The sequence below is a fragment of the Quercus suber genome, unplaced genomic scaffold, assembly GCF_002906115.3.
Source record: "Quercus suber isolate HL8 unplaced genomic scaffold, Cork oak 2.0 scaffold_616, whole genome shotgun sequence".
NCBI lineage: Eukaryota > Viridiplantae > Streptophyta > Magnoliopsida > Fagales > Fagaceae > Quercus > Quercus suber.
In genome coordinates this window covers 274,622-331,737 of record NW_027070059.1, presented here as the reverse complement: position 1 = coordinate 331,737, position 57,116 = coordinate 274,622, and the positions used below count along the sequence as shown (strand labels likewise).

Sequence of the window (57,116 nt, the reverse complement as noted above, 5' to 3'; positions counted from 1 at the left end):
TAAAACTGTACCAATTTAACCAGTGAAACAATACTGAATGTTTTGTAAAATGAATAGATAAAATAGATAAAGTGACTTTGTGTGGTGCCAAATAACTAAAAAAAATAACTTTGCTGTGAAGGCTATTAGAGGGGGAGAGAGAGGTACTGTACGTACTATTGTGGTAGTAGTGGCCACAAAGCAAAGAGTCTGATAGATGCACACGGATGCTAATGGCACGTGCATGGGCAGTATGGGAACATTGTCCAAGCCACGTTAATGTCACAATAATTAAATTAATTAGTTCCTAATTCTGCTTAGAACAAATGCTATCTGACAAGTCGAGTAATGCTTGTACAAGCCACGTTAATGTCACAATAATTAAATTAATTAGTTCCTAATTCTGCTTAGAACAAATGCTATCTGACAAGTCGAGTAATGCTCACATCGAAAGTTTTGTGTGCTGATTTACCAAATCATGAAATTCTATTTTTAAATTAAGTCGCAAAAATCTTATATTAATTTATTACGACAATACGACCAGATTACCAGAGAAAAGAAGTTAAACTTATTACTTATTGACCGAATTAGCATGTGATTAAACCGCAATATTAAGCCCACTAAATCTCGTGTTAAAGCAAATTTAACTGGTAATGTATGACCTAGCTGGGCGTGACCCACGGCACCGAAACCATTGTACTTGACAAGATACTTATGTAAAGTGTGAACCGCTCTTATGTCCTTTTCCTTTTGTTATCATTGTAAATCTCTCTCCATGTTGCACTTTAATTAATTAGCCACATTAGGCAAGAGTTTTCTTCTTTTGGATTCGACTTTTTATGTCACCTGATTTTGCTTCTTTTTGGATTCGACTTTTTATGTCACCTGATTTTGCTTCTTTTTCATGATGACATAGTTAGACTTTGTGAACAATTAGAATTCGGTAGATTGCCTTTCAACGTAGATCATTATTCCACTAGGCACTACTATTGAGTATTGAGCAATTTCAGTCTTTCAGACAATAGAAAGTGAACACTGACCAACATCCACATAGCTCAAACTTTACTTAAAAGCATAAACGAGTACAAAGTGCCAAAGACATAAGTTGAAAAGGACAACATATAAGTAAAGCCTAGAAGAACAAGAGGAATTAAAAAAATCGGCCCCTTTTCTCAAAGAGACTTTAGCCTACACTTTTATGCTCCTTAACCCTCTTAAGGAAATCAAGAGGGCCAAAGAAACATTAATACACAAGCATAAGCACTACCCTATTATTCTTTTCTAAACACATCAAATCCTTCTTCCAATGTCATTTCTCAGTAGAACCATGATGAAGGAATCAAATAATTAAGCCTCTTTGTTAATCAAACATGGGAGGAGTTGCTCCTGAATGAGCCAAGAGCTTTCGCAGCACCAGCTCTCAAGATGAATTGGTGGTAGAAAGCTGCTAAAGCTGCACCAATGAATGGCCCAACCCAAAAGAGCCACTGGAAAAGAAAATAACAAGAATAATTAAGTGATATACAACAACGAAATCTGCTGAGGATTTATAGCCAACTTCAAAATTTTACTAGGAATTAAACTTCGATCGTTAGTGTTCTATATACTAGGAATATAACTAAATGACACAACAACTAAACAACTTTAATAATAATGCAAATAATCAATAGTCTAAGGAGGGTATATACTAACATGGTCATTCCAGGCCGTGTCATTATTGTAGATAACAGCCGCACCAAGACTCCTAGCGGGGTTGATGCCAGTGCCAGTGATTGGGATCGTGGCCAAGTGAACAATGAACACAGCAAATCCAATGGGGAGTGGTGCCAAAACCTTCAATTTCAGGACAGAACACAATGTGTCAATAAAATATCAATTTGATAATATAATCCATAGTCATTTGTGGCTAAGAAATAGTCCGCGGACACAAGCAATCTACAATTGTAATTTTCTAATAGTGCCCAATAGTCTACCCGTGAAGCAAAATAAAAAACAAAAACAACTTCTTGCAATATTGGAATCACACAATAAAGGTCACATTCAAAATTGGGATTAGATGTTCATTATACCAGAAAGCCTACAAAAAATAATAAATTAAGTTTGGAATTTTCTTTATACAAAACAAAATCGTATCTGATTTGATACGTGGATTGAGATGAATGTGGAAAGAATCAGAAGGTGTTTACAAGGGGAAAACGACATCGTCCTCATTAATATACCATAGGACCCACGGGGCTTATGATAAGACTTTAGGAAACCAAGACCTCCTAAACGAAACACGCATACGCATTCATCAATATGGAGAATCACTTTCTGAAAAGGAAGCAAACTGTGTGAGCCTTCTGCAGAAACCACAAATCCATGGACCCCCAAACCTTAGCCACTGAATCTGAATGGCGCATGCTACATTACCATCATGTGTCAATTGGTTAAAAGATGAATCATTAAGCTCAAAATATACTAGGATATCACATTTGCACTTTTGGGTTTTAACTTTTAACCCCCAAAGAGTCTCAATTAAGTTCAAAGCTAAAGCGACTACTGTTGGTGTTTGGGAAAAATTCCACAAAAACACTTGACCAGAAGGAAAAAGAAGTATTTTTAGCCCCAAATATCTATCCATTTTCTAATATTTGTTCCAAGAAATTAAAAGCTTAAATCAATGAAATCAGATGCTTAGACATTAAAAAATTTAATTTTAATTTTTTTAAAAAAAACTAAGCTTGGTCGAGTGGGTGAAAATATGCGTAAAAATACATATAATTTGTAAGATTGTTTAAACACTGAAAACTGTTAATCAAAACACCCTACAAACAGCCCCTAAAAGTTTTAGTTCCAAACCATCAGTTTGTAACACTATTTATGTGTACAGTAACACTCTTTCTGGAGCCGGTAAATCTCCTCTCACATTTGAGATCTATTTATTAAATTCATGGAGTAACCTTCAATCATAATAAATGTAAAAAGAGAGAGTACTTTTTTACTAGCCTCTAGAAGTACCCAAAGATTGAAGCTAAATTTTTTCCTTCAAAACAAGTAGGACATAACAGATCTTTTTATTTAAATAGATTAGATAAAATATGATCATTATGTCAAATTGCCCTTTACCTTTAAGAGTTAACACAAGATATCATCCCATTAAAAATAAAAAATAAAACACAAGATAACAACCAAATTTTTTGTTACTATAAATAAAAAGATTTATAGCTAACTGAATCTCAAGAAAAACACAAAAGACCCAAAACGCTTTTTAAATAAGAAGCAAGCATTAAAAAATAAAACCAAAAACAAAAAAGCTTAAAATATAGATATTTTGATACACACAATTCCCAAAATAAAATTGCATGTATAAACTAGAGAAATGATAAGGTACATACAGGAACGTGTGAATCTCTAGCTTTCCTCTTGGGATCAGTGGCAGAGAAGACGGTGTACACAAGCACAAAGGTCCCTACGATCTCGGCGCCCAATCCAACGCCAGTGCTGTACCCATCTGAGAGAGAGTTGGCCCCACCACCATACTTTACAAAATAGGCACTCTGAAAGGCCTTGACGAGCGCAACACCACATATGGCTCCCAAGCACTGAGCCACCATGTACAACACGGCCCGAATCAGCGACACCTTACGAGCCAAGAAGAGCCCGAAGGTCACTGCTGGGTTAATGTGACCCCCTACGTTCAAAAACAAGTTAACAAGTTAGCTAGTAATAGCCAAGGTAATAGGCTTAAAATTTTATATCTTACCAATATGAAAGACTTATGATTCAAAAAGAACAAAGCAGTTTAGCATTTTATTTTTATAGAAGATGATAATGGATCTTTACGTGACTAGCTGAAATTTTTTTCTACAAAAGCAAAACAGACACAGAGAAGGAAACGGAAAGAAAAATCCACCTGGAATCTTTAACCAAAAACAACCTTACCAGAAACTTAAAGCATCCTAAGTTGTTATGTTTGAAAGCAAATATGTACATTTTCATACAAGAAAACAAATCACTAAAGAAGGACATTGAGAAAGAAAGAAAGAGAGTGAGAAATGGAAACACACGCACCTGAAATCCCAGCAGTGCAGTAAACAAGAACGAAAATCATGCCACCAAAGGCCCAAGCAATCCCAAGATAACCAACACCACCACAGGCATCACCTTTCAAGGCAGGGTCAATCTGGCTCTTGTAGCCAATCACAGTCAGAACCGTGACATACAGAAAGAGCAAAGTAGCTACAAACTCAGCTATCAAAGCCCTGTAAAAGGACCACTTGGTTAGCTCCACAGGATCGAACAACGGTGCTGGGGGTGGGTCGTGGTAGTCTTTGGCTGGAAATGAGCCATGCTCTGCAACATCCTTAGTCATGGTTAATAGACAAAAGCAAAAGGATGAAGCTTTGGTGAGAGAGAGAGAGTGAACCAAAAGCTTGAGTGAGCTCTTAGTAAGAATCGATGGAGTCAGCTTTCAGGTTATCGAACCACCTCATGGCCACGGGTCCAAGACTAGAAGGGAATACCTTGCACATCAAAGTTTCATCTCTGGAGTAGACAGCCATCCTTTGGTTAAAATGATTCACATGTTCCACAGGGTCAGTTTTACCGTTGTAAATAGTAAAGGTTGGCTGGTTAAACACCGAGGAAGCTTCGCTTCTCAATCTTACGCGTGAAAGGTGACCTGGAGATTTGATTCAAAGCCTTGCTCATGGCATCATTGCCCTCCCCCCATGGGGTGGCCTTTGAGGTTGCTTCTTACGAGGGTGCTCATCCTCATATGAAAAAGATTCGCTGATTGGAGTTCGAGACCTCTGCTCATAGGTGATGTCTTGTCTGTCACCTGAGTCGTCATTGGAGTGCGAGGCAGCACGTTTTCTTTTCGTGTGGCGCAGCTCCCTTCTTAACCTTTCAATCTCTATTGCATGCTGTTTTTCTCTGCATGAGAAACATGACTTCCGCCATGAGGTTGAGTTCGTTCAGTGTGTGTAGTATGCAAGCTGCCTTCACGGTCTTGCCTCTGCTCCAAATTGAGAAAATGATCAATATGTTAGGACGCCCCAGACTCTACCGGTTATTGCCCTGGTTCAGCATGATCAACTGCTGCTACTTCCCTTACACTCAAGCTCTTCTCACAGACGGCGCAATTGTAGGGTTAGGATTTGTGGCCCAAGCCCAAAACAATAAATTTGTAGAGTATGGGTGAAAGAGCTAGGATAAGTATTGGATTGACAACAACGAATCACAGCTTTCAAACACAAGAAAACATGAATTTACACGTAACTCCAAAAAATCCGAAGAGCTATATTATTGTTTATCTGATGAACAAAGGTCTTAGGGTTACAATCAAGTTCTCTCTTTTTTTCTGCTTCTTTTTTCTTCCCCCCCCCCCCCCCCCNGGCCCCACCACCATACTTTACAAAATAGGCACTCTGAAAGGCCTTGACGAGCGCAACACCACATATGGCTCCCAAGCACTGAGCCACCATGTACAACACGGCCCGAATCAGCGACACCTTACGAGCCAAGAAGAGCCCGAAGGTCACTGCTGGGTTAATGTGACCCCCTACGTTCAAAAACAAGTTAACAAGTTAGCTAGTAATAGCCAAGGTAATAGGCTTAAAATTTTATATCTTACCAATATGAAAGACTTATGATTCAAAAAGAACAAAGCAGTTTAGCATTTTATTTTTATAGAAGATGATAATGGATCTTTACGTGACTAGCTGAAATTTTTTTCTACAAAAGCAAAACAGACACAGAGAAGGAAACGGAAAGAAAAATCCACCTGGAATCTTTAACCAAAAACAACCTTACCAGAAACTTAAAGCATCCTAAGTTGTTATGTTTGAAAGCAAATATGTACATTTTCATACAAGAAAACAAATCACTAAAGAAGGACATTGAGAAAGAATGAAAGAGAGTGAGAAATGGAAACACACGCACCTGAAATCCCAGCAGTGCAGTAAACAAGAACGAAAATCATGCCACCAAAGGCCCAAGCAATCCCAAGATAACCAACACCACCACAGGCATCACCTTTCAAGGCAGGGTCAATCTGGCTCTTGTAGCCAATCACAGTCAGAACCGTGACATACAGAAAGAGCAAAGTAGCTACAAACTCAGCTATCAAAGCCCTGTAAAAGGACCACTTGGTTAGCTCCACAGGATCGAACAACGGTGCTGGGGGTGGGTCGTGGTAGTCTTTGGCTGGAAATGAGCCATGCTCTGCAACATCCTTAGTCATGGTTAATAGACAAAAGCAAAAGGATGAAGCTTTGGTGAGAGAGAGAGAGAGTTTCTGGATTTGGTGCTTGGGTGTAGAAATGTGAGAGAGTGTAGGGGTATATATAACGGGAGAGGAATAGAGAAGAGCATAGAAAGGACAAGGAGTTTTGGTTTAAAGTTTAAACAGAGAGGATTAGGATTTAATTACAGCAATTTGGGTTCTGAAATATGCTACTAATGCTTTGGTTTCTTTCGCTTTCACAGACCCCACCTGACTTTACCACGCTACCTCCCACTTAAACTTAACCATTTTCCTCGTTTCTTAAGAGAAAAAAGGGAATCTTCCACTGCTTTGGAATTATACTATTTAAGAATAAAAGATTTTTTTTTTATATAAAAAGTTTTAATTCTGGTCACTTAAAAAAAATAAAAATCATGTTATAAAATAAACAAATTGCACATGAACAACTTGAAATTAAGTAAAAATAAATAGTTTATTTATGTTTGTTTATTTAGCAAATGAGTTAAGTTCAAGCTTATAACTTTAGGCAAAATTACTAATTGAGTCAAGCTCAAATGTTATGTGGTCATGAACTCAAATGTTATGTGGTCATGAACAAACTAATGAGTATAAGACTCGATTTAGTTAATTATATGGATGTAACTGTGTGCGGTGTGTGTGCGCGCGCGCATGTGCGCATCCATTGTGAATAAAAATATATTGAGATTGAATTGAATAAGTTTGTAAATAAATTCATAAAGTATCAAAATGTCATTTGAAATTTAACGATATCATAATAATTAGGGATGGCAATGGGATGGTGGGACCGAAGGATGGGATCTTCTCCTCGCCCGCATGATTTTATCTTGCCCCATTCCCGCCCCATTCCGTAAAACTCTACTTTTTGTTAATTTGCCCTATAACTAGTATAATTTTTTTAATGAAACATATTTCATTAATAAAAATATGCTTGAAATTACAACTAAATTTATCCCATCAAATCAATCAATTTTTAGAAAAAAATTGAATAATATATCTAAGTGTTTAACAAGACAATCATAAAAAGTAAAATAAAAAATAAAAAAAAATACATAGTATAACACATAACAAAATAAAAGCTAGAATCACATTGGTAGAATAAAATAAGCTAATATTGATATATTTGTTTAAATAGTAGGGTTTTAGAGTATGAAAAATTTACTTTTTCTCCCCCCCCCCCCCCCGCGCGCCCCCATTAGAAGCCTCCTTCCTTTATAGAGCCACCCTCCTCTTCATCTCCATCATCCACTTGTTCCTCATCCATGAGTTTGCTTGAATACATGTCACGTCAAGCATCTTCTTTTAGCTCTGTGTGAGTGGCGGTAGGTTAGGATGCACTATTCGGGGGTCTTCTCCACATAAATGCAGCTAGAAAAGTTGCTGCAGAGTATTAAATACGGTGGTAGCAGCTTTCCCTTTAGATATTTCTCCATCCTTATCGTTTTCCAGCATACTCAGAACTTATCTTGATCAGGTAGAGTCCTCGGAAGGTCATTTTGGCCTTTTAGACACTCAATTGATTTTTACTATTCTCGTCAGAGGACTATAATCTCTTCGGGCGGCAGATGACCTCTTCGGACTGTAATCATTCTTCCCTCTGAGGGTCCCACTTCCAGATGGGCCTTGCCCTTACCACCTCCTTCTTCTCGGTCGCACAATAGCTCTCATATGGGCTCTCGGCCCATTATGTTGGATTGGCCCCTTTTTCCCCCCACAATATACATTAATGTATGTGTTACATTTTTTTTTAATAATTTGAATAATTATTTATATTTTTATAATAAAAATTGTGTTTAATTTTAAATTCATCTATGTGTTTGCACGGTTACATTCTAGTTTATATATATATTAATAGGTAAAGCTTAAAGAAAATTCAATTAAATTCTAAAATTGAGCTCTAATTTTGTGCCATTTGTTTTAAAAATTTTCTTAATTTTGATGCACAAATCTATATATATAATAATAGGTGAAGCAGAGAGAAAATCGAATTAGATTTCAATTGGATTTTCAATTTTGCGCCACTTGTCCTAACCAAAACTCAAAAAAAAAAAAAAAATCTAATTAGATTATAAATTTGACTCCAATTTTGTGTCATGTATCTTATCTAAATTTTCTAATTTTTGTGCCCAAATAAATGATGCATTAATATCTAACACGGAAGCCGAGAAAACCACAATGATAATGCTCATTAGCCTAAGCAAAAACATCTTACCTACACACTTTTATGAAGATTATAAATTATACTTCAATTTTGTGTCATGTATCTTATCTACATTTTCTAATTTTTGTGCCCAAATAAATGATGTATTAACATTTAACACAGAAGTCAAGAAAACCACAATGATAATACTCATTCGCTTAAGCAAGAACATCTCATCTGCAAACTTTTATGGGTGATCTCAATAGAGTCTGGAGCACATCTAATCCCCCAACCAGAACAAAGGAGTCCAACAAGAAAGACTATAAAAGCAAAACATCATCTCCTCCTAATTCCATATCGTCATCACATGTCTCCTCCTCTCTCATCCTCTACCAACTAGATCCACACACTACCCTCTTCTCATCCTTATGAATTTCTCAGAGCAAGGCCGAGTTCAAACACAATGTTCAATCCCAGTTTTCCTTACTTCACACTCTCATACATTAGCGCTTCATTAGCGCCTCCTAGAAGATTCCAAGCTCAATAATCAGTTTTTATTTTTTAATGTCCCTTTATATATTTTAAATAATAAAATGCAATATATTTTTTTTTTATTCATTGTTTTATCTAATGTTATCCTATATACGATAAACCAAAAAAAGAAAAAAAGAAAAAAAGAAAGACCAATAGCATTACTTAAATAATAAAATGCAATATATATTTTTCATTGTTTGATTTAATTCTATCATCCGTGTGATAAACCCAAAAAAACAAAAACAAAAAAATTGGCCAATAGCATCTTTACAATTAACCAGTCCCGTGCGGTAGCACGGGGTTACATACTAGTACTTACTACAAGCTAAAATTGGAGGGACTAGACAGAATTAAGTTCTAATTTTGTGCCATTTGTACTAAAATTTTTCTTAATTTTGATGCACAAATATTTACTAAATGCTAAAATCGAAAGGACCAGGCGTTGGAATGGAGAGAAAGATAAACAATGAAATTATTTAGTGGGGCACATGATATACACGTCCATTGGCAGAACTTCGTGGGGAAGATAGCTACCTCTCTCTCTAACTCTAAAACCTTTGTAGAGATCTCAATCCATTGTGTGCAGGATCATTCGTGAGACAAAAACCATGACCAACTGCTCCATGAAATCGAATCCAAAAGGTTTGTCTGCTAAGGCCCTGCCTCTTCTTCTTTTGATTAGATCCAAATTATACAAAATTTTAAGTTATGGTTTCAATTATTGTTAAAACAATCAAATAGCTTATGATGTTCGATTTGTGAAAATTGAATTTTTATATTAAATTTAATTAATGGTTTGCTATATTTGGTTCTGATTTTGAGTTGTTTAAGTGCAAAGGCTCTTAGCAAGAGTAAAAGAGGGAAATTGAAAACTGTCTTTTTTTTTTTTGGTGTGCTAGGTTACCTGCCTTTGTTGTTTCCTCACTTAAAAGCCACGGCACACTTCCTTTAAGTGTAAAAGTCGTGCCCTTTGAATTCCAATACCTTTATTTTCAATTTTTATTTTTTCAGTACGTTCTCACTCTTTAATTTTTTACATCATTCACTCTGGAACAATTATTGAAACTAATGTGTTTGTTCTTGGACCAATGAAAAAGATATTGTTTAATATATGTTGACCGTTTCAAGTCATATATATCAATTACGTGACAAAAAGATTTAAACTTTGTTAGGGATTGATTTCCATTATGCATTCAATATATTTGAAAGAATGTTTATGAAAACGAGTGAGATATATGATTGGCAGCAGTGGGTATTATAAGAGGATATATATGTTGTGTCGCTGATAAACATGTTTCCCCAAAAATGATTCTCTGGATGCTAAACTAATCTATTATGAGAAAAATGTAGGGTATAGATTTAGAATGGCTTAGACGATGGTGATGAAGATGATCGCAAGAGATACCCACACAATTCCCTTCAAAACAACATTCAATTCCACAGCTCTTATTCTTTTCTATATTTCAGTCTTATGCTGTCTCTATTCATTCCTTGAGAGTTTTCAGAATGGAGTCTCTAAACATGAATGCCAGACTATGGTCAAATCTTTTTTCTTAGCATTGGCCTTTAATTTTACCTCTTAAAAATTGCCTGCAAGATGTTTGTCAAATGCTTGACTATAAGATTTTTGTGACATAAGGACTTTAAAAGTGTTTGTTTGTTTGTTTTTTTCTTAAGTTTCTTTCTAGAATCCTTTGGCTATTTTGTTATACCGAGCACTGAGGTTTGAATTGATACTTTAAGAGATCAAGAAAACCTAAAAAACTTCAATATGTTAGAGCTCCATTTAATTTAAATTGTCAACTCCCTCTTTAGTTATATTTTTGTGCTGTTAAGCATTTGTATGACAAATTAGTCTATTGAGAATTAAATGAGTCATTATTGGTAACCTTGAAACAAAACTTATGAGAGCGAATATCCATTGATTCGAAAATTTACATTTGCAATTCTAATATGGAATGTCCTCACTTGACTTATTGTATCCATTTCAATAACATTCGTATCTTAATTATTTTATTTATGTGAGCAGAATATCCATTGTATTATGTGGACAATTGATTTGATTCGAAAATTTACATTTGCCTAATTCTAAAATAGAATGTCCTTTTTTGGCTTATTGTATTTATTTCAATGAATTTTCGTATCTTTTTTATTTTTTCTTGCTTTAGTTTTTACATAGCCAATAATATTGATTGGGACAATTGCAAAATCATTCTGAATCATCCCTCCTCAAATAATAGAATCCCAATGGAAGAAATCAATAACGTATTATTAGTAGGATTATCACTATAGTTCATGTTGTTTGAACCCAAAACATACAGTAACATCAAACATTTCCAGGTCATGCAGCAACCCAGTTCGAAATGCTATTCTAAATGAGTAAAACAAACCATTGATATGGAATTCCTAGCACAAAACAAAGGTCATGCCTGAAAGACTTTCAAGTTTCACAAATACAATGCCTACGACCCAATTACTACCGCATGTAATTGTAATAGGTTTTCTTGCTTTAGAGACAATTACTAAAGCTCCATGATTTAGTTACAACTAATACTAATTTGTTGTTTCTGTTCTTATTTTGTTGGTAGGTTGATTGAAGTGACGCGTATACAAGATTTTCCAATGCATACTTGAGTTAGCAACTATCCCTAGAAAATTGAGATCAAAGCACAATATATGAGAGAATCGATGATATATTAAAGTCAAGGCATAATTAAAATTCAAATTCGCCTTTAATTGTAGTTTAATTTTGTGTTAAGTGACCCATTTATAATACTCAACAAGAAAGCTGGGATGACCTTCATTCGTTATTACTATTATTCAATATTTCTGTATATTAACACAGATTACAAGCTAATATATATTAATAGGTAAACCCGAGAGAAAATTCAATTAGATTTCAAATTCAAATTCAATTAAAGTCTAATTTTGTGCCATATGTCCCATTTAAATTTTTAAATTTTTGTGCTAAGTGAGTTAATTCAATGTAAAAATTGGATTTCAATTAGAGTTTAATTTTATGCCAAGTATCCCATCTAATTTAAGTTTTTTTAATTTTTGTATCAAGTGAGTTAATTCAGTGTAGAAAATGAGGAGTCTAATATAAATAAACCATAAAAAAAACCTAATCATATATTTAACTCTATAAATAAAAGGCGAAACACCATTTTAGTTCATATATTTTGGGGTCATAATTAATTTGGTCCCTACATTTTGGTAGCAGTCAATTTAGTCTCTGTTATTTTTAATTTAAAATCAAATTAGTCCCTACAATTAACTCACTAGTGAAAATTGATTAAGTGGCAAACGATGTACACTACTAGCACATTTTAAGCTTACATGGCTTATATAATAATATTAAAAATTGACAACTCATCATTTTAATTAATAAAAATGTCATGTCATAAACAAACACCCAAGATGAAAGAAAATGAAAATATGCCAAAGACCGAAATAGAAAATTTAATTCCCTTTTATTTTCTTTCATTTTTCTTGCAATCCAAACACTCACAAACATCGAAGATCTACGAAAGACCGTCTATGTGTATTTGGATTTGTGAAAATTGAAAATCTAAAGGCGCCAATTTCTTGCCAGTGTCCTCACCACTGTCCCGAACCCTCTGCAAGCTACTGAGAGAGTTGAGTAAGGTTTTAGCTCATTTGGCCTTTTGCTGCACCATGTAATCATAATACTTATTTCGTCAATGGGCTTAATGCAAAACAAGCAACAGAAGACCATGATAGGATTTCTATTTACCTTTTTAAAAATGAATGTTAGTCCTTTACCAGAAAAAAAAAAAAATATATATATATATATATATATATATATGTACACATGAACTACCATCTCTGTTCTTTGTTGCGTTAACTCCCTTAGTCCCCCAACGAAAGCTCAAAGCACACAAGCCACGGCCCCACACAATACATGCCAGTACAAATCAACTCCATTTCGTCCATTTTCCTATTCTTCTTCTTTAACTAAAATCCCCAGATTCCAAAATTCAAATCCTCTGCCATGGTTGCACCATCAACTGAAATTCCCAAGCTTTGTATTCCACCCACTAGATCGAAACTACGACTCCATCCACTGGTCTTTCATTTCTACTTTCAGTTTTCACATTCCAATAGAAGATTTTCGATGTTTGTGTGTGTTTGGATTGCAAGAAAATGAAAGAAAATAAAAGGGAATTATATTTTCTATTTCAGTCTTTGGCTGATTTTATTTTATTTTCTTTAATCTTTGGTGTTTGCTCATGACGTGGCATTTTTATTAATTAAAATGATGAGTTGTCAATTTTTAATATTTTTATAGAAGCCATGTAAGCTATAAATGTGTCAGCAATGCATACTGTTTGTCATGCATTTTCCGATAGTGAGTTAATGGTAGGGATTAATTTAACTCCAAATTAAAAATAATAGGGACCAAATTTTCTGTTATCAAAATGTAGAGACCAAATTAATTGTGACTCCAAAATATAGGGACCAAAATGATATTTTCACCTTTTACTAATATGAGAAAAGATACAAAACATCCTGAATCACGAATGCATGACTCAATAAAAGATGGAGTTTCTTCTATTCATGTTACAAAGTTATCAATTCCTTTGGCATAGTGTGCCAAGCTATGAGATGGTTTGTTTCCTTCACGCCGACCATGCTGCACTCGTGATTGTCTAAAGTTTTGCAGCTTAACGTGAATGCCTCCTATGCAATTTTTGATAATAATTGGTACCGTGGACATGTCTGCGAGAGCTCCTGAGAGAGCCAAGGAGTCTGTCTCAAAGATGGCCTCCTGTATTTCGATGTCAGTAGCGAAAGAGATTGCTTCCTCCATTGCTTTGGCTTCAGCTTCAGGTGGTCCCAGCAATAGTGGCAGATGCTTGCTTAAGGCAGCAAGTACTGAACCCTCATGATCACGCCAATTCCAACTGATTTGGAATTTTTGAAGACTGCTGCATCCGTGTTGACTTTATACCATGGGAAAGAGGGAGGAGTCCACCGTGAGTCATTGGCAGTCTTGGGCTGAAGGTGTCTAAGATGTGCTACCTGGAATTCCGCATGCAGAGTTTGGGCTTTGTATATCATCTCCTCGCTAGATTGTCGTGGAGATCCAAGCCGAGACTTGTTTCTATTGCACCACATGCACCAAGTCAATGTGGCAATTAGCTCAAGCATATCCTTTCCCACGTGTTGCATGAAAACAAGGTGCTAGAGAAAATCCACAAACTCCCTATAATGGACTCCTAATATCAAGTGATAGTCTTGTTTTTTTCCCATGTCTCATGTGCTTTGTCACAATTCCAAAAGATATGTCCACTAGTCTCCTCTTGCATGGCGCAAGCTTCACAAGTGACTTCCTCTAGAACTCCACGGTGGTATAGATTAACTTTGGTGGGGAGTATATTGTGGCAAGCTCTCCACGTGAAGGTTTTGATTTTGTTTGGAATATTGAGCTCCAAATGGTGTTCCAAAAAAAGTGATGATCCTGGTCATTTGATGCACAACCTTAATGGGCTTGAGAGGATAAGGATAGAGCTAGCTTATAGGCACTATTGACTGTGAAAATTCCTTTTGGATGGTAGGCCCAGATAAGACTATCTTTGGCGTGACTGTAGCTACGTGGGATACTGAGGATTGCGTCAACATCTTCAGGGAGAAAAATGTGGTTGATCAAGTCGAGCTTCCACTCTCCTGTCTCATCATCAAGAAGGGTACATACCTGTGCATCCAAGGGAATTGTGTTTGGCGTGGAGATGGGTCGAAAGGTGGATTGCTTTGGGAGCCATCTGTCAAGCCAGACTTGTGCTGTTGTGCCATCACTAATCTGCCATCTATATTCGGCTCTAACCAAGTCTTGGGAAGTAATGATGCTTCGCCAACCATAAGAAGGTTTCAGGCCCAGTTCTGCCTGAAGAAGGTTAGTTTGCGGAAAGTATCGAGCTTTGAGGACCCGGTAAACTAAAGATTGGGTGTTTGTTTACAGCCACCAACATTGCTTGGCTAAGAGTGCCAAGTTAAAAGCTTTTAAATTATGAAAGCCCAAACCACCTTCCTTTTTTGGAACACAAATTTTGTCCCAAGATAGCCACACCATTTTATTCTTCCCATTGGATTGGCCCCACCAAAATGCTCGAACCATGCTAATCATTTCATCACAAAGTATGTCTGGGAGTTTAAAGACACTCATGGTGTAAGCCGGGATCGCTTGAGCCACTGCTTTTATGAGAATTTCTTTCCCTGCTTGTGAGAGCATCTTCTCCTTCCAACCGGACAACTTGCTATCTAGTTTTTCTTTGATTTACCCACCAGAGATGGTAGCCCCAGGTATGTCTCATGTTGCTTTATGACCTCTGCACCAAAGCACTATTTTATCTCCTCTTACATGTCTTAGGAAGTGTTATGGCTGAAGAATAATTAAGTTTTCTCATGGTTGATTTTTTGGCTTGATGTTTGCTTATATGTCTCCAAGATTCATACAAGATAGTCACAGTCTTCTTTAGTGGCTTGGTAGAAAATAATACTATCATCTGCAAAACAAAGGTGTGAGATATGTGGGCCTTATTTAGAGGGGGAGGGGGGGGGGGGGGGGGCTACCACTCCTTAGATAGATCTTATTAATGTGGCCCTTTGAAGAAGAGATGAAAGTCCCTTTGCACAAAACAAGAATAGAAAAGGAGAAATTGGGTGCCTTTGTCTCAAGCCCCGAGAAGGGATAATGTGGCCACGGGGTTTGCCATTTAACCTGATTGAGTAAGTAATAGTGGTAACACATTGCATCATAAGGTTTACTCACTTAGTAAAAAAAACCCATCTTATGCATTATATCTTGAAGACAGATCCATTCTACTCTATCAAAGGATTTACTCATGTCAAGTTTCAAGGCCATCTCTCCATTTTTTTTCCATTTCTTTTCTGGTTTAGGTGGTGCATAGTCTCAAAAGCAACTAAGATATTATCAATTATTAGGCGTTCAGACATAAAGGCACTTTGATGCTCACTAATAATCTTAGGAAGGAAGAGTTTTAGCCTGTTTGCAATAACTTTAGAAGCCAATCTAGATATTACATTACTCAAGTTTATGGGTCTGTACTGTGTTATCTTTGTGGGATTTTTGATCTTTGGAATCAAAATAACATGAGTTTCATTAAATTTTGGGGGAACAATGCCAAAATTATAAATTCAAGTATAGCCTTATTTATGCACTCACCAAATAAAGACCAGAGGTGTTGATAGAATAGTGGGGGCATACCATCAAGACCAAGTGATTTTTTTGGATGCATCTATTTAAGAGCTTTGTGGACTTCCTCTACTTTAAATAGTTGGCATAGAAACTGGTTCATGGAGTCAGTCACAACCGGCTGAATTGCTGCAACAACAGTTGCTGTATCTATGGGTATGCTAGATTGGAAGATATTGGAAAAATACTCTAATACGATCTTTTCCATCATCTGATCATCCTCATGCCATGTTCCGTTATCATCTGTGAGGCCATGGATGGTGTTTCGTTGTTTGCAGTTTGATGCTTTTTGGTGGAAGAATGATGTATTTCTATCACCATCTGTAATCCACATATGTTTTTCTTCCTGGTGCCATATAGTGTTCTCGACATCAAGCCAGCAGTTGAGTGCTTACGGACTTCGTGAATCTGTTCGACATGTAGTTGTGGGTTTTGTTCAAGGGCTTGCAACTCCTTTTCTAGTCTTGTGATCTATCTTCCTACATGTCCAAACTCGGTTTTATTCCATGTTTCAAGCCTTGCTCTGCAACTGTCAAGGCAGTTTGTGATTAAGGTGCCGACGGGTTTGTATAGGCCTTCCATCCATGCCTCCTGAACTACTTCATCACAGCGAGGATCACGTAGCCACAATGCCTTGAAGCGAAATGGACGTTTAGATCAAGGTCGATGGTGTCTAGCAAATGGCAAGGTTACTACGAGCATTGGGTAGAATGATGTATTTCTATCACCATCCATAATCCACATATGTTTTTCTCTCTAGTGCCACATAGTGTTCTCGGCATCAAGCCAGCAGTTGAGTGCTTACAGACTTCGTGAATCTGTTCAACATGTAGTTGTGGGTTTTGTTCAAGGGCTTGCAACTCCTTTTCTAGTCTTGTGATCTATCTTCCTACATGTCTAAACTCGGTTTGATTCCATGTTTCAAGCTTTGCTCTTCAACTGTCAAGGCAGTTTGTGATTAAGGTGCCGACGGGTTTGTATAGGCCTTCCATCCATGCCTCCTAAACTACTTCATCATAGCGAGGATCACGTAGCCACAATGCCTTGAAGCGAAATGGACATTTAGGTCGAGGTTGATGGTGTCTAGCAAATGGCAAGGTTACTACGAGCATTGGGTAGTCGAAAGTGGACATAGAGAGGTGGTGTACCGTGGTACCCTGGAAAAGAGATGTCCATGAAGTTGTCGCAAGTGCTCGATCTAGGTGGATAAAAATTCTGCCTTCCACAAGGTGGTTTCGGGACCAAGTGTATGGAGAGCCAACAAACCCCAAGTCAACGAAGCCACAGTGATGAATTGCCAAGCGAATGCGATCCATCTATTTGGCTAGCCGCAAGCATCCTCCATGCTTTTCTATTTGGCTGACAATCTCGTTGTAATCGCCGAGACAAAGCAATGGTAAGTTGTTTGAGAGCTTTAAGGATTCAAGTAAAGTCCATGTTTCCTTTCGCTTATTTATGTCAGGGTGCCCATAGAATCCGGTTAGTCTCCACTTCAAACCTGTGTTGTCACAAACGATATAGGCGTCAATAAACCAACGGGAAAAATTTTGGACGTGTGCCTGGGTTCCAGGTTTCCACAGGAGAGCTAGACCATTGCTAAAACCATTACTTGAGACCACAAGACCTTGATTATAAACCCAATTCTGCTTCATGTTATTTAGTTGCTCAGTGGTGAGCTTGGTCTCCATTAAGAAGACACAGATGAGATTTTTTTCTTCATTGCTCTCTTAAGAGCTTTTATTGTTTAGGGGATCCCAAGCCCCCAACAATTCCAGCTCAAGATACTCATTGCGCTCGGCAACGCTACATAGCAGCCACCGCCAATCTTAGATTGTCAACCATGAGTTTTCCTAGGGCCTTTGCTTCTTCATCCAAACTAGTTTTTTGCTTATTGTAAATGAAACTAGCACTCTACGTTTCAAGTAGTTGACCCTTACGTTTTGGGCCTAATAATGGTGTGTGTGAGTCCTTGGTGTCCATTGCACGGTTTGGTAGGGCCAATCTACGCCATGTTGCTATTTTCGGGCCCTCTGATGATTTGGTGGTGGGCTATTGTCAGGCTGCAGTGTGTCAGGGAGTGTGGGCGTTGGTGGAGAGAGTTGGTTATTTTTTTGGAGTGTCCCCACAGGATCCGAGGTGACTTGATATGGGATGGTGGACGTAGGAGTATTAGAGGGGGAGTTAATCATTGGATTTGGAGTGGAGGATCTTGCTAGCTGTGTTTGGGGAGTCGTGGAGTCTGTGTTTGGAAAGTAATTTAAATTTGGTCAACTTCTGTGATAAACGTGTCAAAAAGATTTTGGTTGGTTATGATTTCCTTGTTTATGGGCATAAGTTTGGGCGGTGGTATGTCAGTTATGGCGGAGGATAGTGGTGGGCTCGGCGGTGGTTGAGCTGTATTTTGGGCTGGTGGGGGGGAAGGTTTTGTGGCCAAAGATGGTGTGGGGTGGTGTTTTTGAGGTGGAGGTGAGGGTTGAGTGGTTTTGGTGTTCACAAGTTGCGATTGTTGGATACTGGTGGTGCTAGCTCGCAACCACGAACCATACTGTTGGTCGCTTCTATTCAGAGTGCCACCCCTGTCCATCCATGTTTTACAGTCTTTCTTCTCGTGGTTGATGAGGCCATAGCAGTAGTAGAATATGGGCATTCGTTTATATTAGAGGGAGATCCACAATGGTTCGGAATCGCTGACGTCCATGAATTGGCCCCGAGATATAGGTTGGCGTATATCAATATTGACCTAAACCCGAATGTATCGACCACGACATTCTCCACTAGGGGATGTGTCAATCTGTTCTACCTGTCCCAAGGATCGCCCGATAGCGTCGATGTTGGTTTTGTTCATACGGCTAAGGGGGAGGTTGTGTATTTAGATCCAGAAAGAGGCGTGATCAAACTTGGCATCCTCAATAGATGGAGAGTTAGTAGGTTTATAGAGGACAATTAAATACTTGTCGAAGGACCATGGTTGTTATGCCATGATCTTAAGAGCATTTGCCTCATTGGAGAAGAGAAGCGGAATTGTATTGGAGCTAAGATTGTAGATTTCAAACTCATGAACAGAGTGCTACATGCTCTTGAGAGTTCTAGAGAGTGCTTCAATATTAACCTGAAGTTTGGTGAAGAGCTTAGCAATGAGAACTTTTGAGTTGTCTTCAATGGTTCGGTCTAATGGAACAGTTTGGCTCTCTTGTGGATTGAGTGATAAGCATGCCCATTGTCCAGACAATTCATCCATGGCAGGGCAGAGCGTGTTTGAGAGAATGGTGGTGAGTGGAGGGATGGAGGGAGTAGGCCAACGGAGGGTAGAGTTTTCACTAGTGAGTGAAAAAAGAGGCCTATACAAAGATAGGCGTTAGGGTTTCATCATTGCGGCTTTCTTAGTGGAGAGAGCGCACGAGAGAAAACTCCGTTAATGGTAAAACCAAACTCTCTCGTCTAAGGATTTATAAAACAATCTCATTTGGTTGTAAAAGGGAACTATAAGAGATTATGGTCTATCCATAACAGTAGGGGCCAAAGATTACACTTAAGATGATGAATTTTACTTAAAAGCCTTATGTGTTATCAAAAAAATAAAAATATAAAAGCCTTATTGTGATCCTAGGCAATTTATGCATCAGAACAATTTTTTCTTTTTAAATAAAATTGATTCAAAAAGTTTAATATAAATTCCACGCACACAAAATATGTTAAACACATATATGAGATACCAAATCTAAAGAACCGCTAATAAGTTTGTAAAAGCACACATATTTGGTAAAAATGTGAAAAACAAAGGACCACTTCAATAGCAAAATCATTATAGTAACCTAGTCCTATAGAAAATTCATTGTGGAAAAATAGTTACAACAATCTACTACAAAACATTTGTATTGCTAGATTCTCTATTGCAGTACAAACGACTTGCCTTTAAACTTTCTACCACAGTAACCCCAAAATCTTTAGAATCTTACTTAACGAACTTCTTCCACGAACTCATTTTCAGTAGAAACTAAAATCTATTGCACTCCAATGATCCTCCTTGAAGATTTGATGGTAGTACTCCTCATTAGAAATGAAATCTATGGTTTCAATCTATCACACACTCACTTTGGGATCATAAGCAAGAGGGTAAAAAATTTAGGTTTAGGAATTTTGCTCAATAGATAAAAGCAACAAAATTTTCTCAATAGCTCAAGGTGTCACAACTACTTCTCTATCGAAAATTCATGCAAAGGAAGCATTATATAGGTGCACAATTAGCGTTTGGAAAAAATGGTACAAAACGGAGTTAAAATAATTGGAAAATAGATCCATGCAGCCTTACTCAAAGGAGCCTAGAGTGAGAGATACAAAAAGTCTTGGGTTAGTTTTTTGTTTTGCTCAAGTGAGGTTCTATTTTGCTTGAGTGATCTTTTTATCGCTTGAGCAAGCTTCACTTTTGCTCAATCAAAATACTCCAAAATGCTGTTCACTTTTCAAGCAATTTCAAGATAGTTTTTACCAATATTTTACAATGAATGAATTATATTAAAACTTGAATTGTGATTACAACCAAAGTTATGGAATCATCCAACACTAAAATTCTGACAAATATTTTTTTAAAATAAAATTTCCAAAATTATGAGGTTTTCTTTACGTACAATGCTCATGGAAAACATAAACATGCATAAATATATGTTTATAAATATGTATGTAAGAGTGTGTCTCAGGAAATATATAGTTCTATGATAATAAAATAATATTTATGGTGATTAACATTCAATATTCATCCAAATGATATAAATATATGTTTCTCTGATAACTAAATCAAATTTATAAGTATTACTATGTGATATTCATCTAAATGACAAACAAAGATTTCGTATTTATAATTGATTTTAAGATAATTCAAGATTTTTGGAGAGGCTTATAGTTTAGGGAACTCTACTCTATTGTGAAGGAGAAAATGCCTTTATTAAAGATACTTTTTGGATATTGATAGCTATTTATTGTGTGTACTATACTATGACTCCTCTCTATCCCCCTTTTCCTTTTTAAATGAAACCTTGGGAGATGTTATCAATTCAATTGTGTTAAACCGGTCTATAGGCCCATGATTGAGTGCTGTATATTACACTTTGGACTTTATGTTTATATGCCAATTTTACACTGTTAACTCTAAATAATCTGTTAGATTACAGTTACGCAGTGAAGGTAATCGATAGAAGCATGGAATGTCCTGATGAGGAAACTTTTCGAAAGACCTTGGCGGAGACACCATCATCTCATAATGCATATATAAGTGAATATCATAATTTTTTAACTCTCACTGCCTGCATTTGAGGAGGTACTTATTGGATAAGGATGGTATACATGTTTCTTTATTTCAAATTGAAAAAATTTTTGGAGCAAATTTATTAATATACGTACATGTCCTTTTTTTTTTTTTTTTTATATTCTTAGGTGTATTGTCAAATGTCATCATGCAAGTTCTATTTGATGGGCTTAATTTTTGCATTAACAGCAAAGGGTCCATGGATCGTTTTGACAAGGAGGTCTTTAGTTGGCTGGGTATGGGTATTGCATCCCCATTATACAAAGCAGAATGCTCACCCATAGAAATGTGAGGTTTTTGGTTAGGTATAACAACCTGATGATGAAGCTCGGTCAAAGTTTTCCACACCTTGTTAAATTTGTCCATAGTTAGGTTTGACCTATATTTGTGTCTTTTCATTTTTATGCCTCCGGCCCTCAACTAAGTTCCGAAGTTGCAAATTTTCTGATAATAATTTGTTTGCTACTCTTGCTATTTTGGAGGATTTTTGATATATCATAGAAGAGGCTAACAAAGAACAATATAACTTAACATCACCATTCACCCCCAAAATCAAAGGCCAACGTATCAAAACCAGTCTGATAGTTTAATATATATTATTATATATGTGAATGATCAACAGAACTGTTGGGCTTTGTGAAGCTTAGTTTATTTTTGGCCCGTTTTGTAGCCCATTGTAATCCTGTGCGCAGGATATAAAAGCCACTTTTGTGATTAGGGTTTTGTGACTGTTGTTGTGTTTTTAGAGAGAGAGAAAAACACTGTAACCGCACTTTGTATTTTTCCCTGATAATAGAGAAATTCTTGCAACTCCATGGACGTAGGCAAATTGCCAAACCACGTAAATACTGTCTTGTGCGTGTGATTGTTTTCTTTGATGTGTGTTTTCTCTTTTTTTTTTTTTTTGGTTTCTTACAGGTTGGAATTTTGGTTAAATTCCCAACAACTGGTATCAGAGCCTAGGGTTAGGTTTGAGTGGGAGCAATGGCAGAAGAAGCAGGAAAGGTGTCTGGAATAGAAAAGTTTGATGGCACAGACTTCGCGTATTGGAGGATGCAAATTGAAGATTATTTCTATGGGAGAAAATTGCACTTGCCTCTTTTAGGGACAAAACCTAAGGCGATGAAGGCTGATGAATGGGCTCTTCTTGACAGACAGATACTGGGAGTTATCAGGTTAACTCTGTTTAGGTTTGTTGCACACAATGTTCGAAAGGAGAAGACCACAGTAGATCTGATGAAGGCTTTGTCTGGTATGTATGAAAAGCCGTCAGCAAACAACAAGGTGCATCTGATGAAGAAACTGTTCAATTTGAAGATGGCAGAGAATGCATCAGTAGCACAACATCTGAACGAATTTAACATTATCACAAATCAATTGTCGTCCGTAGAAATTGATTTTGATGATGAGATTCATGCTCTGATCGTCTTGGCTTCTTTACCAAATAGTTGGGAGGCAATGAGGATGGTAGTAAGTAATTCTACAGGAAATGAAAAACTCAAGTACAATGATATTCGAGATTTAATTCTGGCTGAGGAAATTCGCAAAAGAGATGCACGTGAAACCTTAGGATCTGGTTCTGCCCTAAACCTTGAGACAAGAGGCAGAGGCAATAACAGAAATTCAAATCGAGGCAGATCAAAATCCAGAAATACTAATCGGAACATAAATAAATCTAGATCAGGCCAACAAGTACAATGCTGGAATTGTGGGAAAACAGGTCACTTTAGGAACCAATGCAAAAGTCCTAAGAAGAAGAATGAAGATGATTCTGCTAATACTGTAACAGAAGAGGTACATGATGCATTACTTCTTGCAGTAGACAGTCCACTTGATTATTGGGTTTTGGACTTAGGAGCTTCATTTCATACCACTCAACACTGAGAAATCATACAGAATTATGTTGCAGGTGATTTTGGTAAGGTGTATTTGGTTGATGGTTCAGCCTTGGATGTTGTAGGTATGGGAGATGTCCGGATATTGTTGCCCAATGTGTCTATTTGGCTACTGGAGAAGGTTCGACATATTCTTGACCTGAGGAGGAATCTGATTTTTGTTGGACAACTTGATGATGAAGGGCATGCAATACTATTTGTTGGTGGTACTTGGAAGGTTACAAAGGAAGTTAGAGTATTGGCTCATGGAAAGAAGACTAGCACTCTCTATATGACCTCAAGTCCAAGAGACACAATTGCAGCTGCTGAAACAAGTACTGATACAAGCCTATGACACCGCAAACTTGGTCACATGAGTGAGAAAGGGATGAAGATCCTGCTGTCAAAAGGGAAACTACCAGAATTGAAGTCCGTTGATTTTGACATGTGTGAAAACTGCATCTTAGGAAAGTAGAAAAATGTGAGCTTCTTGAAAATTGGTAGAACACCAAAGGTTGAAAAATTGGAGTTAGTGTACACTAATTTGTGGGGGCCTTCTCCGGTTACATCCCTTGGAGGTTCAAGGTATTACATCACTTTCATTGATGACTCAAGCAGAAAGGTATGGGTTTATTTTCTGAAAAATAAATCTGATGTATTTGAAACTTTTAAGAAGTGAAAGGCCATGGTTGAGACAGAAACAGGTTTAAAACTAAAATGTTTGAGGTCTGATAATGGAGGAGAGTACATAGATAGAGAGTTCAGTGAGTATTATGCTGCACAGGGTATTAGGATGGAAATGACCATTCCTAGGACACCATAATAGAATGGTGTGGCTGAACGCATGAACAGAACTCTCAATAAGCGTGCTAGGAGTATGAGGTTACATGCTGGACTACCAAAAACTTTCTGGACTAATGCTGTTAGCACTGCAGCTTACCTGATAAACCGAGGGCCATCAGTTCCCATGGAGTTCAAACTTCCTGAAGAGGTTTGGAGCGGTAAAGAGGTAAAATTTTCACATTTAAAAGTTTTTGGTTGTGTTTCTTATATTTATATTAATTCTGATGCTCGTAATAAACTTGATGCAAAGTCTAAAATATATTTTTTTAATGGCTATGGTGATGAGAAATTTGGCTATAGGTTTTGGGATGAACAAAACAAGAAAATCATCAGAAGTAGAAATGTGATATTTAATGAACAAGTTATGTACAAGGACAGGTCAACTGTAGTGTCAGATGTTACAGAGATAAATCAAAAGAAATCTGAGTTTATCAACTTAGATGGATTGACTGAAAGTACTGTCCAGAAAATGGGTGAAGAAGAGAAGGATAATATAGATTCACAGGTAGATCAAAGTACACCTGTAACTGAAGTCTACAGATCTTCCAGGAACATTAGACCCCCACAGCGTTATTCACCTACTTTAAATTATCTCCTGTTGACTGATGGTGGTGAGCCAGAGTGTTATAATGAAGCCTTGCAAGATGAAAATTCAAGCAAGTGGGAGTTAGCCATGAAGGATGAGATGGATTCCTTGTTGGGGAATCAGACATGGGAACTGACTGAATTGCTAGTAGGAAAGAAGGCTTAGCACAACAAATGGGTATATAGAATAAAGAATGAACATGATGGTAGCAAACTTACAAGGCCAGATTAGTTGTTAAAGGATTTCAACAGAAGGAAGGCATTGACTACACAGAGATATTTTCTCTAGTTGTGAAGATGTTAACAATTAGACTAGTGCTAGGAATAGTGGCTGCAGAAAACTTACATCTTGAGCAGTTAGATGTGAAGACGGCATTCCTTCATGGTGATTTGGAGGAAGACCTTTACATGATTCAGCCAGAAGGGTTTATTATTCAGGGACAAGAGAATCTAGTCTGCAAACTGAGAAAGAGCTTGTATGGCCTAAAACAAGCTCCTAGACAATGGTACAAGAAATTTGACAATTTTATGCATAAAATTGGGTTCAAGAGATGTGAAGCTGATCATTGTTGTTATGTTAAATTCTTTGACAATTCTTATATCATTTTACTGTTGTATGTGGATAATATGCTCATTGCAGGGTCTAGCATTGAGGAGATTAATAATCTAAAGAAGCAATTGTCAAAATAGTTTGCAATGAAGGATTTGGGAGCTGTAAAGCAAATCTTTAGTATGAGAATCATTAGAGACAAGGCTAATGGTACATTGAAGCTTTCACAGTCAGAGTATGTGAAGAAAGTTCTTAGCAGGTTTAACATGAATGAATCTAAACCAGTGAGCACATCCTTGGGTAGTCATTTCAAACTGAGCAAAGAATAGTCACTGAAGATAGAAGAAGAAAGGGACCATATGAGCAAGGTGCCCTATGCCTCAGCTATTGGCAACTTAATGTATGCTATGGTGTGTACAAGGCCAGACATTGCACATGCAGTGGGAGTTGTGAGTAGATTCATGAGTAGGCCTGGAAAGTAGCATTGGGAGGCAGTCAAGTGGATTCTGAGATATCTGAAGGGTTCATCAGATATATGTCTTTGCTTCACAGGTGCAAGTTTGAAACTGCAGGGTTATGTAGATACTGATTTTGCTGGTGATATTAATAGTAGAAAGAGTACTACTGGGTTTGTATTTACTCTAGGTGGTACAGCTATATCATAAGCTTCAAATCTGCAAAAGATTGTTACTTTGTCTACTATAGAAGCTGAGTATGTTGCAGCAACTGAAACTGAAAAAGAGATGATTTGGCTACATGGTTTCTTAGATGAATTGGGTAAGAAACAGGAGATGACATTCTACACAGTGACAGTCAGAGTGCAATTTTTCTTGCAAAAAATTCAGCTTTTCATTCAAAGTCGAAACATATACATACAAAATACCACTTTATCCGGTATCTTGTTGAAGATAAGTTAGTAATACTTGAGAAGATATGTGGATCTAAGAACCCAGTAGACATGTTGACTAAGGGTGTCACTATTGAGAAGCTGAAGCTATGTGCAGCTTCAGTTGGCCTTCTAGCTTGAGGATAGGAGGATGAGTTGCAGGGATGAGGGATTGCTTTTGGAGGATAATGGCTGATGTTGGTGATTGAACTAGTATCTAAGTGGGAGATTTGTTGGGTTTTGTGGAACTTAGTTTATTTTTGGCCCGTTTTGTAGTCCATTGTAATCCTGTGCACAGGATATAAAAGCCACTTTTGTGATTAGGGTTTTGTGACTGTTGTAGTGTTTTTAGAGAGAGAGAAAAACACTGTAGCCGCACTTTGTATTTTTTCCTGATAATAGAGAAATCTTTGCAACTCCGTGGACGTAGGCAAATTGCCGAACCACGTAAATATTGTTTTGTGCGTGTGATTGTTTTCTTTAACGTGTGTTTTCTCTTTCTTTTTTTTTTCTTTTTTTTTTTTTTTTTTGTTTCTCACAACTTGGAATTTTGGTCTTAGATGAATTGGGTAAGAAGCAGGAGATGGGCATTCTACACAGTGACAGTCAGAGTGCAATTTTTCTTGCTAAAAATTCGGCTTTTCATTCAAAGTCGAAACATATACAGACAAAATACCACTTTATCCGGTACCTTGTTGAAGATAAACTGGTAATACTTGAGAAGATATGTGGATCTAAGAACCCAGCAGACATGTTGACTAAGGGTGTCACTATTGAGAAGCTGAAGCTGTGTGCAGCTTCAGTTGGCCTTCTAGCTTGAGGACAGGAGGATGAGTTGCAGGGATGAGGGATTGCTTTTGGAGGATAGCGGTTGATGTTGGTGATTGAACTAGTCTCCAAGTGGGAGATTTGTTAGGCTTTGTGGAGCCTAGTTTATTTTTGGGCCCGTTTTGTAGCCCATTGTAACCCTGTAAGCAGGATATAAAAGCCGCTTTTATGATTAGGGTTTGTGATGACTATTGTTGTTGTGTTTTTAGAAAGAGAAAAAAAAAACACTGTAGCGGCACTTTATATTTTTTTCCCTGATAATAGTGAAATCCCTGCAACTCCGTGGACGTAGGCAAATTGCCGAACCACGTAAATACTGTCTTGTGCGTGTGATTATTTTTCTTTGGCGTGTGTTTTCTCTATTTTTTATTGTTTCTCACAGGTTGGAATTTTGGTTAAATTCCCAACATGTACTTCATCCATTCAAATAATGCAAATCATTCCAATTTCTTCATATCTCATTTTCCTCTTTTAACTTCTTCCTTTTTCTACATTACTGAATTGAGTTGAACTAAAAAGTTCTCATGCAGGAGGCCTTTGCCTGTGACCAGATAGTTTTTTGGTTTTCCTTCCTAGTTTTGAGATACTCATGAATACTTTCATTGAAAAAAAAAAAAAAAACTATAGTGAAATTAAACATTTGAAAGTACTTGTACACCAATTTGCGAAATTGTATGACTGCCTTAGGGATTTGACACTACCTTGGAGTCTTGATGCATGGAAATGTAGCAGTAAAGATATTCATAGGTCCATGTGGTTTACTTGAATCTATGCCTTATGCTTTCAGTTTCAAGGCTGTTTAGTCAAGAACCAAATTAGCATTTAGGGAAGCATGAATCTTGTGATAGAGAAAGAGATAAATGACAGTCAACTTGAGCAGCACAAATGGCACTGCATTCCTACTAAAGCTAAGAGCCATGTGACACCGTTTCATTAAATGAAAGAATGACTTAAGAGAACAATGCCATTTCAGTCTTGGATATTAATTAACTTACAACATGCGAGATCCAAGTGTACTAACTAATTCTAAGATTACTGTTTCAATCTCTAATAGTTTGTTAGATCTATAACTGACTCTAATCTTGCAAATGACTATATAAAAATGAATCTAACACAGAGTTTCTAAGCTAATACAATCATTAAGATATTTTCTTTTATATTTCTCTATTCCTTCGTTGAATCTCACATGGTAGCAGAGCCTTCAGAATTCTCTTTGGTGGTTGGAATCAACAATGCTAGGGAAGTTTGGAATACTTTGGAGCAACGACACTTCAACTTTGAGGGTTAATATCTTGAATATGAAGATTGAACTACAAAATATAAAAAAGGCACTGAAACTATCAATGGATTCTTACAGAGAATTAAAGCTGTAAGAGATCGATTACTAGCAGTTGGTGTTACAGTGGATAACTAAGAGTCAATCTGCATAGTCCTCAGAGACTTGCCTAAGGAGTATGCTCACTTTTCTTCTGCAATCAAGGCTCGATGTTAATCATTCATATGAAAAAACTCTGATTGAAAATGCCGAAGGAAATTTGCATTCTATGGCAATGTATGCCTCATCAAACCAGAAGCAGAATGTGAATCATTCACAGGCACAGATGTGTCTGAATTCAGGAGGAAATCGAGGTCGAGCAAGAAATTCACATAACCGTGGTAGAGGAAGGTTCATATAGGTAATGCCTCTCTTAGCACTAAATACCATAATTTCCAACTTAGAAATGTGTTACATGTGCCTAGTATTGCTTCTAATCTACTCTCAATTCACAAATTATGCTTGTGTAGCAATTGTCATTTTGATGCTATAATTTCCGGTGTTAGGATATTCAGTTGGGAGAATATTCTACGAGAATTTGAGTGAAAATGGAGTCTATCCAATCTACTCAAAACCCTAAGCATCAATTGCATCTTCATCACCTTCACATCTCAATACATGTCATGGTTCATCTACCCAATCAAAGAATCAGACTTTGTGTAAATTCTATAAATAGGTTTCTTTCCAAAAAGTGGGTGCCATGCCATCACAGACTAAAACACCCTAGTCATAAAGTTCTTGCTCTAGCAGTTCCTTTTCTTTCAAAATCATGTACTGCAAATAACTCTGATGTGCATTGTAGACACTACCTTTGCTAAATCTGATTTTTTAGTTTTCTAAACCTTTAGAATTAATCCACATTGAAGTATGTGGTCCAGCTCCAGTATAATTATCAATAGTTTTAAATACTATCTTGTACTTATTGATGATTTCACCAAGTTTACTTGGATTTTCTTGTTGAAATTGAAATCTAATTTCCTATTTACTTTCAAACATTTTACAGGAACCATTGAAAATCTTCTTAATCATATAATCAAAATTCTTAGATCTGAATTGTGGGGGTGAATTCACTTCTAATGCCTTTAATTATTTTTTTCTCTAATCATTGTATTACTCACCAATTATCATGCCCTCACACACCCCCAACAAAATGGAGTGGCTGAAAGGAAACATAGGCATCTTGTTGTGTGTGCTTTGACCATGCTTTCTCACTCAAAATTACCTACCACTTATTGGTTATATGCTATTTCTACTGTTGTGCATCTCATAAACTGACTACCCACTCCTTTACTCCATAATCTTTCACCTTGGGAGCTCCTCTTTAAGGCCAAACCAGATTTATTACACTTGAAAGTTTTTGGGTGTACTTGTTTTCCTCTTCTTAAGCCTTATAATGCCCATAAATTTCGACCTCACACTTCTCCTTGTGTATTTTTAGGTTACCCTCCCTACTCAAAAGGTTACAGATGTCTTGAACCTCACTCTCATAGAATTTATGTTACCAGGCATGTTTTGCTTAATCAACATGATTTTTCTGCATTAACACAAGTTTCATCCTCACAATTTAGTGCTCCTCCCTCAAATTCTTCCTCACCTACTCTTTGGCCTTTTATTGCACTCTTGTTGTCAATCAATTCTTCAGCCCTTTACTCAATCTAATTCCACTGCACAATCCTCTTTTACTCTACCTGTACTGAAACCTTCACCTTTACCCTCAGTTCCACTAGTTTCTGCAGAAACTAATTTCCAGCATGCATATCCTTCTCCACCAGCCACTTCTACACCAGATATTTCCCAACCAGAACCTTCTCATACTACATCCTTATCAGGCACAAACAAACATCCTATGGTAACTTCATTACTATACCACATAACCCCCCTCATATAAAATTGCAGCCCAATTCCCACACTGGTTTGCACTTGTGAATGAAGAATATGATGCCTATATAACATGGCCTAAGCAATTATCTTCTTGCATTCACGTGTTTTAGCATATATTTGCATAAAATTTAACTTTCTTAATATGGGGGACTGATAAAGAAAATAGAATTGATAAAATTTGACATATGATCAAATTAACTGGCCATTAAAGATATCCTCATATCAATTTGCAGTTCTAATCATAAGAACTTATAGCTTCAAATGGCTTGGGAAACAAACATAAATACACAAAATAGATTTAGTGCAATGCTTCATCCGCTAGAACATCTTTTAATCTCTTGCAACTTCGATAAGGCTTCTCTCATAGTTAAACGTTCTTTCGATGAATCAGCAGCACAAGACAATCCAACTCTCACCATAGAAGTCACGCACTCTTCACCTCTAAAAGCAATGTTGTTTTTGTTCTTGCTGCTGCTATCTTCACCAGAAGAATAATTAGTACTGCTGCTTTGCAAAAAAGATTCATTATCCTTGAAAAGCCTTGGATCAGCAATATCCAAGATTTTACTCTCATGCACTTTGGAGATGAACTTGTTTATGCTTAAACCTTCCTGGAAAATCCCATCTGTGCGCTTCTTGGCAATGATCATCTCAAGTAGCAGTATCCCAAAACTATAGACATCCCCACTTGTTGAAGCCTTTCCACCCAAGCCATACTTGATAACAGTATTTCAGGATATTAGGATCAAGTATTTCCAACCAGAAATGATAAAAGCTTGAGGAAAAAATGTAGAAACATAGGGTGTTAATTTTTAAATTTTTTTTACTAATATGTTCTTTGGGGTCGAATGTAGCAAGCGAGGTAGAGTAGAACATTGTTTGAACTGTGAATGTAATCACTAAATCTTTTTAAGTTTCATAAAGTAAGATCCACAACATACCTGGAGCAATATAACCAATTGAGCCTTTTAGTCCAATTGTGCTACTCCCATTCTGTGATGAATCATGGGAGAGAAACCTTGCTAACCCAAAATCTCCTACATGAGCAGTCATATCTTCATCTAAAAGCACATTTCCAGGTTTCAAGTTGCAATGGACTACAGGTGGATCAAAATCATGATGTAGGTGATCTAATGCTGAAGCTACATCAATGGCAATATTTAGTCTCTGGGTCAAGGTCAGAGTTGATCCACACTCAACATCCTCTGGGTACAACCACTTATCCAGGTTACCAATAGACATGAATTCCATAGCTAAAGCCTTGAATTCAGCTCCTGTGTGATCAATGCTGGAGCAAGAAGTGAAGACCTTAACAAGGTTCTGATGCTGGATGTTTCTGAGAGCTTCACATTCTGCATCGAAACTCTTGGAAGCTTTGCTTTGTGTCAAGTCAAGAACCTTCACCACAACTGTGGTGTGGATTCCACTTTCACCAGTACTGAAAACAGCTTTATAAACAGACCCAAAAGCTCCCCTCCTTATCAAATTTGTTGTGACAAACCCGTTTGTTGCAAGCTGGATTTCAGAGTAAGATAGCCTTGGCGGTAAACACTTCAGTTCAGATAATGAACTTTCATTGTTTATTGTCTTTCTCTTCTTTTTGGTGATCACTGCACATACCAAACCCAAAGCACACACAAGCACGATGAAAGAAGAGGTTTGAATAATGACTTTGAGCTCTAAATATGAATTTGATTTTGTTTTTGTCACACAAGTAGTGACTCTAAGCTTTTCTGCGGTCTCATGGTCAAATACGCGGAGCTGATTGTTTCCCTGGAGAGAATCCCAGCTGATGTTGGCAAAGACACCATTTTTTGGTACTTCTCCTTCCAAGGTATTGAAAGACAAATTTAACGTCTGTAAAGCATTAAGGTTCTCCAATTCTGTTGGGATTAGGCCAGAGAGATTGTTGGAAGAAAGATCCAAGCTCTCCAGTTCTGCTAGATTTTCCATTGACTTTGGTATTGAGCCAGTTATCCTGTTTCTTGCATTGTTAAGACGTTGCAAAATTGAGTATCTCTTAGTTATTGCAGGAATATTTCCAGATAGCTGGTTTCCAGAAATGTCCATGATTTCAAGCTGTCTCGAATGGCCAAATTCGTTGGGCAGAAAACCACTTAAACTGTTATTTGCCAACAGCAAAAAATTTTAGCCAAAGAGGAGTTGTTTGAAAGGTCTAGAGCTATGAGGGAAGTGAGGTTGGAGAGCTGAGGAGGAATAATACCAAAGAGCCCCAGACTGCTAAGGTGCAGTGATTGAACTTTTGTTGTATTGCTGGTGCAGTTGACCCCAAACCAAGTACAGTGAGAATAACTTATATTCCACCCAGACAGAGCATTCTGGGGATCAGATACAAAGGATTTGAAAGATAAGAGTACTTCTGTTTCAGTGCCAGAGTCAGTACGTACCCCCTACCTTTCTCACTCTATAGCAAGCGAAAATTTGAAAAAAGAGGATGAGAAGCATTAAGGAGAAATGAAAATGCCTCATTTTTTTTTTCAATGTATGTGTTAATTGTAGAATGCAGCAAATGAAGTATGCTGCAACCCCCAGTTCTAATGGTTTGAGAGATTATCATTGGTGACTGGACTATGGCTTTTTCCTCCTAATTGTACTGAACTTGAATTTGAAAAGATCAACCTACGTGCATTTCACTGCAGAAAGTTGATGGGACAATTCTTGACAGAGGTTTTATAGAAACAACCAAGTCATCATAAGTTTCCTTGACGCTGCATATCAAATTGATATTATCAATGAAGATATAGACAGATATAGCTTCTTTAGATTGGCACCAGGAAGACCATTCTTTATTAACGTGCATATAAAATTCGAATATGGATGCGATAGATATGAATCTATCATAGCACCCTGATAATTATTTTGTGTAAGAAAAATTTGATTCTTTTTTTTTTTTTTTGCCATACTTTATTTGGGAACAAGTTTTTTTACCAATGGAGTTAATTGGATTCATACTGTGGGTAGAAATTATATATTCATAAATAGGAAGAAATTTGTTATATGCGGTGGTTAATTTTTTTAATTTTTCTTAATTTTTTTTTTAATTAAAAAAATTCAATTAATGATTGAAAAATATTTTCTATTTTTTTTTCCTAAAAATTTTAACAAAAGTTGACGTAAAGGCCATAATTAAATAAATCAGAAATTTAGAGTACTGAAATGAACAAAAACAAAACTAAATGAAAGAAATGAAATCTAAAGAAACTTAAAGTGTCAGTTTTACATTTTAATTATTTTCTTTTAATTGAAATGGTGACACTTGACTTTCAAGTCACTATTTCACTTCAACAAGTCACAATTTAAGTTGGGAAAAAAAAAATCTATGTGCATGTTGACTGTAATAGGGCAGTGCAAAGTAATAAACGCTGCCCTTTCTTTTTTGTCGAAGAATAAAGTACGGCTTTAACTTGAAGCCTAAAAGCTTTGGAGCGTGTGGAGTGAGGATTGTGATGAGTGAAAGGTTTGATGAGGTCATGACAAAAAATTGACACTAAAAAGCACGGCTTAAAGTAAGAGGAATTTAGTAAAGCTCTAAAACCAGTTATATAATATCAAAATAAAAACAACGGCTAAAATTGAAAATATATTAACATTAAAGGTATTTATAAAAAAAAAAAATTTATTCACTGTATATTCAAAGATACTTGACCATGCAATTTAACAATTTTTCACATGGAATGTGAGATAAGTGATTAGTACTCTTTATGAAAAAAATAGCTTTTATTTTTTTCCATATCTAAAAATTATCTCTCACGTACTCAATTTCAGAGACTAAAACAGATTTATTATTTCAATGTTGGTTTACTTCTATAGGAGTACATAATTTGTTAAATCTCACGTAAAATTTAGATATTGCCCCTACTCACATCAAGCTTCGGCTCAATAGTAGAGCCACGTTGGGCCAAGGGGGCCATGGCCCCCCTAGCTTTTCAAATTTTTCATTAATAGTGGTAACAAAATCCTAATTAGTCTTTGAAATTATTTGTTCCCCCCTAAAATTTTGACAAAATTTTCAATACAGAATAATCCAATCCAAGTTCAATTTGATCTCTCTAAAGATGTGAACCTAAGTAAAAAGACATTGTTTTCTTAGAATGAGATTTTGAAATTTTACTATTTAGCTTGGCCCCTTAGATAAAATTATTGGCTCCGTCACTGAGGCTTGATTACATTATGACCAAGTCCACAAGAAACGGTAGCATAGTGAACAGAATTCTTATCAAAGCCACGTAGCCAAAAATGCCCACGAGGTTTGATAAATTTTAGAAGATACAGCCAAGTCATCATAAGTTTTCAACACGCTGCTAGATTATGCAGCTTGATCAATGAAGACAAACAGCTAGCTGTAGCTTCTTTCTGATTTAGCTTGGAAGACCATTCTTTGTATTATATATACATTATTGCATGAAGACTTCTCTGTGCTATAGGCCGGCCCATTTGGATTGAGGAGGGAGGGAAGGACAATGGAAATGAGTAGATTAAAGTTGGTTTGAAACAGAATGAAACTCTACAAATGGATTAATTCATATGGCAATAAAATTTTGAAATGGCATGATACCTTAAGATTTTAAATCACAAGATACATATCCAAGCAGATTAATTCATACTGGGTTGATGTATGATTCTATATAAATAAATAAATAAATATATATATATATATATATAGTCTCACACAATCAAAATACACTCACAATCAAGGTTTAAATATTCCCTACTGTCAATGGATCGAAAATTATTTTACAATTTGGAAAGAGATAATGATAAATAATTAAAAAAAATAATACCTTGCTTCAGATATAATACCTTCACATCAAATTTTGAAATTTTGTTTTTTTTTTTTTTTTTTGGAAGTGTGTGCACCCTCTCAGTGTTGGTGGCCAAATTGGCAGGAGGATCTCTCTCTCTCTCTCTGAACAATATCTTCACTCTTCTTCACTCTTCACTATTTAAACTTAGAAGACTCAATTAAACTTAGAGGTTTGGAACAGACCAATTGAATCTTTTGCAATAACAAATCATTTGTTGACATCTACATTGACATTGTCACTTTTTTTCATTGTGGTACCACTAAAGTACTTCTCAATCAAAAGTTGATTGTATGTTTTAGATGATCTTGCTGATATGTTTAAGTTAACCATTATCGTATCAAACAGTGTTTTAACATGTCTTCAAATATATTTTTATTTTCAAGTTTATTTATCAATATAAGCAAAATATCTCCAGTACCATCTTCATAATATTTTTCATACTTTCCTTTTGCTGCAACATTAACTTTTTAAGTGGTGGAGTTGGAATGTCAATATCACTAATATACTCAACCTCGTATTTGAAGAGTATGTCATGGATATAACATAACATTTCCAAAGAAAATATTAGCTCCATTTAATTATTAAAATTTTACTTAATTATTGACTTCTAGTTTGTGGTATTAGGTATTAATTATGACCAACACCATAAAAACTTGAAACTAAAAATTTTATTCTAGAAGTGGAAGAATATAAATTGCATACGTACGTACATAACATGCATGTGTGCAAGCTTGAGTAGAAGTACGTAGAACCCATTGTGCCGTTGCCCGCACTCCCGAAAACAATCGATAGTTTGTCTTTAATTGCTTTTTGACACAAAGTTGTACAACGAAAGTAATATATTCGGTCTTTTCCTTTTGTCGTAGAATTTAAAGTAAGACTTTTAAAGAGCCCTAGCTACTCCATTACAAAAAATGAACCCGCGTTAGGGCTATTATGACAAAAGTCTTTTAAGCGAGTGAAGGGTTGGAGCTAGGCTAGTACTATGATAAGTCTTTCAAGCGAATGAAGGGCCGGTGATCATGTCAATGAAAAAAAAAAATGACACTAAGGGCCCGTTTGGATACAGCTGAAAACTGAAAACTGAAACTGAAAATTGAAAAATACTGTAGCAAAATAATTTTTAAATGTGTGAATAGTACCGTGGGACCAATTTTTAATGAAAAAGTTGTTAAAAAGTGAAAATTGTGGGTCCGTGAACAGTAAAAGTTGGTGGAAAAGTCACATGTTGCGGCTACTGTTCAATGAACAGTAGCCGCAATAGTGTTGCTACAGTAACACTGTCTCTGAAAAGTTGGGGACGCGTGAAAAAAAAAAAGGCTGAAAACGTGCAACGCGAACGCCAACGCACACCCCAAACGGTCTCTAAAAGTCAAGGAAGACGATTTTGTACCGTACCGCCTAGAATACCTGTATATTTCATTCCGGTGCATACACCGGTACAAAAACGTTAGTGTTTTGTACCGGTTTAAATAATTAGACTTAAAAAACATTTAGGAGGGTAAAAGTGTTCAAATTTTTATTTTAGGGGGTCAAAAAAATAAGATATTAAAAAAAATTATATATAATTTTTTTTGCCAGCTCAAGGGATTTAAATGAAGCCCCTTGTATGTAATGAATATGGCCACCTTTGGTTGTGAAAATGTTGTGATATTTTGTTATATTCTTAGACTTTCTCCTACTCATTATATGGATCCATCACTTTTTATTGACCACTTACATTCACTACACGTTATAGTGAATTGTGAAATTGTGTGTGAAAATTAGTATGCTCGTAATATTGTTAAAAGTTTTGAGTCATAAGTAACTTGAAGATCCCAAATTTCAAAAGTTTAACTTAAGTGAATTAAGGACTTGCTCAAGCGATCATATAAGTTAAATAGAATGTTTGCTCAACGCTTGCTCAAGTGACATTGTTAGAAATAGTAAAGGTTTTGAGTCATGATTATTTGTAATTGTTCCTTCATAGTAGATTTTCTATTGGACTATTTGTGTCCTTGGAGTCGTTTAAATGTTTGAAGAGGTTTTTCATCAGTTTTTTACTGTGTTACCAATTTTTCCTATGTTATAATTTTTATATTTCTTGTTTGATGATTTGCCATACACTAAATTGTAGTAAATAACAATTATTTGTGTGGATCACATTTTTTTTTTTTTTTTTTTGAGAAAGGTGTGGATCAATTAATTGAGATAAATCAATAATTTTTTAAATATAATTTTATAGTTGGGGATGAGAGATTTAAATCCCCTAAACATCTCTATTGGAACATCAGAAATCCAAATTGGCTACAAGGCTCTTGGCTAGATAAATCATTACTTAATTAAAAATTTGTTTGGAACATCTCTCTAAAGATGTGAACCTAAGTAAAAAAACATCATTTTCTTAGAATGAGATTTTGAAATTTTACTATTTAGCTTGGCCCCTTAGATAAAATTATTGGCTCCGTCACTGAAGCTTGATTACATTATGACCAAGTCCACAAGAAACGGTAGCATAGTGAACAGAATTCTTATCAAAGCCATGTAGCCAAAAATGCCCACAAGGTTTGATAAATTTTAGAAGATACAGCCAAGTCATCATAAGTTTCCAACACCCTGCTGGATTATGCAGCTTGATCAATGAAGACAAACAGTTAGCTGTAGCTTCTTTCTGATTTAGCTTGGAAGACCATTCTTTATATTCTATATACATTATTGCATGAAGACTTCTCTGTACTATAGGCCCGGCCCGTTTGGATTGAGGAGGGAGGGAAGGACAATGGAAATGAGTAGATTAAAGTTGGTTCGAAACAGAATGAAACTCTACAAATCGATTAATTCATATGGCAATAAAATTTTGAAATGGCATGATACCTTAAGATTTTAAATCACAAGATATATATCCAAGCAGATTAATTCATACTGGGTTGATGTATGATTCTATATAAATAAATATATATATATATATATATATAGTCTCACACAATCAAAATGCACTCACAATCAAGGTTTAAATATTCCCTATTGTCAATGGATCGAAAATTATTTTACAATTTGGAAAGAAATAAGGATAAATAATTAAAAAAAATAATCCCTTGCTTCAGATATAATACCTTCGCATCAAATTTTGAAAAAAAAAAAAAAAAAAAAAAAAAAAAAAAAAAAAAAAAAAGGAAGTGTGTGCACCCTCTCAGTGTTTGTGGACAAATTGGCAGGAGGGTCTCTCTATCTCTCTCTGAACAATATCTTCACTCTTCACTATTTAAACTTAGAAGACTCAATTAAACTTAGAGGTTTGGAACAGACCAATTGAATCTTTTGCAGTAACAAATCATTTGTTGACATCTAAAATGACATTGTCACTTTTTTTCATTGTGGTACCACTAAAGTACTTCTCAATCAAAAGTTGATTGTATGTTTTAGATGATCTTGCTTATATGTTTAAGTTAACCATTATCGTATCAAACAGTGTTTTAACATGTCTTCAAATATATTTTTATTTTCAAGTTTATTTATCAATATAAGCAAAATATCTCCAATATCATCTTCATAATATTTTTCATACTTTCCTTTTGCCGCAACATTAACTTTTTAAGTGGTGGAGTTGGAATGTCAATATCACTAATATACTCAACCTCGTATTTGAAGAGTATGTCATGGATATAACGGACAAAATTGGGAAATGCCCCATTTGAGCAAAAAAACCAGCATTATGCCCTGTTTTCCAAACTAAATAGGGAAATGTCCCTCTTTTATAACTCGATTTTCTCAAAATCAAGTTATAAAAAAAAAAAATTTGGAGCCCTATAGAGGCGTTTTTAAGGACCTATAGTGACATTTTCAGGACCTATAGTGACGTTTTGTAACTCAACTTCCATAAAATCGAGTTATTGGCAATTTTTTTAATTCTTTTTACTTATAACTCGATTTCATAGAAATTGAGTTAAAAAACGCCACTATAGGTCCTAAAAACTTCACTATAGGGTTCTAAAAAACGCCGTTATAGGACTTAAATCGATTTTGAGAAACTCGATTTTCAAAAGAGGGGCATTTTTCTATTTAGTTTGGAAAAGAGGGTATAATGCTGATTTTTTTGCTCAAACGGGGCATTTCTCAATTTTGTCCTGGATATAACATAACATTTCCAAAGAAAAAATTAGCTCCATTTAATTATTAAAATTTTACTTAATTATTGACTTGTAGTTTGTGGTATTAGGTATTAATTATGACCAACACCATAAAAACTTGAAACTAAAAATGTTATTCTAGAAGTGGAAGAATATAAATTGCATACGTACGTACGTAACATGCATGTGTGCAAGCTTGAGTAGAAGTACGTAGAACCCATTGTGCCGTTGCCCGCACTCCCGAAAACAATGGATAGTTTGTCTTTAATTGCTTTTTGACGCAAAGTTGTACAACGAAACTAATATATTCGGTCTTTCCCTTTTGTCGTAGAATTTAAAGTAAGACTTTCAAAGAGCCCTAGCTACTCCATTACAAAAAGTGAACCCGTGTTAGGGTTATTATGACAAAATTCTTTTAAGTGAGTGAAGGGTTGGAGCTAGGCTAGTACTATGACAAGTCTTTCAAGCAAATGAAGCAGGGCGGCTCTACGTTGTAGTCAGGGGGAATGAACCCCCTGACCCGAATTTTTTTTATTTTATTATATATATATATATAATATTTTTATTAAAAATTGTTTTGAACCCCTGACAATACAAATTTGCACACCCTCACCTTCAAAGCTGACCCTTTTTATTTAAAGCCCAGCTTAAACTCTGAAAAAAAGAAAAAGAAAAAGAAAATAAGTCCAATAGAAAATTTCGGTCTTTAATTTCAAAAATACAAAGCCCATGAATAAAATTTTGAAAAATCATAAAAATAAGGCCAAATAAAACCTAGTAGTTGCCGCTGCGTAGCCTCAAAAACTCCCACTATCCTTCTTCACTCTCCAAACCCAAAGGAAAAAGGTTGCCTATGCTTTACACACAAAATCTGTCATGCTTAGCCCCACGATTTGCTGCCGCTACCACTTAATTGCCGCTTGATATGCCGCTTGGATCTGGTTTTGACAATCTATGTTCTTAATCGCCGCCTCCATATCTCTCACTCTCGCTGTGAGTGTGTTTTTGCTTTGTCTTTATCTCTATTCATGTGTCTTCTTCGAAGCTCCACCTTTTAATCACATGTTTGATGTCTTGCCATATGGTGCATATGGGTTATAGTGTTTTGTATTTTTTAACTGAGTTTTGAGCCATATACGTGTCTGATTATGTAGTCACTGTTACTGTAGTTTCTATGAATCTATGTGTAGTCATAATTGAGTTTGTCTTTTGCACTTTGACTATTTGACTGACTTGTGAGTAGTTGTTGGCAATGTGGGTGGGTTAATACATTAATACTAAAGGACAATAAAAATATAAAATATTTAAGGAATTGTAAACTTATAAATTAAAAAATTGCAAAAAATCAATTAACAATAATAATTAATATGTTTATTACATTAGAAAAAAAAATGTCAAATGATCTTATAGTTTATTTTTTATTTTTTCGCTAGAACTATGGACAAATTTGTAATAAATAAGCTTCGTAGGCTACAAGATTCATCTCTTATTCAAGATTTATCTTCTACTCAAGTTTCTTATTGACCCCTCTAGACAAAAATTTTGGAGCCACCCTTGGAATGAAGGGCCGGTGATCATGTCAGTTAAAAAAAATGACACTAAAAGCCAAGGAAGACGATTTTGCACCGTACCGGCCGGTATATCGGTATATTTCATACCGGTGAATACACCGGTACAGAAATGTTGGTGTTTCATATTGGTTTAAATAATTAGACTTAAAAAATTTTTAGGAGGGTTAAGGTATTCAAATTTTTATTTTAGGGGGTCAAAAAAATAAGATATTAAAAAAATTATATATAATTTTTTTTTGCCAGCTCAAGGGATTTAAATGAAGTCCCTTGTAATAAATATGGCGCCACCTTTGGTTGTGAAAATGTTGTGATATTTTGTTATGTCCTTAGACTTTCTCCCACTCATTATATGGATCTATCACTTTTTATTGACCACTTACATTCACTAAAAGTTAGTGAATTGTGAAATTGTATGTGAAAATGAGTATGTTCGTAATATTGTTAAAAGTTTTGAGTCATAAGTAACTTGAAGATCCCAAATTTCAAAAGTTTAATTTAAGTGAATTAAGGTGGTAGCTCCATAGTGCAGTCTCAACTACCACCATTCACAGAGAGCCAAACAAGACGTCTGATGAGACATATACTCGAGTGAAGGCTTAGATGATTAACAAGTGTACGATCAAGATGGTCTGAAAGGAAACTATATAATGTAAAAGACCTCTCATAAGAGGTGCATCAGAAAATATAGTGAAACAAGAGAGAAAAAGAATTACTATAGCACTAAGGACTGTATTAGCTTTCAGGAACAGTGGTTCAATTCATAGTTCATCTCCTCGGACACTAATTTCATCAAGTTTTAAGTGTGTTTTTGTGCTTGTTCATCTTTTAAATCCTTACTAGCCGTTGTCCAATTCGCAAATAGCCCAGCTCTTTCACCCACTCTCTACAAATTAATTGTATTGGGTCACATCTCATATCTTTTAGGCTTGGGCTACAAATCGTGACCATATAATTTTGTTGATCACCAGTGAAGGCATGGGAATAATCAAAATAGGGTTAAAAATAATAAAAAACTAAGGAGTAAATTCACGAAACTAGAGATATGTGTAAATTCAATAATTGTAGAGATGTTGATGCATTAAGTTGTGTACTGTATCAACTTAGCACATAAATTTCCTCTTAAAAAAAACTAGCACATAAATATTTAAAACTTACAAAACTAATTGCTATTACGTTTCTATTAGGAGCAAAATAAATTTTAAAAAAAAAAAAAAAAAAAAAAAAAAAACCCAAAATTGCTATTACGTTATTTGTAGCTAGCTAGTTTCAAATTTGTGACAACAAAGGCATATATCACGAAGCACATTCTTTTCTCTCTTTCTTATATTCTTTCGACTACCTTCCTTCAAGCTTGCCACTTCATGTTGAACAGCCTTCATAAGTAGACTGTGTTCCTCAAGAGCCACTAGAACTGGCAAATCACCAATTCCACGAGCCATGGCTAGCATGAGCTCCCTAATAAGAGACTCAAATTCCATTCGATCAATCAACCCTTTTTCATCCTTATCAAACCTCTTGAAAATTACTTCATAGAGATTATTGATCTCTTCCTCTTGGTTCGTATTGTTTTCCAATGACAAAAGCTTATTAAGACCCCCATAAAGCAATTCTCTTGAAAGCATACCATTACCATCAATATCTAGCATCTCAAAACATTCATTGATGCAATTGTTGAACTTCTTTGTGTCTTGGATGAATCCCATTACCATGGAGCAATTAACCATGGCTACACTCATTTTGAAAGAAGAAAATTGGACTCAATGGTTGTAACTTGTAATTTGTTATTAATGAATAAAAAAGCGATGTCAGTGATGTCATAGGTGTATTGTACTTTGAACATCAATGTGTCATGAGGATGAGGCATTCTCTCGCCCAAAATTTCTAGCTCCCTAATATTAGGAAGGTACTATTTGTTCTAATTTTTTTTTCTCCTTCAGACGTAACTAACCAAGTTTGGACATGACTAAATTTATCTTGTGACTGTAAACTAGCAAACCTAATTTGGGCTGGTTGGAGGGTGGCTTGTTGTTGAAATAGTTAGTCAATACCTCAAGCATTTGCAGGCTCTTACCTGGCCCAGCGAAAGTTTTGCAAGATCTAATTTAGAGACCACACCGAATTTGATATTTGGAAATTTAAATTTAAAATTAATTAATTAATTTTAATCTGCTTAATTCATACACAACATTATAAATTACAGATTAGGAAAACAAAACATAACCCAAAATGTTTCTATTAGACATATCAGGAGATGTCAGTTAAGCTAAGACTCTCTCAAATTTCCTAAATCCCAAACTATTGAAAACATAAAATAAAATAAAATATCAATATACCATTACCATATATCCATTGAGGAGATCGAAAATCTTGGGACTTAATGGTAGTTTTGTTTCATTAAAAAGTGAAGGCCTAGGATTCATTGATTATGGGTGCAGGGTTTGTAGGATAAGGTTGCTTTAAGAATGAAGAAACATTATAGAAAACATTAATGGTCCATTTAGATACAACTTATTTTGCTGAAAACTGAAAACTAAAAACACTGTAACAAAATAATTTTTAAATGTGTTAATAGTACCATGAGACCTATTTTTAATAAATAAAATTGCTAAAAAGTGAGGTTTGTGGGTCCTATAAATAGTTTACGAGACCCACTGGTGTGCACTCCACTGCTTATTTTGCTGTGAACAGTGCACGGGTTGAAAAGTGAACAGTGAATGGGTTGAAAAGTCAAAAACAACGGCTAAAAAAAGAAACGCAAAAACGCAAACACAGGAATTATAATTCCTATCCAAACACTCACATTGTCTTAAAAGCTTGTTTTAAGCCCAAATTGACTAGAAAGGCCAGCAAAATTACATTATACCAAGCGATGGCCCATGAAATGCACAGCCTTGCTATAGTTTTGCACCAAAATAATTTATGGGATGCTCTCAACTCATGATCAAAATTTAGCGTTTTCAAGTGGATTTACTACTTATCCCACCTGTTTAAGAAAGTCTATTAGACATTAATTTTTCTACAATTTTCATGTAGTTGCTTGTGAGCAGAGAAAAAAATTGGTAGGTCAATGTGAAAGTGATAAATAGTCATTCACAATTAACAATGTTAAAATTGTGACAAAAATTATGAGTTTGTGACACAAAAAAGTTGTTATTCACCCGAATAACTCCACCTACCCTGTCAAGGTATGACCATTGCCACCTCAGCATATTAACAATACCATAATGTACAAAGACATGCAAATAGAAGAATATATTAGAAAAGGAAAGGGCATCATTCATTACTCACTTTTTTAAAATTAAAATTGTCATAAGTTGAAGATACGATTTCAAGTTGTTACACATTTTTTAAAACTGAAATCGTGAGTTGAAATCGTATCTCAGTTATAAATTTTTTTAAAAAATAAAGTGTGTAACAAAGTGTATAATAGCTCTTATCCATAAGAAAAATGGACAGAAAGATGACGTAGGGAAAGAAAAGAAGAAAAATGAGATTTCATGATAGAGAAGACAAGAGAGCGAGAGAGAAAAGATAAAAAGAAATTGTGTGTCTTCCTTTTTGTTTTTGCTAAATTGTGTCTTCCTTTCTTTAAAGTTTGAAAATGAATTCAGAATATGTGCGTACCCAAGAAATTTGTGTCCCCTTTCCTCCTTGGTCTCCCAAGTTTGAAAATGAACCAGAATGGTAAGTGATTTCCAATAATTTGACCCGTGACAAGAGTTAGGTTCGGTATATTTGTGCATTGGACCCATTTAGACATAAACACGTAGCAATAATTTGACACATGTTAAGGATTTGACTCTACCTGCCATATTCACAATTTCATGTTTTGTACTTGGATCTATGCATATAGTTCGAGTTTCAAGGCTGTATAGTCAAATTTCAATAATCAAATTAGCATTTAGGGAAGCATGAATCTTCTATGGCATGATAAGTCGAATCAGAGTCGATAGGAAAGCCGTCGCTTTTTCATTTATGTCGATAGGAAAATAAATTTTGATGGGGCTATTTTTTCCGATGAGAACAAGGCTAGTTTGGGGGTGATTATTAGGGATAGCTCAAGTTTAGCTCTAGCTTCATGCTCTGAAATATTGTCCAAAGCCTATACCAGCAACGAAGTGGAAGCAAATTAAGCAATTGCAGTAGCAAAGGCACTCTCCTTTGCAAAAGATTTGGGATTTAAGAAGGCAGTGCTTAAAGGTGATTCATTGGTTGTTATCAAGGCCTTGCTAGATGAAGATGGTTCCTTGGCTCCCTATGGTTTGTTGGTTGAAGATGCAAAGATACACGCTCAATGTTTTGATCAATTACTTTACTCTCATGTGAAGGGAGAAGGTAACTCTGTTGCTCATAGTTTGGCTAAACACATTATTAATATTTCAGACTTTTTAGTATGGATGGAGGATGTTCCATTATAGAATTTTTTTTTTTTTTTTTTCTGTATTTTAGGCTGATTTAGCCGATCTTCTTTAATAATAATATTCAGCTTCCTTCTCAAAAAAAAAAAAAAAAATGTAGTAAGATAACTTATGAAATTTCAAATATGAAATTTTGAATATGTTCCAAGGCTCAAAATATGATCTACCAAAATAAATAAGTAAAATCAGGCCTTCTAGAGAAACTAATATTCCCTGTTTTCTGCAAATGTGGCCAGACATTGTTGGTGGGTCATTGGTTCTGACAATGTCTTACATGACATTTCACTTGTTAATATTTCGAGCAGGTCTATAATAATTTCTGGACAAACCGAATTGCTAATGGGCTGCAGGTGGCTGCACCTTGTTACAAAATAACCATTTCCCCTCTTATCACCCATGTCCGGATGCACAAATCTGTGTCTATACCATCTTGTCAAAAATGATTTACAATGCGCACTCCAGTTATGCTTAATTAGAAAGAGGGCTGCTGGTAGGGTGTTTTGACATCCAAGGATTTTTTTTATGTTTCATTAGTTTATCCCTTGATAAAAACACTTTATGTTTCAAAGAAGTGATAATATTTCAATGAGAAAACATTAGGTCAGGCTTGGCGTAAAACACTAGTTTTACGCCAAGCAATATTTGTTTGCCACGTTAACGAAACAGAATTACTTCAAAAAAAAAAAAAAATTCACGCTCACAGCCTCTGCTTCCTTCATGCTGTTCACCTCGAAGAAGAAAGAGTTCTCGTCATGCCCTCTGCTTCCTCCTCTGGGGTTGTGCCGTCCTTTGCTTGCCCGAACCTCCACCACACCACACACCGAATCACACCGCCACACAGGTCGCCGGAGCTGTGCGTGGAGCTTGTAAACTTACTTAAAGTGTTAGGGTTAAATGAATCTGATTGTTTTTTGAAACTTACTTCTTTTTTTTTTTTTTATGCAAATCATTATATCTTGATGGTTTTTGATTAGATTCCTAAGAATTAAGATCGGTTTTTGCTTATTTTTTGTTTTTTTTGTTTTTTTTTTTTTTTCCCCTGTATGTGTTACTTTTGTATGCTTTTGAAATTGAAAAAATTAGTGATTTTTCACAAAGCTCAATGATAAAAATTAAAGCTAAATGTGAAAAACCAGAAGCCTAGAAGAGGTTTTTCTTCCTCTTTCCATGGTCATGTTACATTTGTGTGAACAGATCTTCAATGATCAAGATGATTTCAATTCATTGTCAATTTTATTTTCAACTAGATAGACTTAGTCTTAAATTGCGGTAATCCTACATGTGCACACAGATCCTTAGATTCAACATGTTTCAGTGATTGATGTAGCTTAAAAGAGAAAAAAAAAATGCTTGTAAAAAGTTGGTGGACATTCATCGAAATCACATTGCGACAGTCAGATGTTCTTGCCTTGAAATTGATCAACCTTGCATCATTTTAACAGATCTTTTGATAATCAGGTATATAGATTCATTTTTGCTTAAACTACCTATTGTGTTTTCGTTGTTTTCATTTCTCTGGTGGAAGTGGCAGTGGCTGTAGATCTTTGAATTTTAATTCTATATGATCACTCACATTTCTTTGGGTCATGTCTGCTGCAGATCTCTGAGACAAGTAGTAACATTTCTTTGTTCACCCTCTACTATATACCAAATCTTTTTGAGGCTTTCTATATGATTATACACGTTTTTTTTTTTTTTTAATTCTTATATGTTTTAAAAATGTGAGATGATGAGATTTCTTATATGGTGAAGGAGCTATTTGTCAACTCAAAGTTATAAACTTCTTATGCTTTCTTCTCATTGATGCCAAAAAACAAATAACTCAATAAAAACATTTGCCAAGGGATTATGTATTGTTACCAAAAAAGAAAGGTTTAGCTCAAATGGTACCTTCTTGTAAGAGCAGTGAAGAGGGAGATCATGGAATCAACACAACCCTATGTGTGTATAACTAACTAACTAATAAAGGGGAATCTGCTTCTTCCTCGACCTCCGCATGTTGATGCAGTAATGTACTCCTTTATTTTGGGTTTTTGGTTACACAATCAATGGTGGGAATCTGCTTATATAAACTAGGAAACTTGTAGAGGATCTTAATCTGAAAACAAATGAAGTTTGCAAAGTTAAAGGAGTTTATACAGTACCAACTTTAGTAATTCATATGAAATCTTGAAATATAATTCACTGATTAGTCCGTTGAGAATTTGTAGCCAATCCCAAAATTTTGGGATTAAGTCTTCTTGTTGTATTCACCAAGTATTCAATTATTCATTGATGCTTATTCCATAGTGATTACTTTCTAGTTTTTATTGTTATGCTTTTGGTATAGACAGTGATTTAAACTTAGGTCCCTTATTTGATGACAAATTATTTTAATAATTTAGTTTACTGGAATCTAATATCAATGTTCTTATAATAAAGCAGTATTTTTTTCCTCAAAAGTCAAATTAAAAGTCTAATTAACTAAATGTACGAGTGATTTTAAAAAATAAAAAATAAAAAAAATAAAAATAAAAACCGTTTAATGTAAAGCGTGACATTTATAAAATTAGGTTGCTCTATCAATTAACCACCAAAAAAAAAAAAAAAAAATCTATCGTAATACAAACAAGAATATCAGCCAGGCAAGGACGAAGCAGAGGGCGTCCGGAGTTTATATGTTGGATATTCGGGCTTTGGTATGGAAGGGCTTTCCCTGAAATTGCCATCATCCAAAATAAAAATTGGAAAGTATCATATTTATTTTACAAAACTTTTTTTTTTTTTTTTTTTTTTTTTTTTTCAAAAAAAAAAAGGAAAAGAAAAGAAAAGAAGCTAACTCAAACAATTAGAATATATAGGCCGAAAATAGAACTGCTCTCACCTGAATCAGTGAACAAACCTTTTTTTTTTTTTTTTGGGCTCAAAATCATGGAACCACCATGCACCTTCATATAGTAATTGTTGGATTGGTGACAAGGAGAGCAGTGATAAATTAAGGTAGGTGATAATAAGAGCTAGGCACACAACAATAAAACAAATCCCATTTTAAGTATTTTCATTGCAAACCTCGAATTATCAACCAATCAATCATACTCCTTTACAGCCAAATCTCACATTTAAGAGTTAATCAACGACTAATAAACTAAGAACTAAATAGGCCTATGCATGTCTCCTACTCCTTGCAATTCAACACACAAACACATTAGCAAAATTTGAGAGAGAGAAATGGATGATAGCATAAATTGTGGATTGCTAGTTATGTGCTTTGTCATTCTAGCTGCAAGCCATAAGGTCCATGAGAAAAAGAGCTTATTGGGGGTGCACTAGAGAGTGTATCCCAGGTTGTAAATCAAGGTTGCAAGGAGGTATTGACTCTTGCATCATTTTCTGTACCATGCAGTGTTCAAGTTCTCTTAGCAGTCGGGGTAATTGCTCCAGAACTGAGTATGTTCTAAAACCAGCTTGTAGCATTTATATGTTATTGTATAAAATGTATGCATGCATAATATTTATTGACAGAACCATATAGATCTTAATGTTTCATGTTCTAATCTGAAAATGAATTCTCATGTGGCAATAAAACCAGGTTACAGGGGCCAACAGCAGTACCAACACTGCTGCCAGCTCCATTTTCATTGCCACTATGGCTACACAAAATCCCTCTCAAATACAAAGCAATGGTACCACAATACACACCAGCATCATCATTCTCACCACAATCATTAACTCACAAAATGATCCTAGAACCTCTGCTGCAAACATTAACTGCTCCTCGAATATTATTAAGCTCGTCAGCATTGTTGCCTTGCAAAATGAAATGCTGACAGTAGTGAAAGCTTGTTTCTCCACAAGGAATGAAAGAAACAGAAATGGATCCAGTATCATGATAAGATCAGATTAAAGCATCAAAGGATTGGAGAGGCATCTTAAGTTTAGCTCTTACAATTGAAAAGCAAAGAAAGCAAGGAGGATTTGCAGACTGTTTTATAGAGGAGTCGAGGGTTTTAGGGGGTCAGTTGCCTCCCTCAAATTCTTTGAATGGCTGGAGCAGGCTAGTATGAATCTTAGCTCTTTATGATCCCTCATCCATCCAACATTAGATTTTGTATAAAACATTTGTTAGCGTAAAAGCGTTCGTTGTTCAGAAGTTGGTTGTAAGCAAGTTTGTAGACCACATCTCTGATCTCTCAGAATACCTAGTGGCAACAACTTGGACAGGAATGCAAACATATGCATTCGGAACTAGACTAGAAAAGTAGAATTGATCAAGACTATTGAGGGGTGTTTCCCTCATCTTCTTTTTCTTTTTTGGTTAATTTGTTAAGTTGCACAGTAAGGGGTTCTTTATCGACATGATAACAATCACCAATTCCTAAAACCAACAATAGACTTAGGATAAGTCAAGGCATTCTATTTGATTACTTACATTATCCGCTAAAAGTTAGATGTTAGACAAGTGGTTTGATTACAACAACTAGGAGGGATTCTGGAAGTAGAAAGAGTGTAAATTCAGCTGGAATTTAATACAGAATCAGTTCAACTTATGCGCAGCTAAAGAAAAGAGTGCACAATTTTTAACTTTCATGTTTGAAAAAGGAAAATTCAATAGGTTGCTCAAACATTCACCCTTGGTTGCTCTATTGAAATGAAACCCCTAAAACTTCCAAGAGAAATCTGACCAGGAACCAAGATGGTCTTTTACAAGTGAAGAAACCCAATGAGACCGAAGGGCTTTCTTGCCACAATGTCCTATTAAGCATACCAGAGAAACATAATCTTATAATGAATGAAAGAAATTACAAACAAACAAAAGAAGATATGAGCAAAATCTAATTCACCTTCACCTCCACTAGAGAAGTCGACAAACTTTCAAATTGTTCACTATTGGTGCCAATCTACTGCCAAACTCTCAGATATGAAAACCTACTAACATCATACATGTGAAGTGGATGGGCGTTTAGAAGCACTCCCCAACCAACTTGAATCATGGGTAGTTGAACTAAGCTAATAAACGATTGGAGTCACTCCCAAAGCTAACTCTATCATCATACATGTCTCTGGCTTGGTTCAAAAACAAAATTGTACATTTCTCCGGCCATGACATCAAGTTCTGATACAGGAAATATGGCTTCCTAAGAAGTTTTAATCAATTTCAGAATACAGCCCAACAATCTTGAAGAGAATCAATTTTTTTCCTCCATGTTTTCGATACAATCTTGAAACTTATTCTATGCATGCACCTATTGAGAGCATAATGAAAATCTACTTCGGACTAACTTTTACACAGGGAATGCTAGAAACAGTCTAAGCTAATCCTGCATAAAAAGACAACTAACTTCTTTAAATTGCTAGAATGGAAAAGAGGTCACTCATCTCAATTCAAAAGAGAGTGAACACCAGAGAAGTAATGTAGTCTAAACTTTACTTTGGACTATCCATCCTTACTAGCAACAACTACATATCATTTCAGAAAATCCTTATCAACCAGGCAATAATCAATCGTGCTTCATAAATAGCAAAGTAGTTTGATTACAGGTATCATTATGATTCCTTGAGAAAATGTGGATAAGGGAGAAAACACTCCTATATTCTAACGGCCATCTTTAGCATGAAAATAAACAGATCATGTTTAAACATGTTTGAGTTCAGTCAGGTAATTCTAGCAAAGTAGTTTGATTACAGGTATCATTATGATTCCTTGGGCCATTGAGAAAATGTAGATAAGGGAGAGAACAGTCCTATATTCTATTACACATAAAGATATTCTAACAGCCATCTTTAGCATGAAAATAAAAAAGCATGTATAAACATATTCGAGTTTAGTCAGGTAATTCCAGCTTCTTAAATTTATGCCAGCTTCTTAAAAAACCAAGAGAAAACTAAGTTTTACATTGAACCAAAAATAGGGGAACAAAATTTAATCACAAAATTAATAAAAATCAAGCACATCCCTACCAACAACCATAGCATAACACTATAACAGCATCATAGATCATATAAAAAAACAGCAGCTAAACCAAACAGAAGTAACAATAGCACATCAAGACAAGAGTTGGTTCAAATATGATACATACTCTTTATTACAGAGTCCAAGAACTGGATTCCTCCTCAGTATCACAAGACACCTTAGAAACAAAAACATAGAAACCATATTGATTGATTTTCAAGCAAACCCAATTTGGAATTTATTTTCAATCGTACTAACAGCACAACACTCAACCCCACAAACATCTTCCACACACATAAGATGCATTTAACAAAACAGAGTTAGTTGTAAGATCTTATACAGATTAGTACAAAAAGAAAGTTCAGTTTATGTTTATACATAAACAACAACAATAACAAGCCTTACTCCCAAAATTTGGTGCAGTTAGGGTAACCACATGTATCCTACACAGTTCTAAAAAAATATATATAATATGATATTTAAATAAAATAAAAAATAACTACTAACATTTCTAGTACTTTTATACATTTGTATTCTGCCTCCTTTAATGAATTTAGTTAAGCATTTACTATTAAAAAAACGATTGTGGACCAAGGGCTTGATCTGTAGCAATTCTATTTTCTATTTTCCTTTTTTTTTCTTTTCTTTTTTTTTTTGGGTATATTTCATGAAAATTCTCGTTTTCCTATTTAAAGCACAAAACCATGTTTTTTGACACACATGCCAACTTGTAATTGGATTATATTACTTACACGACTTTTTTTTTACAATTGTTGTTATAATAATTGTTCTTGCTTGTTTACATTACATTTTATTTTTCAGAAGAAGATGATGTTAGCTGAAGAAGAGTTTTATAGTAGCCTTGAAAAAATGTTTTACAGTTACAGTCGCAACTGCGAAGATTTTGTATGCTAGTAGAACTACAAATGAAGATCAGTGTAAAAGATTTATAGTATTTTTTTTTTTTTTGGTAAGTAAAAGATTTATAGTAGCAAACACAACTGAAGAAAAGTTTTATAGTAGCATACGCAACTGAAGACGAATTTTTTAGTAACTGTCATACAAAAAATGAATTGCAATAAATATTATAAATTTATATGAATTGAAAAATTAAATTAAACTCAAATGCCAAGTGAACCCAAAGACATAAGATCATATAGATAACCCACATGCCAAATAAAACCAAAGATATATTCTCCCCTCTCTCTCCAAACTCTCTTTTCTCTACTATGAATAAATTTAAAAAAAAAAAAAAAATCCTAATCTAATATGTAGATATTAAAAATTTACCACAAAGTCGCATATGAGGCATGAGATTGGGACTGAGAAAAGAAGGCAAATGACATCGTTTGGATTTGAGAGAATGACATTTACCCTGCATGCTTTGGGATTGAGATTTGCGAGATTGTGATTTACCAATTTGTTCATTGGGATTAAAATTAGAGACTGAGATGAGAAGTGAGAGAAGAAGACACTTTGAAATAGTTTTAAACATTACGACAACACAGGTAGTTTTAAGCATTAATACAGATGACATTGTCTGGATTATAGGTACTCTTTTAAAAAAAATAATCATGTGAATTTACTAATTCCGAGCCAAATCACAATGGTTTTAGTAATTCTATTGACTAATTTCAAATGATTGATAGGTTGCACCGTACAAAAGTTTGACTCATATTAACAATAACAATAATAAAAATGAAGAAGTAGTTCAATTACAGACATCATTATGCTTCCTTAAGCCATTGAGGAAATTTAGATATCTAACAGCCAACTTTAGTATGAAAAAAGCCAAATTCATGTTTAAAAGATCTCATACATGTTTGAGTTTAGTCAGGTATTTCAAGTACAACTTGTTCAATTTTTAATCAAGCCATATTCACCAACAAAATTTTATCCGGAAAGGGAAGAAAAGATTTAAGTTTATAACAAAAGTTTCCCAGGAAGCACCTCAGTTTCTTGAGGAAATATACTAAGCAAAAACACAGCTAGAATCAAAGACCATAGAGAATACTTTTAGAATTTGATAAGACAGAGTTAAGTCAAACTCAACAACTACCATAAAGTCTAAAATGTCACCTTCAATCTCACAGCTTGTACATTTCAGCAGCATGGCAACGCTTAGTTGACCTTAATCACTGTGCTACAAAAGTTAGATACATAAAACATCTAACCATCAGGTTTGGACCACCAATGGTTTTTGGACTGAAAACAAAATTTAATAACAAACACGGGAGTGAATATATTCCGAGATTAATGGGTTGCCAGAAGAACAGGAACTAAGGGGAAGGAAGAGATGATAAAGAAGCAATGGTTGTTGAACTGCTGGGTAAATTAAGCAACTGTATAAGAAGTGGGTGGGCAGAGGAAGATGGAGGTGGGGAATTGGGTCAACACTGGGACTGGGGAGGAGGAAGCGGCGAAGCACCGCCACTAGTATGAAAAAAAATTGTTACTAACAACTAACCAATACATGTATGGCACTAATGCAATGTGAAGGAATTCCATTTTAGTGTTGGTGGAAACAAATGGGAGGGGTGGGGAAGATGGAGGTGTGGAAATGGGTCAATACTCATTTGGGGGGAGGAAGTGGCGAAGTGCTGCCACTGGTATGAAAAAAATGTTACTAACATCTAATCAAATACACGTATGGTGCTAATGCAATGTGCAGGAATTTCATTTTGGTGTTGGTGGAGACAAACATGTTCAGCCACCAAATTATTCCAACCCGACTTCTATCTATTCTAACCAAAAAAAAAAAAATTCCTTTTAACCCTTGTTTGGAGATGAGTTCACAAGTAGACCAGATTGTCCAAACAAATTAAGGTTTTAACTATGCTCTGGAAAAAATAAGACTATTATGCTAATTGCCCTGTCAGTACTACTTCGTATTTATGCATTGGGGCTGTTACACATAAACCAAAGAAAAAAAGGCCTAGGAATCAAATATAGTCATCAACAATATTATGAAACTATGAATTGTAATAATGGTTATTGATGAAATTAAATTAAACTCACATGCCAAATAAACCCAAAGACATATAAGATGATTCAGACAAAACCACATGCCACATGAAACCCAAAGACATATTCTCCTCTCTCTCTCTCTCTCCAAACTATCTTCTCTCAACCACAAATAAATTAGAATCCTAATCTAGTATATAGATATTAAAAATTTACCACAAAGTCTCGAATGAGGCATGAGATTGGGACTGAGAGAAGAAGGCAAACAACATCGCATGGATTTGCAAGAATGAGATTTACCACTGTGTGCTTTGGGATTAAGATCTGAGAGAATGAGAGACTAACGTTGAGAAGTGAGAGAAGAAGACACTTCGAAATAGTTTTATACATTAAGATGGATAGTTTTAACCATTAAGAAAAACAAAATTGTTCTGGATTATAGTTTTTCTTTTGAAACCATCACGTCAGTTTACTAATTCTAAGCCAAACTGCAAAGGGTTTTGTAATTATTTTTACTAATTTTCAAATGATTAACTAAGTAGTACTGTACCAAAGTTTTACCTATAGTAACAATAACAATAACAATAATGAGGAACAGACATCATTATGCTTCCTTGAGCCATTGAGAAAATTTAGATATCTAACAGCAAACTTTCGAATGAAAACAGCCATATTTATGTTTAATATATCTCATACATGTTTGAGTCAGGTTTTTCAAGTCTAGCTTGTTCAATTCTAATGATCAAGCCAAATTCATCAATAACAAAGAGAACACCGAGTTTTACATTGAACCAAAAGGGTTCAACAGAATTAAACCACCAAGTCAATAACAAGCAAGCAAATTCCTACTTAACACCCATAACATAACACTACAAACAGCATCATATAAAAAAAAAAAAAATAACAGCAGCTAAACCAAACATAAGTAACAAAACCATATCAATACAAGAGTTGGTTTAAGTATGATACATACTCTTCCTTATTATAGAGACCCAGAACTGGATTCCTCCTCAGTAGCACAATACTCAACCCTATAAACATCTTAGAAACACATACATAGAAACCATATTGATTCATTTTCTCGCAGACCCATATCCCAATTCCTTCTTAACAGCTTCTACACCCATACTGATTCATATTCACACAGCCCCATTTCCCAATTCTTTCTCAACAGCAGCCTTAGCAGTCTGAAGATCCTCATCAAAAAACATATCCCATTTCCCATCCCACCTGATGAAAAACTCAGTATCCTCATAATACTTCACTCTATGCACATCCCCAGCTGTAGTAAACAAAAAATCCCCAACACCCAAATCATACCTCTCCTTTTTGCTCAAATTCCACACACTCTTCTTCCCCTCCATCACCACCAAATCATGCCCGAAAGTATGATGATGAGCCGGCTCCACACTCCCAGCTTTAAACCTCACAAAAGCCGATGTGGGAGTCTCTCTCAAAATCTTCATAGACCCACCTGGGATTATATCGATCGGATTCAATTCCCTATTCTTCACCAAACAACAAATAGCACATTTTGCAGATTCATCAGACTGAGAAGAACCAGATCCAATGGTGGGCGTAGAGTTGTCAAGAAAAGCCTCTATATTGAAAGGAGTGTTGAGCCAAGTGTTGAGGATATCAATGGCGGTGGAGGGTGAAGTGGACATGCCCGAGACTGCGAGGACATTGGAGTTGTTGATGAAGCGAGCGTTGAGAGCATCTTCAGGAGTGAGACAAGTGGCTGCATAAACGCCTGGGAATTTGTTGGCGAAGATAGCAACACCAACGCCTGTGCCACAGGCGACGAGGCCACGGGTTTCTGTGGCGGCGGGGGTGGTGGAGGAAGAGGAGACTTGGCGGCCAACTTCGGCGGCGATGGTGTAGTAGGAGGAGGTGCCGAGGTCTTCTACTTCGATGTTGAGGGAACGGAGATGGGAGACCAAGGTGTCTTTGAGAGTGCAGCCGAAGGAGTCGGCTCCGGCTATGATTTTGAGAGGACGACTGGTGGTGGTGGCAGACTCGGCCATGGTGGTGAGGTGAGAGAAGTACAGAGAGTAAAGAGAGACTATTTGGAAGAGTGATATATTGAGAGTGTATGAGGGAGACAAAGAAATGAATCTGGACTTGAAGTTGGTACGAGGGGATGTGAAATAAAATAGTCTTCAGACTTTGGAAGCATCAAGCAACCTTCGCTTTACAACTCAAAAATATTTTTTATCGGTTAAATTATAACTAAAGATGTAATTGTGGCGAAGACTGATACAATCCCTCTCCCCAGTAGGAGCTCTTCCCTCTCCCTTCTGTAAGAGCACTCTCCCTCTCTCCCTGTAGACGAGATCTTCTCTCCTACATTCTGTGGGGCTACCCCGTAGAGTCTATTCTCACCATCTCAACTAACCTTTCAACACTTTCTCTTAGAATGCCATGGAACAGGAAATGATTGATGGGTTACAAAATCTGTGTCTCACGAAGGAAGAAGAAGAAGGAATGCCCATTACAACAAGAAGCAAATCAGACCTATTGGAGGAATGTTCTTTTAAGTCTTTTTGGTCGTTTACTCTCAGACAGACAGCAAAATCAAAGGGCTTTGAAGAGCACTCTGAGGTCCGCTTGGAAGATGGGTTCGGAGTTGAAAATAGTCAATGTAGGGAATGGTATTCTCCCGTTCAAGTTCAGTTCTACATATCAGTTGGAGTGGGTGGAGAATAGTGGCCCATGGAATTTTGAGAATAATTTGCTGCTCCTTTGCCGATGGGAGAAGGGGCTCTCCACAGCAAATATGGTCTTTACCCATTCCCCATTTTGGGTACAACTTTGGGGTTTACCTTTTGAACACATGAGTGAAGATGTGGGTAGAGACGTCATAAATAGCTTGGGGCGCTTTATAGAAATGGACAAACGTGCCTGCCAATCGGACCAAATTTTGTTTATGCGCATTAGAGTTTAGCTTTTGATAGATAAAACACTTCGCAGAGGGGGTAATGTGGTGAGTTTTGATGGGGAAAAGTTTTGGGTCAACTTTAAATATGAGAGGCTTCCCACGTTTTGTTTCCTGTGTGGCAAGCTTGGCCATGATAATAAGCATTGCCTAGACTTCCCAAATT

At 35.7% G+C, this 57,116-nt stretch overlaps 4 protein-coding genes and 1 long non-coding RNA gene across 6 annotated transcripts; 1 reads left to right on the top strand and 4 right to left on the bottom strand.

Moving 5' to 3' along the window:
• Positions 1–1,008: 1,008 nt before the first annotated feature.
• On the bottom strand, positions 1,009–4,379 carry LOC111997504 (probable aquaporin PIP2-5). Its single transcript, XM_065765220.1, has 4 exons — positions 4,033–4,379; positions 3,357–3,652; positions 1,672–1,812; positions 1,009–1,466 (listed from the first exon to the last, which is right to left on the bottom strand). Exons 1-4 carry the CDS (start codon positions 4,331–4,333, stop codon positions 1,344–1,346), a joined length of 861 nt encoding a protein of 286 aa, XP_065621292.1. The 5' UTR covers positions 4,334–4,379; the 3' UTR covers positions 1,009–1,343.
• A 288-nt stretch (positions 4,380–4,667) lies between these two features.
• Positions 4,668–6,301, bottom strand: LOC136064051 (probable aquaporin PIP2-5). The gene is made up of 3 exons (XM_065765217.1): positions 5,905–6,301; positions 5,361–5,524; positions 4,668–4,886 (listed from the first exon to the last, which is right to left on the bottom strand). Exons 1-3 carry the CDS (start codon positions 6,203–6,205, stop codon positions 4,668–4,670), a joined length of 684 nt encoding a protein of 227 aa, XP_065621289.1. The 5' UTR covers positions 6,206–6,301.
• A 20,433-nt stretch (positions 6,302–26,734) lies between these two features.
• Positions 26,735–32,981, top strand: LOC136064055 (uncharacterized). 2 transcript variants are annotated; one of them, XR_010625704.1, is made up of 2 exons: positions 26,735–32,032; positions 32,232–32,981. It is a non-coding gene; the product is annotated as an uncharacterized LOC136064055 (long non-coding RNA). The 2 variants fall into 2 exon arrangements; XR_010625703.1 differs by having other exon boundaries at positions 32,223–32,981.
• Positions 32,982–41,910: 8,929 nt separating this feature from the next.
• On the bottom strand, positions 41,911–42,481 carry LOC111983949 (uncharacterized). The gene has a single exon (XM_024015593.2). The coding sequence runs from the start codon at positions 42,435–42,437 to the stop codon at positions 41,958–41,960; it is 480 nt and encodes a 159-aa protein (XP_023871361.2). The 5' UTR covers positions 42,438–42,481; the 3' UTR covers positions 41,911–41,957.
• A 12,442-nt stretch (positions 42,482–54,923) lies between these two features.
• Positions 54,924–56,749, bottom strand: LOC112016630 (DNA damage-repair/toleration protein DRT102). The gene has a single exon (XM_024049159.2). It carries the CDS (start codon positions 56,037–56,039, stop codon positions 55,152–55,154), a length of 888 nt encoding a protein of 295 aa, XP_023904927.1. The 5' UTR covers positions 56,040–56,749; the 3' UTR covers positions 54,924–55,151.
• Between the last annotated feature and the right edge of the window lie 367 nt (positions 56,750–57,116).

Excerpts from the sequence above, each read along its gene's own strand:
- LOC111997504 (XM_065765220.1), bottom strand. The coding sequence starts at position 4,333 with ATGACTAAGGATGTTGCAGAGCATGGCTCATTTCCAGCCAAAGACTAC. Across the intron at positions 1,813-3,356 it reads CTAGAGATTCACACGTTCCT|GTTTTGGCACCACTCCCCAT; the intron begins GTATGTACCTTA and ends CTGAAATTGAAG. Across the intron at positions 1,467-1,671 it reads ACACGGCCTGGAATGACCAT|TGGCTCTTTTGGGTTGGGCC; the intron begins GTTAGTATATAC and ends TTTCTTTTCCAG.
- LOC136064051 (XM_065765217.1), bottom strand. The coding sequence starts at position 6,205 with ATGACTAAGGATGTTGCAGAGCATGGCTCATTTCCAGCCAAAGACTAC. Across the intron at positions 5,525-5,904 it reads CTGCACTGCTGGGATTTCAG|GGGGTCACATTAACCCAGCA; the intron begins GTGCGTGTGTTT and ends TTTTGAACGTAG.
- LOC111983949 (XM_024015593.2), bottom strand. The coding sequence starts at position 42,437 with ATGAGTGTAGCCATGGTTAATTGCTCCATGGTAATGGGATTCATCCAA.
- LOC112016630 (XM_024049159.2), bottom strand. The coding sequence starts at position 56,039 with ATGGCCGAGTCTGCCACCACCACCAGTCGTCCTCTCAAAATCATAGCC.